The sequence below is a fragment of the Amphiprion ocellaris genome, chromosome 19, assembly GCF_022539595.1.
Source record: "Amphiprion ocellaris isolate individual 3 ecotype Okinawa chromosome 19, ASM2253959v1, whole genome shotgun sequence".
In the NCBI taxonomy this organism is placed as follows: Eukaryota; Metazoa; Chordata; class Actinopteri; family Pomacentridae; genus Amphiprion; species Amphiprion ocellaris.
In genome coordinates, this window is record NC_072784.1 from 3529067 (window position 1) to 3599126 (window position 70060).

Consider the following 70060-nt stretch of genomic DNA (forward strand, 5'->3'; position numbering starts at 1 on the left):
TTTCGTGCCAAATTTGGGGGATTTTTTAAAAATGAAACTTTTAAGGGAGACTTTTAAGGAATTACTGGAATTTTCTTCCTGAAGGTTTTGCAAATTTTCTGAAATTTGTGGAATTTTTTTGCTGAATGTTTGGATTTTTAGATTTAGAGTTTTACAAATTTATAACCTGCAGTTAATGTCTTCTCTGGAATTTTTACACTTGACAAAGTACCGGTTTTGGCCCGCGGGCCGCATGTTTGACACCCCTGGCCTAGACTGTCTGTTTGAGCACAAATAGCAAATAAAAAAGCTTGAATCTTGAATCTGTTTTCTTAGTTGGTAGAAACCTGTTCTCACTTTGGCATGAAAGAGTCTTGTTTGTGGCTATCATATAAGTAAAGCTAACAGATAAAATAAACATAAATATAAATAAAATACCCTCAGTGATGGACAGCACAAATGCATTTAGACATCAGGTGAAGCTGGGAAGTCCCCAACTTTCCACCGATTCTGAGGAGGGGTGCTTTTAGAAAGTGGTTGCTTTCTGTGGCAGTTAGGAAGCGCTCTTCGGTCTGGAAATTCCGGGGGTGATGTCACACATAAGGAGGAGAGTTAGAAAGTGAAAGTAAAATGACAGCGCAGACCACTCGACTGAAAAGCACGCAGCAGTCAGAGCTTTATTCACTGTCCTTCTCACGTCTGACTGATCAGAGAAACAAACCTGCAACCTGCTGGACTCTGGAGACGTTCCTTCTGAAGGTCTGTAGCTGAAGTACTGAACACTGAAGTGACTGGTCGCTCGTCTGCATGTACAGGTGGTTGGAGGGTTTGTGGGATCTAATGCGTGCACGACGCTGGTGCTCTGACATTGATTCAGTCTGGAAGGATGTGTTCTGTTTTATTTCATCTGCATCCATTAACAGGCTTTTATATGAAGACTGTGGTAGAAATGTGCATTAAAGTGCTGCGGCGGTATGAAAGAACATTAGTGGCAAAAGCTGTTATTTATGAATGCTGAAATTTTGGGCAAAATGCTTATTTTAACTGTTTATTTTATCGTAAGTTACTGTGTCGATTATATTTGCTGATTAATCAATTAGTCTAAAAAAGAGCAAAATGACCAATTTAATTTCTTTCTTCTTTTTTTAAATGTATAATGCAGCACAGTGCAAACTGTTATTATATATATATTGAAGTGCAGAACTGAAAGTAAGGTGCCAATATGACAAAACATAAAGACATTTAAAAGATAGGGTTGGTAATTAAATTAGTAGTGCAACTCTAAAATAGATCTAAGTTTCTATTGAACTCCTTAACTTCATGAAAAAGTTTAACCTGTATATCTAGCACTTTTTACAGATCACTGTATATTTTTTCCAATTTTATTGATATGTTTGTGTTTCAAACAATATAAAAAATGGAAATTGAAAGAAATAATTGAAAGAAATAATTAGCAAAATTGAGTAAAATATTTCTTTCTTTTTACAGCATGTAACTGTCTGACTCAGTAGAAATCCCTTTTTGTTTTCAGGAAAAGTTTTTGTTGAGACAATAATTACTTGCAGTAAAAAGGAATGAGATTTCTTTAAAACTGTCATTTCCATTGAACACTAGAACTGAACAAATGTCAGAGACTAAAACAGAAACATATGAAAAATGCTTTTTATTTAATTATTTTGTACATTGTAGATTAATACTGAAGACATCAAAGCTATAAAAGAACATGTGGAATTCTGTTTTTACAACATGTTTTAGTATTTGTGTGAATTTACAAACAAACAGTTAAAGCATTAAGTTGTAGCTGTAACAGCCAGTGTCCTCATACAGCTTTTATAAAGTACTAAATGCTAAAGAGTGGTGCTGGTGAGATGCTTGGTTCATGCAATGACTAACATATGGACATATTTTACAGAATTGTGTAAATATGGAGTCAACAGGAAATATGCAGAGACAGTAATTCTCTGTGATTACAAAAAAATAGCTTAGAATGATTAACGTTAGTATAGCCCTACATTATTATTCAGCTTTTTTTTTCTTTTTTTGCTGAGTCATTTCCACAGATTCAAGCTTTCCAACCACAGATTTAGTCATTTAAATGTAGACATTTTTAATCTTTTCTCTCATAAATCTGCATCAATTATCAGTGGAACAACACTGTGACATACAGGTCATTATTATCTCCATTATTCCATCAGTTGTATGATTAAGTCATTTAATAATTGACAACTAATTGATGAATAATTGCAGCTGCAGCTCAAAGGGAGTCAACATAAACCAATAAAAACTTAATCTTATGTCTTTGTTCTAACAAGAGAAGACATCACTCCTTTTGATGTTAAACAAACCACCGTTTTAAGCAGTTTGTACACACTTCACAGGGTCTGTAGCTTTCATCTGCTCTCAGGCAAACATGCAGCTAATTTGACAGAATCTTACAGTGGGAGTTGTGTTGTGGAACATACAGTATGTGCTGTTCCAGCTGATGTCAGACGAGGTAAAACCTGTCTGCTCCTGTCACGTTCTCTCGTGTAGCAACATGACGGCAACGTTCACGACACGTTCATCAGCACGTCCAGTCAGTTCTTTAGATGTGGAAGCTGTGCAGTGATGTGTGAAGTGTCTCTATTTCAGCAGATGAACCTGCAGAGTGAAGCCGATAAGCAGCTGAAACGTGAGCTTCCCTTCCTCTCTTCACAGTGTGTTTTCACCCTCGCAGTTTGCCCACGTTTGTTCTCTGTGTCTGATGTTGTTTTTGGCAGATTGGGAGGAAGCGGAGTTGATAAATTGTGAACAAGAAGGGGTTTATTCTGGAGCAAGCTTATGCGGTACTTCAGACTTCATGTAGTTATCCTGAAGTATGTTTAAAATTGGAGGTGATGAGTGAATATTGCAACAAAATTGAGGTGTCTAGTGAAATAACTCAAATGCAGAAAAAGTTACTGAAGGCAGCATGTCCAGTATATATAGAGAAGTTTATAAAAGAGATTTAGCAACACAAACATGTCAAGTAATGTTCTTGTTTCATGCTCACAAGATCCATCTTGGTAATGATGTACGATCTTGATCTCTCTCTTCCATATTTACAGTGGAAACGTCCAACCTAACCATGATTGGTTGACGAAACTCACACATTTACGTTTGAGTAGTTGATCTGAATGATGACATATGCATTTGACCTGACAATATAACATTATGACCACCTGCCTAATACTGTATTAATCCCCTTTATGCTTCTAAAGCTCCTTTGATCCAGTGGGTCATGGACACAGGTCCTGTGTCAGTGGATTCTGTGGATCCTGTGGGTTGCAGGGGGGTCCTACCTAGACCAGGCTGATTCTGGACCATCCCACAGAGGCTCAGTAAGATCTGGATCTCGGGAATGTGGAACAAAGGCCACTCCTGAGCAGTTTTTGCGGTGTGTTGGGGTGGAAACTGGCATCCAGGACTGCTGTTGCTATGGGGTTTGGGGGGTCGCCTGGCCTCCAGTGTTTAGGTGGATGTCAAACATCTACAGGAATGTCAGGACTCAAGGTTTCACAGCAGAACGCTGCATTATAACAAGATGATGGATGTTCTTCACTTCACCTGTCAGTGGTGTGAATGTAGTGTCAGTGGGTGTATTTCTCTATAACATGCCGTCCTCTGTGTTTCTGTCGTCTCAGTGTAAACGCTAATGGTCACAGCGGCAGCATGACATGGCGATGCCTGAACCACCTGCTTCTCCTGGTGAGTGTCTGCCTCTCAGACGGGAGCTCACAATTACAAGTCACGGTCTGACGTGATGAGATCCAGAACAAACAGATTTAATCAGAGCTTTCTATCTGAGTGTGTAACAGTCAGGAGGTAATTATGGGCTGAGGATGTGTTTGGCTCAGCTCCCAACACATTCAACCTCATAACATCCAACAATGTGTTCTCCATCTTAATAGTTCAAAGACTAAAACATTTCTCTACTATTGGGTCTAATAGCTTTAGACTAGTATCAATAATAGAGCAGCTTCCCAATGTCAGGTGTTAAACTGACACACAGACCCCGTTTTGTTTCAGTATTGAGTGTAAATTGATGTGATTTTCTGCTGAAACAGCTTAATGATTTTTAGTTTTACAAAATGCAGACCTATTAGAGATAATCTGCTACACTGAACCTCTGAACCTACAAGTAGTTTCTGCAGTTTTTTGCTCCTGTCACATTTTTACACACCGTTGCATCATTTTACACTGCGAGGTACACTCACTGGCCACTTTATTAGGTACACCTGTTCAACTGCTTGTTAACACAAATAGCTAATCAGCCAATGACAGGGTCACAACTCAGTGCATTCAGGCATGTAGACGTGGTCAAGACAACTGGCTGAAGTTCAAACCAAGCATCAGAACGGGGAAGAACGGGGATTTAAGTGACTTTGAACATGGCGTGGTTGTTAGTGCCAGACAGGCTGGTCTGAGTATATGAGTCAATTCAAAAAGAGATTGAGAATGACAAAAAATAGACAAAAAAACAACAAAAAGAGATTGAGAATGACAGAAAAATAGACAAAAAAAAACAACAAATAGAGATTGAGAATGACAAAAATGAGACAAAAAACAACAATAGACTGAAAATGACCAAAAATTAGACAAAAAAAACAAAAAGAGATTGAGAATGACAAAAAATGTGACAAAAAACAACAAAAATAGTTTGAAAATGACCAAAAAATGAGACAAAAAAACAACAGAGATGGAGAATGGCAAGAAATGAGACAAAAAACAATAAAAAGACTGAAAATGACAAAAAATAGACAAAAAAACAGCAAAAAGAGATTGAGAATGACAGAAAAATAGACAAAAAAAACAACAAATAGAGATTGAGAATGACAAAAATGAGACAAAAAACAACAATAGACTGAAAATGACCAAAAATTAGACAAAAAAAACAAAAAGAGATTGAGAATGACAAAAAATGTGACAAAAAACAACAAAAATAGTTTGAAAATGACCAAAAAATGAGACAAAAAAACAACAGAGATGGAGAATGGCAAGAAATGAGACAAAAAACAATAAAAAGACTGAAAATGACAAAAAATAGACAAAAAAACAGCAAAAAGAGATTGAGAATGACAGAAAAATAGACAAAAAAAAACAACAAATAGAGATTGAGAATGACAAAAATGAGACAAAAAACAACAATAGACTGAAAATGACCAAAAATTAGACAAAAAAAACAAAAAGAGATTGAGAATGACAAAAAATGTGACAAAAAACAACAAAAATAGTTTGAAAATGACCAAAAAATGAGACAAAAAAACAACAGAGATGGAGAATGGCAAGAAATGAGACAAAAAACAATAAAAAGACTGAAAATGACAAAAAATAGACAAAAAAACAGCAAAAAGAGATTTTATTTTTCCATTTTAATCTCAGATTTGATCATTTTCTAATCAGATCTTACTTCAAAGTCTATTAGAATGTTAAGAATCTTCCATTTTTTTCTGTCTTTTTGCTTTCTGGCAATGATAAATAGGGTCATTTTGGTAATTTTATGAAAATAAATGTCTTTCAAACTCCATGCTGGGTTTTTAGGGTTTAGTGTGTGCATTAAGCTAACTGCTAAAGTCAAGCTAAAGTTAAACTTCTGAAGTAATTAATGTGATTTGAGCAGAATATCAGCAACTTTAATGGCACCATAGTGAGATAATGAAAGCTAGTTTGATCATTTCCAGCTAAAACATTAAACTCTATGTGTATTTTCATAGTGCAAACAGTAAAATGTTAAATCCAGTTTAATGCAAATATTAAAATGACTGCTCCATGCATATTAATTTATATTAATATTGTCACCTTCTTAATTGGTGTGAGGTCGTTCTAATAATGAATGATGCCCTGGCAGACTGCACAGCTTAGTTTCAAATATTTGCATTCGTTGCTCCAGGATTACATCAGTCGCTGCTTTTTAAATATATTTCTGACATGATTTATGAAATCAACACTAATCTTGATGGATGCTGTTTATTTTTTCCTGCTAGGTGTCTCTGACCTTGATCCACCCATCAGAGGAGGGTTGTAATGAGAATTTCGATACTGAGAACTGGGTATGTGTTCATCTTTTATATTCTTCTTTTTTGTCTTTCTCTTTATTTGATTTTTTTTTGCTCTTGCACATCAGAAGTCAGTATTAAATGGAGTTTTCCATTGGTCTTTGAATCTGAAATTTACGTAAAAACAAGCACCCTACTGTTCAACGTACTCCATTGTGTTTACTGTAGCTACAGAGACAAAGAGGGAACAGTAAAAACACAATCAGTAGAAAATGAGCCAAATAATCACTGCTGAAAAAGTCTTTCTGATCACAGCTTCTAGAGGGTCCATTTTTTACAAGCGCAACTTTTCCTTTCACCGTTTTGCACATGATGTCCAGATTTATTTACTAATTAGTCCCAAATCTGCAGCTTCATTGCAGCCGTTACTTATCTGCCTAGAGCAGGGGTGTCCAACATGCGGTCCGTGGGCCAAAAGCGACCCGCCGAGGGGCCAATCTGGTCCTCAAAGTGTAAAAATTACAGAGAAGACATTAACTGCAGATTGTAAATTAGTAAAACTATGAATTGAAAATAATTTCTAGACCATGACAAGTTGTTTTGATCATAAAGTAAAATACTAGATTGTTCATTGTTCTTTTGTCATTTTGTGTCTCGTTTTTGTAATATTTTATCTTGTTTTTGTTTTTTTTGTCTTTTTTTGTCTGACTTTTGTCATTTGTCTCGTCTGTGTCATTTTGTGTTTTCTTTTTGTCTCGCGATGTTTTTTGTTGTATTTTTGTCATTTTGTGTTTTGCTTTACTTGTTTTGTCTCACGTTTTTGTCGTTTTGTTTCTCGCTTTTGTTATTTTTGTCTCGTTTGTGTCATTTGTCTATTTTTTGTGTCGCTTAGTAACTTTTTTGTCAAATTTTTTGTCTCTTTTCTTTGTTTTGTTTCGTGTCGTATGTCTCATTTTTTGTCATTTTGTTTCTAGCTTTTGTCGTTTTGTGTCTTGTTTTTATTTTTGTCTTTTTTAAAGTAAAATCATATATCATTCAATTCCAGACAGCTGTGACTAAATGTTGTGTTCCTTTGTAGACACTCTGTGATCTGGAAGTTGTAATGTGTAAATGATAAACTGAGGCTGAATGTTGTTGAAATTGATTTAATTGACTAATTTTTCTTCAGAAATTTCAGGTTGTTCATGATGTTTTGTAAAAAGATAATTCCTTGAATGTGAACATTTTCAGAATGTACTTTTTTTTACAGTAAAACAAAGGAAAAATTTGGAGTTGTGGTTATTTATAGAATATTATGCTGTGATTTTACTGGTCTGGAACACTTGAGATCCAACTGGGCTGAATGTGGAACCTGAATTAAAATGACTTTGACATCCCTGATGTAAGGAAATATACAGAGTAAGATGAACAATCCCATATATCAGGTGTCAGCGCTTACAAAAATGAGATCCAAAATGACAAAAACGAGACAAACAACATGAAACAAAACAAAAAAAGAGACAAAAACTTAGACAAAAAGTAACAAAGCGACAAAAGAATGGACAAAAACGAGACAAAAAATGACAAAGAAAGGAACAAAATGACAAAAAAATTGACAAAAAACCCACAAGTGAGGCAAAAAGGAAACACAAAATGGCAAAAACAATACACAAATCAACGAATAAAGCAAAACACAAAAGGACAAAAAATAAGACAAAAAACACAAGTGAGACAAAAAGGAAATACAAAACAACAAAAACGAGAAACAAAGCAACAAAAAACATGAGACAAGCAACAAAGCGAGTCAAAAAAAGACAAAAAACAATAAAAACAAGAAAAAATATTTCAAAAATGAGACACAAAATGACAAAAATGAGACAAATGACACGAAACAAAACAAAAAAGAGACAAGAAATTTGACAAAAAACTTACAAAGCGACATTTACGCCACTTTGGTCAACCTGCTTGACTTGACTAAAGAACAAAAAACAAGCGATTAAACCTTCAACCATCTGGAACTCTTTAGGGACCAGACTATGTTCTGGTAAACACAGCAGTTCAGTTTGACTGGGAACATCACAGCTACGGTGATGATAAGCAGGGACTAGTAATTAACAGGAGATTAACAGCAATGTCCTCTGCTCTGTTTTATCTTCAAGTCCACACCGACAAGCGCACCTGAACCAGTCGCACTCATTAGAACCAACAGTTCCAGGGTAATGCAGTGAAACAGTGGACACACAAAGAGATTTAATGCAGACACATTTTAAATACATACTGGTCTGCATTTGACTGAATGTGCATCTATATATTCTCGTCTTATTTCAGGACATCATGGAATGTTCTCTGGAGAGAATGTGCACAGAAAAACACCACATTGGAGAACCCCCAAAAGTGTGTTACATTCTAACTCATTGCTTCGGGAGACCAGTGAGTGAACAATATCAGCTTTTACTGTCGTTTTAGTGAAGCTAATCAGTGATTGCATCTGATCAGCCTGTTTCTTGCTCTCAGAGTGTTTCACAGAAAAGTGAAAAGTGTAAAGGAGAACCTTATACAAGAATAAAGATGCTTCACTTCATGTGCTGGTTGGCCAAAGCAGCAAATATCGAACCCACTCCTGATTATTGCTGTGACTACGGTGAGTAGATGTGCTGCGTGTTGTTGTTGTCCACGGTGTGTGCCTGGGTGTGTTACATGTGTTGTTGTGTCTACCAGCGTTTACATGTTAGTACTTGTATCCAAAGGCTTTTACTGTTGTTCTGTTTGTTTCTTTTTACGTTCATTCAGTGCCTTCAGGATTTCATGGGCTTTTTTTTGAGATTGTTGCGTCCCTAAATTGCCTGAATTTGCAGCAGCTTTTCTAAAAAATTGCGATGTAAGTTGCGATGTTTTAAGCTTATTTGTTGCAATGACATTGCGGGAGACAGTGACAGTTGCTAAGAAGATGCATTTTTTCAGCTTTTAGAACATGTTTCAACATTGTAATTGACAGTATTTATTCCGAAATTAATTCTTTAACACATTCCAACCCGTTTATACAAAAGCTGGCACACTACAGTGGGAAACTAGCAGCAGCCAGATGCTGGTTTAACATGAAGTGGTTGGTAGATTTAAGGCACTAAATGATCATTTACTATTGAATGAATCATATTTGGACATATCTGTCAGTGGCTTAAAAAGTTAATGTCACATCCTGACCTAAATATGTAGCAGGCGGCGGGAATTGATGGGACTCAGAAACACTCCCACAAATTAATCAGTTGTTCCTTGGATCATTTCTGATGGATAAATCCTGATAAGCCCTCAGGTGGATTTGTAGTAGGATCACAATCATGGGAGCGTCAGTTTTTGTCGTTTTGTATATTGGTTTTGTCATTTTGTGTCTTGTTTTTTTCATTTTTTATATTGGTTTTGTCATTTTGTGTCTTGTTTTTTTTCATTTTTTATATTGGTTTTGTCATTTTGTGTCTTGTTTTTGTCGTTTTTTATATTGATTTTCTCATTTTGTGTCTGGGTTTTGACGTTTTCGTCTTGGTTTTGTCATTTTGTGTCTCACTGAGGTAGTGTTCACTTGTTGCCATAGTTATCTGGATTCAACAGCTTCCATCACGGTGATCTGTCTGATCTGTGGTCCGCTCGTTTCAGCCGTTCTCCTAACATGTTTCATGGTACAAAAGTGTTTGTCAGTCGATGTTTTCGTTTGTATTCCACCACAACATTGCGCGGGTGTAAAACAGTTTACCTCCGCTTTGGTGAAGAACTTCAGTGAATTGTTTTTCATGGTCTTTAGCAGTAATTTTTGTTGGTAAATGAGAGACATTAGAATGGGACATGTTTGCATCTTCAAACCATAAACAAGGAAGTGAATTCGGTGACGTACGTGCATTAGTTTGTGCTGGGGACTGCTGTGATTGGTGGAACTCACGGGAGGCGGGCCAAATTTGCATAAAAGTTGCGGTGATTGGACAAAATTGCAATGTCATGCAGAATTCACGGAGATTGGTTGAATTCGCGTGAATTGGAGCGATCGCAACATTGCGAATTCATGGAGGGACTGTTCATTCTTTCATTGAATCATTGAGTAGTTTTTCTAATTCCCTACCTTGCCTGATGTGATATTTTTTAGGAAATTTATGCCACATCTATTCGGAGATGTCATTCCCTCCACGCACTGGTAAGTCACCTGCTTTTATTTAGAAATGCAGAAGAAGTGCATGTTGATTTTGTGCATTTAATCTGCTACAGATTGTGCTTGCCAGCTAGTCCAAATCCCTTCACCCAGAGAACTGTGAATACATCTGTAACTTGTACTGATTGGAGCTTCTGCAGCTTTGGAATACTTGCATTTGATGCATCTGCACAACAAAATGTTCTTACTACTCTGTCCTGTGCACTTTGCTTCACTACTATAGAAATATTAACATTAAAGGTACAGGAAACAGGATTCATGCACATCTACACAAAGATCCTTTTAGATTTTTATGTAAATATGCATGAGGCCCTTTGCCAGACATTTGAAGTCAACATATTTTAATTACTTGTAAATTGGGGATGTGGAATGGTCGATAAAATCTTTAAAATAAAATACCTGCTTCAGCAAAAAGACATGAACACTGACAGACAGACGGACAACATCTGTCAGGCTAAAGGTTTATTGAAAATGTCACCTAAAAATAAATATGGTATAATTTACACGGATGTATTTGAAAAGCAGAGGAAGTTACTGCACCTGCCAGTGGCCCTTCACAATAAGAGGAGGTGTAATATGCTAATTCCACTACAGAGGAAACCGGATGTTCTCTTAGGTGGAAAAAAATAGACGCAAAAATGAGCAAATCTGAGTTAGAAAATCTTAACATATCAGATGGGTCAATATATAATTGAGGGACTTTTCAAGTCCATGGGATATATCTTGCACACATTTTTATTTAAAGTAAAAAAAAAAATAAATAAAGTTTTCTATGTTCATTATGATCATGTCTTTACAAATTCCATAATCATTTATTATGGAAACAATCACTTATTAATAAAAAATGACTGGATATCTCTAAAATGTCAACTAAATAACCATCCCAATTTAATACCAACCACCTTCTAATTAGCTAAACAATAATAAAATGAACTGATTCATAAATGGTTTTGATTGTGTTCTTTTTATTGAGATAATCATCTTTTTTGGCAACATCTCAAATTTTACATGTAAAATAACAAATTGTATCAGTGTCCTAGAAATCACTTCCCACTAAGTTTCCCATTACAAAAACACTTCTGAAGGAAGTGTGTTAATTCCAGATCACATGACCTGCTCCACATGATGTCATTTCCTCCTGAAGAAAAGACTGGCCAGACTCCAAGGCTTTCTGACTTATTTAATATAAAGTAGTCAACAGGTTTACTACAATATCTTTAGAAATAACTTTCAATTTCAATTTTACTCAATTTTATATATAATATTTAGAAGAATCTTTGTGTAAAAATGCCATGTAGTGTTTGGTTATAGGCGGCCATGTTGATTTTAGACCTGAAAACAGCAAAAATGTCATCTATGTTAGAAAAAGTCCCACAATTATATATTAACCCAGATATCAATATTGTGCATTCATTTAATAAATTACAAATAAAACCATGAAAAACACCTGAACTGTAACAGCTTCATCAAGTTCAACCCAGCAAGAAATCCAGTGCGACCAAACTGACAGACATCCTGGTTAAAATCAGTGTTTCCTCCCTCACAACGGACGTTTTCTGATGACAAATCCTGATAAATGCTGGAATTCTCCCACTTGACTGTACTCTCTGAACTCTGTCAGCGCTGATTAGTTCATTAACGTCAAAGCTGACAGACAGGATTTTAGCCTAGACAGCAGGTTTGGAGAATGTCAGAATTTTAATTTTCTTCTGAGTTGAGAGACTCTGTGGGTTTCCAGCTCCAGGAACAAAGATCACTTGGTCATTTCCCACTCTGACATTAATCTGGTGAGGTCAATGCACTCGCTGCCACGTTAGCAGCTCAGTTCAGCTGAGTTCAGATCAGCACAGAGGTCAGTCCAGTTCCAATTTAAAGACTTTAAAACACAATTTGTGTAGATAATTGGACACGATTGGACAATAACGGTAATAAGAACATGAACACAGAATAATAACTGATATCTATTAATTGTATTTGCAGTGTAAATCATATGCATGCGTGTGTGTGTGTGTGTGTGTGTGTCAGTGCATGCGTGTTTTTTGTTGCTGTTCTGACTCAGTCACTGTTTCAGTTTGTGGCATGTTGATCGCACAGAGCAGCTGGATTTGCCCTCGTCTCCTTCTCCTCGCACAAGTATTTGTAATTTGAGAGGGTCAAGTGAAAAGACACTGGTTTATAAATAATTATCACGTCCCATTAGATTTATTCAGTGCAGCTGAAGGCGCTTCAGACATTTTGAAGCTGAAATAAACTCGGTTAATAAGTGATTTTAAATGGTGTTGAACAAGCCTGTGAAACGCAAAATAGATTTTGAAGAGTCCCTTTTAAACTCGACATCTTTTCATCTCCAAATCACCAAAATAATTTCTTGCTGGGTTGAACTCTGGTTTTATAGTCACAGAATTATAAATACACTCATGTCTTAAATGTCTGTGTTTCAACTGTTTGTTTCTGGTAAACGAACATATTTAAATATTTCATGTAGAAAGTACAGCTTGATTTCCATACATTATGATCTGTTGAACAGATATACAAATATACAAAATGGTGAATTATTATGTAAAATTCTGATTATTTGCTGAGTACAATCTATACACTTTTGTACACACAAAACTTGAGTTATATCCTAACCTAATGTAAATTGTAGTCTGCACAAATAACAACAACCATTACAAATTTTTAGAAAGTATTTGAGGTTTACTGTACATAATAATAAAGCTTAGATTATATGTATATCATATGGTGTTACCTGTAGGTCCACCTGGTGTGTTTCTACATGGCAGACATGCCTCCATAAACAAATGTCTAAAGTAATGAACCAAAAGCATTAATCATTAGGCCTACAGTTACGTATTTTGCCACACTGGGAAAAATACCAGAAAAACTCGATCTGCCAGTTTCTGTAACGTCCCAATGTGAGTAATACTTTCAGCCTGGCAACGTATGAAACAACTGCCTGACTCAATCACCTGTTGCCATGGTGAATCGTAGTACTGGCACTCAGTGATAGATTGTTTATTCACCACACACACACGCCCTTAGCGTAAAGTGGATAAACTGTGAGTTTATTTAACAATTTAGATCAACTGAATTAAACAGAACTGAGTGTCCCATCGTCAGGATTGATCAAGTCAGAGTTCAGGTTTAAAGTCAGAGTTTGTTAAACCTGCAGATAAAACACTGGATAAGTAAAAATAAATAAACTGGGCTTTCTAAAACTAACTACCATAACTAACACATACTGACACAATTTTAAATTTCCTGTACCTTTAGGTTTTGCCTTTAATTCCTCTTATTCTAAAGACTTCACTTGTTCCTTTAGTTAGTGCTCACATACAGCGGCTCGTACTGTGAGATTCTATCATTGAGTTGTCTGCAATTTTAGATCAAACAACATTGCCACCAACAACAAATGCAACAACAACACCGCCAGAATCAACAACAATAACAACAACAACAGCCATGTTGCCACCGACAACAACAACACCGCCAGAATCAACAATAACAACAACATCAACAACCACACTGCAAACAGCTACGACAAAAACAGCAACAAAAGTCCCACCGATTCCAACTGGCAACAACAGTGGTAAGACATGGAAATGGAACTTTATTTGATTATATGATTGCTGTTTAGACAGTCGCCACTGAAAACAGTCATATATGGTTCTTTCATATGGCAGAATAACTCAAATATAGTTTTATAAAATGACCATTTTGAATTTAGTTCTAATTCTGACACTCGGGAAAGAAATCAGGAAACTTGAATAGTGCTTTTTATACAGATCACCACAGTCTCTTTGTAACGGCTACATTGGTCCACAGCACAAAGGCTCATTAGCTTCACAATGAAAACTGTATAATTGTGAGTTTCTTCATTATTTTGGCCTTTTTTTTAATCCATCCACCTATATCTTTGCTCCGAGACTTACAAACAAAAGAAAGAAGTCTGCATAAGGAAGCTCGAGATATAAATCACCCAGTTTAAGTCCCACATAGTTGTGTTGTGGCTTTTCACTTCACCTTCACTTTCTTTTCAGTCACCGTTTCATTTCGCTGTTTGCCTTGATTCACGCTGACCCTGGGATATGCAAAAAGATCATGATCATTGGGTTAAAACACAGCTGTACATCTGTTATGAGTCCTGCCACAAATATAATGCCTAAAAAAGCACCTTATAATTTTACAGTCTTTTTTGTGAAACTAGAAACTTTGGACCAACACAGCTATTCCACTTTTTTTTTTAATATAAGATTTGACTGCACAGATACAAGCAGGAACACAACACAAAGATAGAGATAAAGCATAAATCGTACATTTGTGCCGTTAGCTTGATGATGATGATTTTCCCTGTCAGCCGCAGTTGACAGCAATAAGCTTGCTCCACATCATAGACTGTATAGAATAAAGAAAAAATAAAAGCACCTGCATTCTGTCTAACAGCCAGCAGGGGGCAACTCCTCTGCTTCCAATTCTATACAAGTCTATGAGAAAATACACCTATTTCTCACTTGATTTATTACCTCAGTAAACATTTTCCTAAAGAGTTTATGGTCTCAGTCACTACTTTCAACTGTCCCTCAACACGGTACGATGTTCATTTTACAACTTAAGTTCTAATTTGTAGTAAAACAGCTATTAGAAAAGCTTTTAACTTTACAAAAGAAAAGTGAGAAGACTTACAGATTGTTTGGCAAATGCTTCTCTGGTTTCACCCTCCTGATCAAGGAGGAGGAGGGCAGGGCATATGTACCCTATATGTGGTGATGGAATCTTAATCATAAATCATGAATCCAGGGTTTTCCAGTGGTAGAAACAAAATTAGTCCCCATCAATCATGTGTAACTGCATGGATCTTGTCTTCTACAATCAGCTGTGAAATGAGATTGATTGCCCTTTGGTGAGAATGCCTAACTGTTTACTAAAACAGATACTGATTGCAGTTTTCTTCTTTTTCCTCTTTCTCTTGGGTGTTTAAAAAATAAATGTTGTTAGTACATATCAAGAGACACTACCTTGAAAAAGATAATTAAACAGTTGTTGAGTTTGCAGCTGTACTGATAAATTTCATTTCTTTATTTATTTTTTTTTGCATCTGCTCTTAGGTCAAACGTCTATGAGGAAAAGCAGCCAAGGTAAGTTCTGCTGCACTTGATTCAGTCACACATATGTGTGTGTGTGTATATATATACCTATATATCTATATATCTATATATCTATATCTATATATCTATATCTCTCTCTCTATATATATATATATACATATATGTGTGTATATACATATATACACACACACACACACACACACACACACACATATATATATATATATATATATATATATATAAAAACCCTAACATAACTAGCACATATTGACACTATTTTAAATTTCCTGTACCTTTTAGTTTTGCCTTTAATTCCTCTTATTCTAAAGACTTTGCTTATTCCTATATATAAACCCAAATATAAAAAATTGAGCAAAAAGAGAGAGATACCCAAATATAGAAAAAATTAGCAATAAATAAACAAATAAATAAAACAAACAAAATTAAATTTTATATTTTTGCTCATTTTTTTCTATATTTACATTTTAAAAAAAAAAAATATATATATATATATATATATTTTTTGTATATCATATTGTCAATAGTTTAGTGATCTCTCTCTGACTGTGATCGAGAAGCTATTTTTAAAGACAAGCTGCATAACATATGGGGGATTTTTCTCTCTCTACTGCACTCATTGTTTGGTGTCCAGTTCCTGCTGCAGTGCCTGAAATTAAAGTTGCATTCTTGTATTTTTTTTGTTTTGTTGCTTTGGTTACACTAATGGAAATTTTCTCTTATGTCTTTAGAAACAGAGAACTTGACCCTGAAGATCGTACTGGTGCTTTCTCTGATAATGAATTTTGCCGGTCCACTGCTGATTTACCTGTACATGCGCCGTCGGACAGGACTGATGATGCAGCAGGTGAGTAAAAATGCCAGTTTAACAGGTACGGTTACGGAGTGCAGCAGCATGTTTGTAGGTAGAGTCTGATTGTCAAGCCAAGGATTTTCAAGTGACATCAGTGTTGATTTCTTTGACTTTTAATTGGCGATTAAATTAACTTTTATTCTTGGTGCACATATTAACCCACGTCTTCCAACATCAAAACAACCAAAGTGTTGTTTCTTTTTCAGAATGGGGTGAATGAAGCCTGGTCTCAGGCAGATACAGAGTCACAGGTACTGCTGCATTGCATGAATGATGTTCCTGCTATGGAATGTGCTTGTTAAGGATAATTAACCACAGTGCAGGGGGTGCAGTTGTTAGTTAACCACCTCTGTGTCTGGGTCAAGTCACAAACAACTGCAGAGTCACAGCTGTTTTTACTGTGTTGAATTATTACCTGAAGTTTCTCTATGTTAAACTCATCTCTGTGCTGGATTGAATGAGTTCAAGTCTCCTAACTCGTGTTTCTCCTGGGATTTGAACCCACAACCTCTGATGCCGTTTTGAGTGTCCCATCAGGTTGCTAGCTCCAACAGCTTGTCTTTCTTTTCTTCTCTTTCAGTCAAACACAAATCTGGCAAATACAACCGGAAATGAGGAGGCCTTTTTAATGCAGGTAACTACGAGGATGCAGTATCTACTGAGCTGTATGAGGACTTTCCTACATGGTGCATTTCCTTACAGGGCATTTAAAAGAACTTTTCACTGTTTCACTGGTGACTAATGTGTGGTATTTAACCAGAATCCATTAGAATGACAAACTCTAATGCAGCTTTAATTGTTGAAATTGGAGTTTTTTTCCTGGTGACCACAAATCCAGTAGTCGCCGGCCTTAGCTTTATCTTTTCAACAGCTGTAAAAATACTATCTTGGTCTCTTATTTGCTGGATTTACAACATACAGCGCTCTTATCTGAGCTGAGGTTTATTATTGAAGGGTGAATGAGAGCAGTGATTGTGCTTTCTGACTGTTTGCATCAAAATATTGCCTTATCTCTAAAACAATGTCAAACACATAGAAAGGTCCTATTTCTAAGATTAATTTCATTTTATTTTTTAAAACAAATTTGCATTAGTGATTGTCATATTTACACAAGCTTTTACTTCTACTGTTTTACTGAAAAGGTTCCACTTAATCAGTTTGCTGTATTAACATTTTCTGGATGCATTGTCACAAAATTTGTGCTAAATCTGGTAGCTATCACATGATGTATCTGAGTATATTAGGTTTAATATTGTCTGCATAGTCAGACCATTCTCTTGCACTAGCACAGCACTGTGTAGAATGGTCTGACTGCACCTTACTGTCATTCTGCTACAGGGAAAAACAAAAACTCTGTCGTGTTTGATTTTCTACAAACCAATTATGATCATCTTTGGCAGAGATAAGATCAGAAGCGGTGTTAGCTCAAAGAAGTGGGAATTGTTGTAATGGAGCATTTGGAGGCACCTATCTTACGGCTCGACCCACATCCTCAGCAAAACTTTAAATTTTCAGCGAGCAGGTGGCTGATTCGGACTAGTTTTTAATGTGGCATCACCACCAGACATTTGTTAGCATTTCAGTAATTTAGTTAGTAAATGTTTGCATGCTAACAATAGAAAAGATGGTGAAAATGTTGATTAGCTACACATCAGTGTGTTCACAACCAACCAATGACAGCATAACAGCATGTTAGCATACCGACATTAGCGTCTCATTTAAAGCCTCACAGCTGCAAACTCAGCTGTAGATTCCTAGTCTTCTTGGTAGTTTCTTTATCAGAGCTTTAAACAGCAGTCTGTGTCTGGTAACAATTCCGAACAGGAAAATTCAACCTAGACAGTAGAGTTGTGGGTCGTAAAGCCGAAACAATCAGCTGACAGACACTAAAACTCCTCCGAAAACTAGAGGAAACTGCATAGTTCAGGGCGGGTTTATCACCACGTCCTTTTACATTGTTGGTCATTTCCCATTTCTTAGAGATTTTTATGTAACCGTGTTGATAAGAGCAGCTTTCAGTGACTCCCATAAACATAAAAGACTTAGCTTGGTTTCAGCTCACGTAACTGGTCTCAGATTTATCTTTCTCTTCTCTATTTATCTCTATCTGTGCAGAAAAGGACTTTGTAAACAAGTCCTTTATTTTAAATGAAAGAAGTGACTGAGTATTGTTGGGAATGACATGCATGGATGGGTGGATGTTCAAAGCACCGCCTTGTTTTTCCTACCAAGACTCACAGCTGCTCTGGCTGTAGGTTCTCGTTTATGCCCAGACACTGAGCTCTTTTCTGTTTTCTTGTCTTACAGCCGCCGAGTAGCAGTTCACAGGCATGACTTCAGCCGTGAATGAGAACAACCTATTTCTGCATGCCTCTGTATATTCTTCACGCGTCACAGCTGCGGGATGTAGCAGTATTAATGCCTCAGGGTCAGCCCACGTTGAGAAGCATCAACTGTAAGGCAAAGTTTCTCTTCAGATGGGAGGGGAAGTTAGAGTTAACGTGCAGCGGCATGAAAGTTCGCTCAGCCACACCGCCGTCCCAGCAAGTCCAAAGAAAAGACAGTTTCACAAGGACTCCCTGAAAAAAGTCCACTGGGTTTCTCCTCTGGGTGGAATTTAAAAGAATGTTGTTTTCTTCAGCGCCGGTTGGAACTGACGCTGAGCAAACAGAAACCCGCTGGGATGGTTGAAGCAGGGATGTTGGTGTTTTAATGAGGGAGAAAAGAAAGAAAGGGAGAGCAGCAGGACAAAAACATTTTTTAACATATGATGTCTAACCATGACAACATTTGTAAAATGTGTTAGCATGAAGGCCTAAGGAGAACTCCTGCTGGGGTTATGTTGCTATTTGCAGCATTAAAAGCCAATGCAATGCGACATGCAGGCCATACCGGCATCTGGGATTCTTTATAGAGTATAAATGTGCATGCAGTGCTTTGTGTTACCTCACTTCACATAGGAATAAAAAAACACTGATAACATCAGCTCAGCCATTAGCATCTAGCATCACCTCCTCTGTCTTCTTAACTTCTTAACTCCCAATCTACTCCAGCTGTCCAAATTCAACATATAAAGCATAGATATACAAAATAACAGTGTATGTTGGTTGCTTGGGTTATATTTTATTCTATTTTTTGTCGTGTGCTCTGAGGTTTACTGTATTGAAAAGTTAACGGTGCATCAGTGAAATGAAATCTTAATATTTGTGTTCTCAAATGCACCTTTGGTTCAACCAGACAGAGCCTTTTTTTGTTTTGTTTTTTTACTGTATTTAGTGAGGTAACCAGCATGCTAGTGCCACCTCTACTGCAAAAATGTGATCAAAAATAGCTGTGAGTGAGTTTTCTGGATAAGTTCTCCCCCAGCAGGCTTCAGACATAGAACTCCTACTGTCCTTCTGTTGAATTCTGTACAAAGAATAATACTCTTATGTGTGTCGTGTAGGTGTTGGACATCTACAGGGTAGAACAAATCATTCACCAGTCACAGGTGGTGTCAGTAGAACTGGACCACACATAAATTACTGGGTCAAAGCTAATCTTTAACGTGACTGGTCGGGTCTCTGCAGGCGCTCGTGGCGTTGCAGCTGCAGCAGGTTCTGTAGACTTCTGCCAGTGTTGGAAACTGAGCCAATGATCCTGTGGGCAGATTTAATGGAGACCTTCTGTAGTTGACAGACAGCTCAGGTGGTCGTGCACTGAAGCTGATCCATAAAGCTGGGAGATGTTCCGCTGTTGGTTTGAAAAGTCTCAGCCGATGGGATGTAGCTTTTTTTGTTGTGCCCTTTATGATATCTGGAATATTGTAGGCTCCCCTGCAGCCCCGCCCTGCTTGTCCTACATTTACCCGATGTACATGTTTTCACACTCATCCACCGTATTTATTGTGCTTTTAACAGACTGAATAGGAGCGTGTGTGTCTGTGTGTGTGTCTGTGTGTGTGTGTGTGTGTGTGTGTGTGTGTGTGTGCTAGGATTCAAACATGCAGCTAGGATCCATGTCCTTGTTTTTAAACTCAGTCTTGTTATTATTTGTTTTTTGTAAAAGGAAAATAAATATGTAAAAACATGAAGAGATGTAGTGTTCACTGTTCACTTGTTCATTTGTGTGTTAACATTCCAGGTGAATGTTGGTGTAAATGGCAGCATTTGTTGGTTTCAGTCAGTTTATTATTGTTCTGGGGCCCAAAGTCAAACATTTTAAAGTCCTACCCATATTAGAAGGCAGAATATAACAAATAAAGTCATTCTATTTGGACGCTACTTCTTTCAAGGTTGTATTATTCCTCACACAGTGTTTCATAGCTTTCTCTTTTAGAATAACTGCAAGATTTGTTGGGGTTTTGAATACAATATCCTACTGTTACGGTTTAATGAAGTTAAAAACAACAGATATCCTAATCGTAGTAGCCAAACATACTGAATGAATAGTGTCAATCGAGTGTAATGATCGTATATGCACTGATCTTTCTGACAAATGCAGAGAAAAACACTAATTATCTTGTTAAAATTGTACCTGTCTGGGGAGGAAGCAGCAAGTGAACAGTCAGTTCTTGAACTTGATGAGTTGGAAGGAGGACAAATAGCCAACGGTAGAGTCTAAGTGACTTTGAAAGGTGATGGCGAGATAACGGGTCAGAGCATTTCCAAATCAGCAGGTCTTGTGGGATGTTTTCCAGTATGCAGTGGTTAGAAACTCCCAAAAGTACAGCTTAAATGGTGACATGGAGTAATCCTGGATCAAAAGTTGGAGCCCTCAGAAAGTTCTCAAGAAAGAGTCTTCAAGCAGTTTTCAGAGTCTGATATGAATAATGTTTATTCAATACAGAGGCTGTAAGAACAGACATGAGCAAAATCTTGAGATTTTAACTGACTGCAAAAAGCGTTGCATTGTTTTTTATACTCATACAAACTTCTATTAAACATTTCTCTTCCGGTCTGCGAGACCACAAGACCCAAACAGGATGTATATGAAGTAATCGTATCAAAAGTTAGACCACCTCCTCTTTTTTTTTTTTTCTGCTAAGCTGGCACTATTTCTGCTTAGCTCAACGTGCCCTAGGTTTCAACTCATGAGTGCAGACGAAGAGAGGGCATGAACTAATGCCTTATATGGGCTCCACAGGCTTCCGTTGGGTCGCTGCTTTCCACAGGATTATTTAGTGATACTCATAACTTCAGTTGACACGTTAGGTCTCCCAATCTGATCTTTGTTTGCTCTTAAATTTGTTTCACACATCCCATTTGTCTAATTTCATCATTTGTTCAATCTTAAAATGCCACAACGGTGTCCATTCTGACCCTTGTGCTCTGGCAAAAGCACCCACAATGGCCAGCTTCAGAACTGGACCCTGGAGCATTAAAAGAAGGTCTCCTGGTCTGATGAATCATGTTTTCTTTTAAATTATGTGCATGGCCAGAATGCACCTGGAGCCTTCCTGTGGATTTTGCTTTGAGATGGACCACCTGAACACTGTTGCAGGATCAGTTTGACAAAAAGTTCAAGGTTCTGACTTGGACTTCAAGTTCCTAAGATCTCAATCTGATCAAGCATATGAGGGACAAGTCTGATCCATGGAGGCATTGTCTCACAGCTTCGTACTTGGCCTGATGCTACAGGGTCAGAGCTGTTTTAGTGTCAAGAGAGGAACCTACAAAGTATGGGGCAGGTGGTTTTAATCTTGTGGCTGATTGGAGTATATTTATGTTCTGTTCTGACATTCAGAAATCTCTTGATTCATATATTTTTATAATTGATCTTGGAGCCACTCTTAAGCACTGGAAACAAGAAATAGATGATACATTCTTGACTCAAATTAACATCTCGTTTTTCAGTTCTCGTCTGGTCTTTTGCTAAAATGATGTGGCTCTACGGGTCTCAGCTTGGCCCCAACTCTGTATACCTTTTGGTGCCGTGCTGGTAAAACACACTTTGCTTAGTAGAGCTTGTTTCTGTGTGGTAATGATCAGAAGAGTGAGATTCAACCAAAAACAGCAAAGTTGTGGGTCATCAAACCAAAACAATGAGCTGACAGACATTAAAACGCTCAAAACACCTGCAGGGAAAGGCAACTATGAGTTAGTCCTTTCATATTAACAAACATTAACACAACATCAACAGCAGCTTTAAAGGATTCCTATAAACATAATTGGCCTTAGATGGTTTCCGCTTCCATTTGCTGATTTCAGATTTATTTTACCCATTTATCTCTGCTTGTGGGAATAAATGACTTCGTGCACAGGTCCTTCAATTTGAAACTGAAGTATTGTTATTATTGTATTTCTTTCACTCTTTTATTCACAGAGGGTTCAAATGGTGTAAACTCTTCATAAAATGCGCTGCAGCAGCAGGGAAGACGTGTACGTGCAGTAATGTGATGTTTTAACGAGATAGCATGCAGTTTTTGTTGTGTTGATATAGTTGAAAGAGGCTGCTGATATAATAAAGTGGACCACCCCACATTTCCCGCTCGGAGCAGCAGATAAACTTATCTGGAAATCACCACAAACGACATTCAGGAATCGTTCTCAAAAATGTTGGACTGAGGTGCTATCAGTACAGTGGCATGTTAGTTTAGCTTTTTCCAGCAGTCAAAAAGCATATGAAAAATACACATTTGCGCTAATCTATCGGACATTAAGAATTTCCAAAAACAACTATAGAAGTAAACAGAAGCTTTACAAATTCTTGGGAGTCGTGTCTTGCCCTCAGGATGTTTTCTGCCACACTAAATTCATTGTTATTCCCTGAAAACTTCCAGTTGTTTGATGCATACAAAGCTCATAACGACCACTTCCAAGTCAGGGATTTCGGGGTGAGCCGGAGAAGGTCTTGGATTCAAATTTAAATCTCTGATCAGTGCTGCTGAGGAAAGTTTAATCGCAACATACAGTAAAACATTTACTCCATTTTTAGTTGATAGGGGATCCAGGTAAACTTGTCACTTTGCTCCATTTTGGTTTACCACAGCATTAGAACCCTTTGCACCTCATGTATATCAAGTCAGAAGTCCCATTGTCATGGATTGTGACTCATTAAGTTTCACTGTATGCTGGTGATATTTTGTTGTCTCTTAGTAATTAAATTCTGAATTAGGGTGTGTGATTGAAATATTTTTGCTATTCAGTAGGCTGAGTGGTTACCAGTGGAAACCAGTAAATGGCTTCTGGGTTCAAATTTTGAGAAAGATGATTTTTAAGTCAATAACTTTTACACAAGTTTTCATATATCATGGTTTATCTTTTGAACCCTGACAAGGTTTTTTAAATGAATGATTATACCAATGTTTTCTGCCACACTAGGTTCATTGTTATTCCCTGAAAACTGCTAGTAATTTAAAAAAGCAAGCATGACGATGCAATAAGACTTTCATTCAGCTTTCCATATGTTTTCATTTTAGTTCAATCCAACAGGTTCACACTGTAAATGCTGACAGTCATTGATGGAATGTCTGAAAGTAAAACACCTCTTCACCCATTACATGATAATACATTTTGGAACATGGCTGAAAAGTGTAATAATTTGCTCTCAGAATATTTAAAAAGTCTTTCTTAGTCTTATAGCTCTTCAACAAAGTCAATCAATTAGATTTAAAAAAAAATCATCATAGAGATTCAATGGATATCAGCCACAAGAACTAGTTTCTGAATATATTTTTCTGAGAAGGAATTTCTAGGTTCTCTAAAAAGGACCAGGAAAGATGCATAGACAAAGCTGTTTTAAAAAAAAATTACTCATGCACATGTGGACTAAGAGTGAACCTGTTCGTGCTGGTGGTTCTTGCTTCAGTCCCAAAATCTAGGACTCTGGAAAGTGCAAGTCCAAACAAAGAACAACTGTTAACAACTCAACCGGCGAGGGAGGGTTATTGTGGTGAAAGTGACAAAGAAGCCATTAACAGCAATATTGGCGATGATTGTCAGACTGCATTCCATGATCATGATTACTCAAAGTGTGTGAGGCGGAAAACCCCGCAGATAGAAGTGGAAAATAAACAACTAATGGAAACTGTCATCTTACACAACGCTGCGGAGATTAAAGGCATAGTAAACCTCGAAACACACCCTGTGAATGTAAAGAATAGAACAGCAAGGAGGAAGTTGTTCAGTCGCATACATCTAAATCTTTCATATCATTTTTACAATGCTTGGACAGTTTATCAGTCCTTGAATATCTGCCTCACCCGTAGTTAGTTCCTTGGGTCCAGTTGTTCAAAAGGTTTAATCTGCATAACAAAGATCTGAATTTGGAAATCCCCTGTTTTACTGTCCAGGATCTAGTAATCCTCTCACTGTTGAGCAACATTTGATTAGATCACCTTAATCCACATAGAAAACTTTCCTCATTATCTGAGCTACTTATGTCCAACAGCCATTTCTGGTTGATGTTAAGAGCTGGTTGGTGATTATTTTTATGGGGACAACATCCTTTTGTCTTCCTTTACTCCACTGAAGGGCTTAATAGGCAGCCTCATGTTGATTTTATCTACTTTATCACTGTAACGGTTTCTGAAAATGTAATAAAAAATCCATCCTAATCTAATTTTGAACAACCCATTTTGCAGATTTGACCCAATCAGATTACATCTAAATAACTTGCAGTTCTTGAAAGCAGGGAATTTATTATTTTTCTCACATTCTGGGATGTTGTCACTCATGTCAAAGAAGATCCTACAAAATTCACAGTAAAAATCTATGTTCTAATGTTGAAACTTAGAGAAGCATTGGACAGCAAACCTCATTATTATGTTATGTCACTAACATCTGATCATTACTTGCTGTGATATCTGTTGATGCAGAAAGGCCTCACAGAATGAGAATATTTAGGTAAGACTCTTTTGTCCAAAATGTTAACAGAAAACATTTACTCCATTTTTCGTTGATAAAGGATCCAATCAAACTTATCACTTTGCTCCATTTTAGTTTACCACAGCATTAGAACCGTTTGCACTTCAAGTATGGCAAGTCAAAAGTCTCATTGTCGTGGACTGTGACCAAAATTGTATTTCACTGTATGCTGATGATATTTTGTTATAGCGTAATAATTAAATTCTGGATTACGGTATGTCATAGAAGTATTTTTGCTATTCAGTAGTGGTCATACAACAAACCAGTAAAGTGCTTCTGGGTTCAAACTGTGGTAAAGATGATTTTTAAGTCAATAACTTTTACACCTCATTGTCTTAAAATCTGGTTTTACCAAAAGTTTTTCTTTCATCATGGTTTTCCTTTGGATACTGAAAAGGGATTTTGACAAGTTGAAAACCTCACAAAGGTAGAGGGTGGGCTTTGGGTGCAGGGATGAAGTATTTACCAGCAGCAGCATACAATTTCAATGGGCAGTATAGTGCCTATATAATATATAATACTACACTATTCATTCAGCCTCATGCAAATTGCATGTAGTTTAATTATTGGTTAATTCAGTGGACAATTTAGAGTTAGTGTTTTATTTTTGCAAGATATACTCAAAAGTAGGAGTAAGGAGATGGGATTGCCACTGGTGCATGTTTGAAGAATAGAAGGGATTTATTGTTGCTAACATCTTTCTAGATAAAACAGTGCGATGGGATGGTAGATGGGTCCAAATATTTCATCAAAAATTTGTCATATTTTCATGTAAACCTGAACTGATTTGAGACTTTGAGGCCATAGAAACATTTAAAAATGCAAGAATATGTAAGATGAAGAAATATTGTAGATTTTGGTAGCAGCATCAGACTGGGGTGAAAATGTCAGAAATCAAATTCAACTCTAAGCAAAGAGGAGATTTCTCAGTGTCAGATTAAGGCTGGACTGAAGGGTTCTAAGTGGACAGGCGAAGGAGCTCTAAAGTCCTGTCAAAATAAGAAGATCCAGTAGGGTCAGAGAGGATGAGGAGCATCTCTAAATCAGTTCTCAGGAGGGGGAAGAAGGCCAGACACTTGTGGTAGAACTCAGACAAAGCAGCAGTGGATGGGAAAAGTCTTACTGAGTCCCAGTTAAAGATTAGTGGCAGTAGCAAAAGAGTGAATGTAAGGAGGCCAACAGGAAAGAGAATGATCTCCACAGTGGAACACTATGCTAAGTCTAGGGGTGTTTTGCTGCTCTGAAGTTGGACAACTGCACTTGATCTAAAGACTAAAGAAAATGAAAGAGTGTTGACTGTCATGGTGACATCACTCCATCTCACTGAACATACACACTGCCTGGCCAAAAAAGAAAGTCACCACTTGGATTTAACTAAGCAAAGAGATAAGATCCTTCCATTGGATAATTACTGCAGTGATGAATATGTTTCAGCTGCAACAACTTATTTAACTCTAGCTGATGCAGTGAGGAGCTTCTCATTTCTTAAACAACCATGTTGGAAGACATATCCTGTGGTCATGGAAAGGATGTTAATCTGTCTCAGAAGGGTCACATTATTGGCCTGCATCAAGCAAAGAAAACAACTAAGGAGATTTCTGAAACTACTAAAATCAGGTTAAGAAACGTCCAACACATTATTAAAACCTGGAAGGATAGTGGAGAACCATCATCTTCCAGGAACAAATGTGGTCTGATGAGTCCAGATTTACCCTGTTCCAGAGTAATGGGGGCATCAGGGTAAGAAGAGAGGCAGATGAAGTGATGAACTCATCATGGCTAGTGTCTACCAGCCTGTGGGGGTTAGAGTTATGATCTGGGGTTGGTCAGGTTCACCAACATTATGTTCCCAAAGAATGAGGTCAGCTGACTACCTGAAGATACTGAATGACCAGGTCTTTCCATCAGTGGAGTTTTTCTTCCCTGATGACATGGACATGTTCCAAGATGACAATGCCAGGATTCATGGGGTCACACTGAGAATGAGTGGATCAGGGAGCATGAGATGGATTGTCCTCCACAGAGTCCAGACCTCAGCCCCATTGAGAATCTTTGGGATGTTCTGGAGAAGACTTTGAGCAGTGGTCCGACTCTCCCATCATCAATATAAGATCTTGGTAGAAAATGAATGCATCTCTGGACAGAAATAAATGCTGTGACATTGCAGAAGCTTATCAAAATGATGCCACAGCAATGAGGGCTGTACTCAAAGCTAAAGGCAGTCCAATAAAATATTAGAGTGTGTGACTTTTTTATTGGCCGGGCAGTGTAGTTGGCCGAACACTCATGATGAGACAACATGGTTAATTCAGTTTACACAAATACTCTTGTATTACATTACATTTATGTACAGTTCTCCGTTAAGCAGATGTGGTCATTAGTGATGAAAAATCTTCAAACCTTTTCACACTTTATACTTGTTTCAGTTTTTCTTGTTCTGTATAGAATATATTGAAATACTGTACTGTATTGGTTCAATAGAATATGAAACTTAAGTGTGTACTATGGTCACAATTTCACACATTTGAAAGCCTGAATGACTGAACTTCCACCTCTTGGAGAACCATAAAATGAAGTACAACATTACAAGCAAATATCAGTTGGGAGGTCTTGGTCACAACAAGGCATTAATACCGATGCAATAAATTATTCTGTCCAAAGAGGCAGAAACAGGCACAAAAGCTCCATTTTGTCACAGTAGAATCACTGTGTTCAAAGTCAGCAAAGTGAGTCCAAAGGATTGTTCTGCTATTTCTATGTTTTGATTCAGGTCTCGTCTGTTGCCATCCAGTCTGGAAAAACTGGTAGTTTTGCCAATTGGCTTTGCTTGACCTGATGTGTCTTCTGTGATATCTGTGAGAAAAACACAATGCCAACACATACACATGCAAACGCTGCAGCTACACAAACACAAGATACCTGCCTTAGGGACCCTTGGAAGATCAACACAAGTCAATTAGCAGAGAGCAACACTGCAAGCAACCGGAGGATCATACACAGAGGGCTTTGCTGTGGTGAGGATAAAATGGTTGCAAAATGTGAAGGAGACAAACAGAAACAGACCCTGAATCCTGTGCAGTATTGTTTTCATGTCTTCTTTCTGATTCTTCTTTTGTGTTTCTGTTTATTTACACAGAACAGCTTTTTGGTTTTTTTATTTTTTATGTAAGCGAGCTAAAAGCCTTCCAGATGGCTACCTCTCTCGTCTGAAAATAATATTAAAATTCAATATATTCTGCTGCTGAGATGAAAAGTAAAGATAAGAAAACAAATCTTTTCCTTACTCCTGTACTTCAGCTAACAATAGCCACCATGTCAAAACAGTTGTAATATCTCCAATTCATATAGTTGTTTCCATTATTCAGGTATCTGTCTTTGTGTTTAATGATAATGCCCCCAACCACAGGACATGAGGGGTCACTGAATGCTTTCATTAAGAAGATGTGACTCATATACTGGTATAGACTGAGAGATTTTGTACCGACATGTTAGACATTGCTCTCCATAACATAGACAACATATGAAATGGGGGAATATTTTTTGCACAAATGGTGTTAATCTGTCCAGTAGATTCCACAGACATGTGGGCTCAATTCTGTTTAAGCTGTTCTGGCAGTATGTGATGGCCCAAGACCTCACTAAATACACCTAATGTTGTTGCTTCCTTTAATTTGTCACCTGTCTGTGTTTGTTTGCAGCTGTCGGGGTTCCCACTAAAATCACATTTTTAAAAAAAAAATCACTTTATCTCCTGTTTAGTCAGTGAATATTTTACAAAAAGTTTTTTAAAGTTCCCATGACAACTTCTTGGAGCCCAGTGAGACATCTTCAAATGTCTTTGAAAGGGACAGAACCGAAAAACGTTTAGAACTTCATATCACTGACTTATCCAAACGTCTTCACACTTACACACCTCACAGGTTTAAACAAAACTGAGCAACTATGGGAGAATTTGGACCAGCATGTTAGACTGTGTTGTCCACTTCCATCATCTAAACACCATTTGCAGGAGCATCTTTTGGAAGAATGCTGTTCATCTCGCATGCAGAATTCCTTCATGTGGGTTTTTCCTTTAATCTGCACCTGCTTGTAATTAGTGACGGCAGAATATTTATATTAAAGACTGAGATTTAGCTACAATGCCTTGACATTTGCCTGGTATATGAGGAAGCCTTACAGAGAATGCCTTGATTTCTAATTTGAATAAATAAAATGAATGTGTTTCCACTAAAACTCTTCTATGCTTAATTATACATTGAGGGTAAAATCGAGATCACCAGGAGGAGGAGTTTGCTATACGGTGATAATGCAGTGCACGCCTGCCGTTTAAACAGCAGGATTATGTCTACAAATGACCTGCTGGCTGAGTTTTCGTGCATGAAGAGGATATCAGCAGGTTTGGATTTGTGGGTGCTTTTATTCTGAAAAGACGTGACTCGGATGTTGTTGCTGTTGTTCCGTTGGATACCGGTGTGACTTCTAATAGCAGTTTGTCTGCTGTTACCGGGACAATAAACAGGTAAACATTTATTTAAGTGTGTCGAGAAGACGATCGCGGTAAATACAGAACACACGAAAACGGAGAGTGAAATTATTTGACACGGAAAAACTAAAAGAAGAGACGTCGTACGGCTGGTTGGTCGGTTAGCTGAAGCTAAGCTAAGCTAAGATCCTCAAACCTGAACTAAATGAACTGAGGCTGATTTCTTTGTCTGTACAGCTGTTTGTTCCTCTGATAGGACTGTAGTAATGTAAAGAGACTTTGCACGATGAATGAAATGTGAATGAAATGAAAACTAAATTTGTGCCAGGGTGTGTTTTTGTGTATGAAAAATGAAAGAGAACTTATTACTGAGTGAAGTCTTGACTAAGAAAATGTCCATTGATAGCTTGCAGCCATTATTTTGTCATGACACGAACCTGGTTGCAAACACTGCCCAAGTTTCAAACAGTGCCAGCTGACTATGAAGGTTGGCAGTTTGGATTATATGTGTGGAAAGCGTTGTTTTTGCTGTTGAAGTTGTTTTTTGTATTGCAACAGTAGCAGGAAGGATATGAGCAGTTTAAAAGGAGCAAACCTCTGATTCTACACATGAAATTCAGTTTATTTGCTGTGATAAAACTCCTCTGACCCAGTGGGACATGGACACAGGACCTGTGGAGATGGTGGCGGTGACTTCTGTAGGTCCTGTGGGGTGCAGGGTGGGACCTACCCAGATCAGGCTTCTCTTGATGATGTCTACTATTCAGATGTGCATTTGACTACTAGGACTGTTTCATTTTTTCATGTCGTCCCAAAATGCCTCATTAAAATGTTACCAATTCATCTGTGCTGCATTTTGGTTTTATGGTTTTTATGGTTTTATGGTAACCAATTTGTATTCTTTTGTTTTATCATGCTGACGGAAAGCACTTTGGTCTTCTTTTATGTTGTTGTAAAGTGGTCTATAAATACATTTTGATTGATTGATTGATTGATTGCAGTAAATTTGGATCCTGGAGTACTGCAACCCTGCTATACATATTTCTTTTTTGTTGATTATTCATTTTAATGGCAGTGTTTCCACCAACATAATTCCAACCATCATGATTTTGAGGGAAAAGCAAAGCCATCTACTTGTATGAACTGCAGCCAGAACTGTATGTACTACAGAATGGGCTCAATAAGGGAGACTAGGATGAACTTAGCTCCTCTTAATGAGACATGAGATATCAACATACATGCTGTTGTTGCCTCGTTATCTCAGCCTGGCAGCACCATATTATACTCTTCACTTAATGACTCAGTTTACTCTCTACATGGAAGTTCTTGACTAAATTCCACTCATGAAACTGATAGAGATACCAGATATCAACTTTCAACAAATGCTGGATATGAAAGCAGACAGTTGTTAGGTTTACAGCATTCTCTAACTGCTTGTTCTTCTGTTCTTAGACATGTTGTATATGTCTAGGTAGGCTGGTTCATGCTCTTTACAATCTGCTAAAATGGTGCCTTAGTAAATACGTAGAGATATGATAAGGATGTGGAATACAGTAGAAGCAATGTTTATTCAATCACTGTGCTTGTAGTGCAAAGTCTGTTGTGGACCCTGTTATCGACGTTACTGTGGCACAGAAACCAGAGGCCATTGAGTTGACTATGGATAATTATTTGTTTTAGTTTAAATGCTTTACTATATTGCAAGATTACCTCTTGAATGGATGCTGGGTTCTTTCCATGCATTGATTATTGTCTCACTTTTTATCAGAACCAACCCTTAAATTGCTTGGCAAAGGTAACCTGATAAATCTAACCAGCACTGCAAGTATTTTTTATTTATTTATTTTTTACATATTCTTGTCAAAATAAGTCTTTAATAGTTGAATTTCTTATTCGATTGCAGGATTCTTATCCACAGTAACGATGACAGACTCCTCGCTTCTGAGCACCGAGTTGGAGTTACAGCAACAAGAGGAACTGTATCAACAGCTGCTCTTACAGGTAAATGAATGTGCAGTCACTGTGGTTGCAAGTGACAATCATGGGTAAAAAAAAAAAAAAAAAAAGGGTCAGTCGAGGCGTCGTAACATCTGAGTCAATAATGTCAACTACACAGCATTGCCTTTGGAAATGGTGATTAGAAGCCACTGGTCCTGCCAGACCCATTTGTTGCTCTTAAACTGAGCTTTTTGTATGTAATATAGGCATTTTGACATCGCTGAAGATAGCTTTCTTACTGAGATTGTGATAAGATCGATGCCACTCTCATGTCTGTGTGGTAAATGTGAAGCTCTCTGTCTGTCATCTTTCAGTCATTATGATAAGCTAAGCTAACCACCTTCCCTTGGTACCTTCCTAATGATATCAATCTTCCAACTTTGAGTAAGGAAGTAAATAAGTGTGTTTCCAGAATGTGTAACTATTCCTTTAACCAGCAAACCATTACAAATTTTGTCCTTCTGTTGTATTTTTTCTGTTTCCAGCAGAAATTGTAATGGAAGGACACTTTTAGAAAACCATAATGAAACACAAAATGATATTTTTGGTGTTTGGGAACAAACTGGTTTTACAGCTAAAGACAGTAACAGTCAGATTGTCCTGAGAGTGAGAGGGTCGACAGAATGTCTAAGCAAGCCTCCATGGAAACACTCTAACCCACAATTCACCAAGTAAAAGAAAAAAAAACCTTTTTTGTTTTTTGCATTTTTAATTATTTGATTATTGGTATAGCAGGTGATCTGATGATTAAATATTTTGATCAGTTTGAGATGCTTTGAGATAACTTTTCTAACCTCTGCTGTCATTTGGTCGAAGAAGTAAAGTAGTGCACCATTCAGAGAAGCTTTATCAGAACCCGGTCTATCAAGCACTGCCTGTTCTGTTCCACTTTCACTGTACTACATGTCTGCAAACTAGTAAATGCGCAAAAACAAACTGCTGGTTTTCTGTTTAGACAATGGGACAGATGCAGACTGAAAATCCAGACTCCAAAGTCATCCGACCACAACCTGGTAAGCTTTATTACTCTACATTTTAGATCAAATGTTCACATTTGCATGGCACTTTTCTCATTAATGAGACTGTGTATGTTTTTGCTCTTGCCCTTTCTCTTCATCATGTTTTGTTTCTGCTTTCTCTTTTCCTTTTTCTTTGCCCTCTCCCAGGCATATGTGTGAAGACTTCCTCAGAACCAGATAAGCAGAAGGTTTTCATCAACATCTGTCAGTCCAACTCCGTCCCGCCTCCGCCAGAGCTCTCCAGAGAGGAGCTTGTGGAGCTGCTCCAAGCAGAAGATCCCAGCGGCTACAGAGTTCCTATGAGCCTCGGGGAGCCACACACAGAAGTAGACAACAGTATGTACCTAAACCCAAAGACGAGATTTTATTAGGCAGACATGAGATAATGTCATAAACCAAGGACCCCCTGTATACCTAAAGAATAAAGACAGGAGGTTTGCTGTGAGAACATCAGTATTTCACATGACTGAAAGATATCAGATGTTCAGTTGTATTTACAAAGCAACTAAACAATTCACAAAAGTGTTTTCAGAAATTTTGCAAACCAAGCTGTGCTCCTGGAGAAGTTCCAGTCGACGCTAAAACAGAGGCGGACCCCTGAGTGAGCTGGAATTCAGCTCTGGTGGGTCAGCATGTTTCTGCCAAGTGATCTTTGTGAACAGTTTTCCTCACAGATCCGAGATATCACTGAGAAACTCTGAAACCTGAAGCTGCATGCTTCCGAGTTTGATTGTCTCCAGTTCCTTTACTAAATGAAAACAGCTGCTCTCAATGCCATACAGTCTAGGAAGCACTTTTTATATCTTCTCTGTAAGGTCACATGTTATGATTGTTTGTTTTTTTTTACACACTCATTGGTTTCCTTATTTATACAAACGTCCATCAACAGTCATGCTCATATTGCTTTTAGACATCTGGGAGGTCACTGTTTACATGTAGATGCTGTTCCCACATTTTATTTTCCAGTGTGTTCCTAAGAGCTCATTTAAAAAGAATTAGTTTGACTTGTGTCGTCGTTTCCCTCTTTATTTTAAGGCTCCATGATGAGTGTGTTTGACAGACTGAATTCAACACGTCTCTCTGCTCTCACTTTCAGGCTCTCAGGGCTGCACAGCTTATGATGTAGTCATCAACCAGGAGTTCTTCCAAAGGTGTCAGGTGTGTGGTCTGGTTTTTAATCTATACAATGGTTGAACAACAGACTACAAAAATGAAAATGCTTGTCTGTCTTACGTTTGATATGCAGTAATGCATTGATCTTTAGTTATTGCTTCCACTTGACCAAGAAAAGGCCTCTCTGGAGTACAGTATAAACCAGGGGTGTCAAACATGCAGCCCGCGGACCAAAACCAGCCCTCCAGAGGATCCAATCCGGTCCTCAGGATGACTTTGTAAACTGTAAAAATGACAGACAAGACATTAAGTGCAAACTGTAAATTTGTAAATACATAAATTTAAAGTAATTTCTAGACCATGACAAGTTGTTTTGATCATAAAGTAAAATGCTAGATTGCTCAGTGTTGTTTTGTCATTTTGTGTCTCATTTTTGTAATATTTTGTCGTGTTTTTGTTGTTTTTTTGTCTGATTTTAGCCGTTTATCTCATGCTTTTGTTGTTTTGTGTTTCCATTTTTGTTGCGCTGTGTTTGCTTGTTTTTTGTTGTTTTGTTTCATGTTGTTTGTCTCATATTTTGTCATTTTTTTTCTTGCTTATGTCGTTTTGTGTCATATTTCGTCTTGTTTTTCGTGGGTTTTTTTTTTGTCTGACTGTTGTTTTGATCATAAAGTAAAATACTATATTGGTAGTTCTAAATACCTGCGATTAAAATTAGGAGTTGTGGTTATTTATCCGTTATTATTATGCTGTGATTTTACTGGTCCGGATCACTTGAGATCAAATTGGGCTGAATGTGGAACCTGAACTAGAATGAGTTTGACACCCCTGATATAAACAATCAAATGTTCTTACATGTGTAATATGTAACAATCTAAATCTGTTTTTATTATTGTGTCTTGCAGAAGGATCCTTTATTCCAGCAGTTTGTCATTCTGGTGTCTGTGGAAGGTTTAGAGAATAAATACAATCTGGAGCTAAGCAGAGGCAAGTGTGTGTCGGTGTAACTTTTTCTCATGCCGGAATCAGTTTAGGATTTTCTCATTTAGTTTGTTTTGTGTTTGTTTCTGCAGACTGGAAGGTGCTGAAGAACAGAAAGTTCTTGGGGTCTGTGAGCGAGCAGAACATCCGTACGAAGAGCAGGCCGGTGATCCAAGAGCTGCAGCCTCAGTACGTCCCTGTGTTTAAACACCGGAAGATGATTAGTAATCTGTTGCAGGGCTTTTTTCCTGTCTGTCAAAACAAGTATGCATATGTTGAGTCTTTGAGTGCATTGATGTGGTTGTTTTTCATTCTTAATGAGGCCTAAGGTACAGATGTAGAACGTCTGCAGCACAATGGGGATTATTAGTTTTGGAATTTCACCAAGTGTGTGCTGTAGAGCGAAAAGCTGAAACATGTACAGCGACCTGTGTAACAGCTGAGTTTGTGAGTTTATGATGTGTGACGATGAAATGTCCTTTAACTGCAGGGAGAACGCTGCTGCTACGCCCAAAAGGTGAGACTCCTCTCATTCTCACCGCCTTTTCTAGCCGACATGATGTGCAAGTGGAGCAAAATGCTGACATGTTTTTTGTCTGTGTCCAGACCAGAGTTCACTCTGCTTGTGGAGCCTCCTGCTGGTGATCCAGAGTACCTCATTGCAGAAATAAAGCTTCCTGGAGTGGTAAGACTTGGAACACACACAGATACGTAACTACACTCCTGTCTCAGCCCCTTCCCTCTCCTTTCCTGTTCGCTCTTCTCTATTACATCTGGTTCAAATACAGATCTGTTGGGGAAATGTGACTTCCAAAAATGAGTTAAAATCTTTAAAAAAAAATCCTAAAAATAACTTCTAATATTTTCTTTAAGAACATTCCCATAAAAATCAACCAAATCCAGCGAATTTCACTGGATTTTGGTTGATTTTTATGGGAACGTTCTTAAAGAAACATTTTTAACATTTCTTTTTTCCACCAAAAAATCTTCAAAGGTTTCCCAAAAATGTTGAAAATGTGGACATCAGAAGTTTCACTGTGAAAATATTTTTTTCCCACATTTTCAAACTTTAAAACGGGTCAGTTTTGCCCCGCAGGACGACACGAGGGTTAATTGCAGTGTGTTCAGGTGAAGGTTTCCTGTATTGATCATTTGTCAGACAAGCTGCTTCATCACGTCATACGTTATTATCATCTCAAAGCTCAGTGTAGCAGAGTGTGAACTGGGTGAACTTTGTCTCCTGTGCAGCCGTCGTCCCGCTCTCTGGTTCTGGATGTTGGAGAGGACCGGTTGGTGCTGACGGCTCGGCCCTCGTTGTTCCACCTCGACGTCTTCCACCCCTTTCTCATCGACCAGGAGAACAGCGTGGCTCAGTACAACAGCAGCACACAGGTACACACTGCACTACACACTGCACTACACACTGCACTACACACTGCACTACACACTGCACTACACACTGCACACACACAGGCACAAACTAAAACATACGTGTTATACGGTGTATACATGATGGCATTAGCAGACTACACAGAAGAGCAAGGGTGACATAATATGCTTACTTTCAGTTCACTTTGTGTTCATCTGTTTCTTATTTGTCTGCAGTTTACATTTTGTACTTGTGTTATTTTATTTTTTCAGACACTATTGCTTGTCATCCACTTGGATACTTACACACTTTGCATTTTGTACTTTGTATTCTTTTTGATTTCTATTTTACTACTCATTCCTGTATAATTGTGCATATTCCACTAACCTTTGTTTATTGTATTGTACTCTGGCAAAACCATTTTCTCCGGGATTAATTAATTGGATCTTAATAGAATTATGCAACACTGAAACACAGGAAATGGACACACATAGGGCACGCCTTACAACACCAGCTCAAATTTGTTTGTACTTGACACATACTCAACACATAAACAAAATGTGTCCTAACACACTGTAACCTTTGTGTTTTCTTTCCTACAGATCCTCACAGTCACTTTGCCAGTGGTGTCTTTGTGAAACTACACAAGAAATGTACAGATATTTATTTTTTCTTCAAAACTGAAGCTGTGATAATAAAATTGTTTTTTATAGTGTCGCATTTCTGTTAATTCATTCATGACTTCAGTCAATTTATCAGTAAAATAGCAACAAAGTCTAAAACTGTTGAGCTTCTAATGTATCCCAATTAGTTTTTTGGCTCTAATGCAGATATTAGATTAATTTTCAGGTAGTTAATGTCTACAAACTTTATGAGTGAAAGACTTTATGAGAATTTTCTTCTAGATGTACGTGGAAAATACATCTAATACAGAGGTATAGATGGAACTTAGACATTCAGTCAAATCCAAATGTTTGCTCCAAAGAGGAAAATAAAAACTTGGTAACAGAATGGTAATAAGGTAATCTGTTTTGTTCTGGTAATATGAACTAATAATATGTTGGAATATAGTATAGAGCAGTATTTTTTTTATCTTTGTTTTGTTGATGAGAAAATTTGCAGTAAAAGCTTCACAAGAATAGAGGGATGACAAGATGTTTCTCTTCTTCCTTTTACATAAAAAAAGAAGCCAATGCTTGTTTCATTAACCGCAGTTCCTCAAGTGGCCACATGAGGCTCTAAAAGTGAGTCCTCCGTGTAAAATTGCCTAAATTTACAAGAACAAAAAGACGGATACAAAAAATGTTTGATCTCCACAGCTTGGCTAATTTAGCTGTTCATGAAAACTGCACAGAGGTTAAAATTTCATAAAACTCAACTGTTTAAATTATATCAAGACTTAAAATTATGCATAATTAAGTGACAGGTAGCTGTTATCATAACCCTAAACCCCACCTACTCTCCACCTTTTTGCTTGTTTTTGGGTTAACAGTTAGGAGTAAGGCTCTGTGCACGCTGAACTTTAAAATCACTCTTGAATAAACCTGTGGGTGAAAGTTTGTCCATCTTATGTGCAGTCAGTCGTACCTGGTTGCTTCCTACAGCTCAGGGCAGCTTCAGTAACAGGTGTACACTAAAAAAAGACAACAAAAAAGCATTTAGATCTTTAAATACTTACATCACTGACAATTTACCAAATCTACATCGAGAATAAATAGATTTTTGATTGCTTGAGAGCACTTTACTGTAATAAAACTAAAAACCTGGTGGATCTTTGCCTGCAGATAAGTAGAAAAATGTCATTCATAAAGATTACTTTGAGCTCATGGTCTTCAGCAGCTTTTCTTTTTTTGTTTGTTTTGCTAGTAAATGTACTTTAAGTGAAGCCTTTCAGTGAAATCCGACTTCTCAAGAGGCATATCGCATGTTGATACTCTCAGATGTATCCCCTCCTGCTGGAATCTGAATTTTGACATCTTTTGGAAACATCTTGTGTCGATCTATATAAACAGAAAATCACTTTTATTCTGTGGTACACCCTCTCTTCAGTCATTTATGTGCTATGATTAATTGTAGTGTGGTTACTAGTTGTTTGGAGGTCTTTCTGTGAACTGGAAACCTCCCCTATCATGGAAATAAGTGAACGAATGAAGCATCTCTATTTCAGGATCTGCTCTGGCTCACCCTCTGCCCTCTTTTATCTCTCTCCTCCTACTGTTGCCTATATCTGTTCCACTCATGCTTCTCCCTGGCTATAGAGTGGAGGAGTGGTTAAATACCATTGATTTCGTCCCATACACAATGACTGGCATTTCTGAAACATACACGGGCGGCAAGCTTCTCTAGTGTGACATATGTAAATAAAAGAAGCACTTCAGTTTGTAAAAGAAATTTTAAAAAACTGTGGGAAAGAAAAGCTAAGAGGTATGTGAGCCCTGATTCCCACAAAGCTTTTCAGTTTACAACCATCCAGTCTAACTCACGTTAACAGTGAATGTTTTGACGGTCATTGATGGTGATGAATCCAGAGCTCCACTGAGTTTTTTCTAAAACCTCTTTTAGTTGCTGTTTTGGGTTAAAGGTACTTCAGTTTATTGTTTCATGAGAGTTTCAAAGGCCTCATCAGCGGCAGCAGGCAGCTACTTCCAAGCAAAAAAGCCACAACTTTATGAATGTAGTGAAGCAATTAGCCACTAAAAAGCAGGATTTTATGTTATTTTTTTTAAGTTGGCAGAAATGGAGATTCATCAAGACTTTAAATGGATGTTGAGTAAAATCTGCTGATGTGTATTTGGAAAACAGATCGCTAAGAGATGCTTATTGTAGTTAGTGATTAGTTAACCCTTGTGCTGCAGGTCAAATTGACCCGTTTTAATGTTTGAAAACGTGAAAAAATATATATTTTCACAGTGAAACTTTTGATGTCCACATTTTCAACATTTTTGGGAAATCTTTGAACATTTTTTGGTGGAAAAAAAACATTTCTTTAAGAACATTCACATAAAAATCAACCAAAATCCAGCGAAATTCGCTGGATTTTGATTGACTGTCCGTGCGTCTGGACAATCAACCAAAGGGTTCCCACGCGTCCTGGAAAACCTGTAAAACCTGGAAAAGGACCAATTTTCCAGTCATGTAAAACATATGGAAAATGAGAAAAAAGGTCAAATGTCCTGGAAACGGTGAACTTATTCTGGAAAAATATTTATCCTCCCCCTGTCAATGCAAACGGGTTAAAAGTTATGCGCATGCATGTGTGTTGTCACCTTATCTTCTGGGCAACATTAAGGCATAAAATATATAATATATAATAGCGCTCACAGATATGAATCAGTAGATAGGACACGCCCATATATAAATGAATGAGTAGACAGGCCACGCCCATTTGAGCTACAGCGAGGCTAAGCTAGTGGGGGCAAAGTTTCAGTGCATTCCGTTGATGTAGACGGGTGAAAACGTAAACAACAAGTATGCCGGCTCACTGTGCTGCATACAGTTACACACTACGTCGTACGATTGAAACAAGGAAACTCGGAATAACTTTTCAGAGGTAAGAATAGTTTTTGGCTCTTTTTTCATGATGAAATCTTGTTGAGAGCTTCCAGTCTATGAGAGCTAACTAGTTAGCCACTAGCAAAATGCTAAGGCGAGCTAGCAGCTTGACAACCAAATACCAGACGATTAATAGTAGCTGTAATATAGTTGTACAAGCAGTAGTAGTAATACTAAAAGTACAAGCAGTAGTAGTAGTATAAATAGCTGTTAGAGACGTAGAAGTAGTATCAGCATTTGTAATAGTAATACAAGTTGTAGTAGCAGTGCCAGTATCAGCAGCAGCAGTTACTGTACTACTAGTAGTAGTCGCATTGCTATTACTACCACCAATACTACCAATAGTAGTTATAAAGCCTAACTCATGTATATCCAGATTACCATCTATGTTCTTCCTCCAAACCCATTTTATGATTGGGATTACAGGCAGTTCTTTAGGACTGCTCTCAGATAATTGAAATGTTACTAAACAAGGTTACGAGCTGTGCATGAGTGGATACAGGATGAGAGAAGAAGCCAGTCAGAGGGAGAAGACACCAAAAAAGCTTGCATGATTTTGTAGTAGTATATCAGTCTGGGTCAGGGTGGAACTAGGCATAGTCAGACTTCATGAACTGACAGTGTCTCTGTTGCTGTCAGGGAAAGGAGTCTGGACCCAGAATTCTGCTCTGTTATATTCAATCTTCTGCTAAATAAACATTTGTAGTGAGACCTAAATACCTTCTCCTATTGCTTCATTCAACGAACGCGCAGGAGCTATTTCACACACAGTCTATTTTGCTGGTAGATTGGGATTGAGCTCCAACATTATCAAATTAAATAGCTCTGGTCTCCAGTATATTGGCCAATTCGGTTCTTTGTACTTAATTTATTAGCATGATTTCTTTTTAAATATGTTGTGTACAGACTTTTCATTTCATTTCATTTCATTTACTTGTCTGTCTACTTTTCTTACTCCATGTAGGTTTCCCAGAGACTATGGGTTGAGGAGGAAGTGGAAGCAGCTCTGGGAAGAGAGGGATTTGCTGCAAATGATGAGTGGGTGCTCTGCAGTGATCATTTGAAACCTGAAGAGTTTGACAGGGCTGGGCAGGTTTGTCGGCTTACACCTGGTGTCATTCCATCAGTGTTTAACTTCTCGGGCCAGAAAGACCACGACCAAGCAGCCTTGAGATCTTAGGCAGCGTCTTCCTCAGGTGAGTGTCAACGGTGTTCACGGTCAGGTCTGTGGTAATCCTGTCAAAAAACAAAACAGAAAAAAAATCTAGATTATAAATCAACATGTAACCAAAGCACTCTGTGTATAATGCCATAGTATAGGATGTAGTTCAGAAAATGTCAAAGTATAGTATACTTTTCAAGAATAGCATAGTATGGCCTGTAATTCATAGTATAGCATGTTGGCAAAAAAACCCAACAGATTATTATGTGGTTCAAAAAGCGCAAAATGATAGGATGTTGCCTAAAATTGTCATGTATGATATGTGGTTCAAAAAATGTCATAGTGCAGTATATTGTCAAAATAGTATGTTATTCAAGAAAACATCAGAGTATAATATGTCGTCTAAAAAATGCCATAGAATAATATTTCATTGCACAAGTAAAAGTGTAGTAATTTTGAAAACTGTTCAAATTCTTATGTTGCTAAAAAACAACAAAAAAAAAGAAAACAAAAAAAACATAGTAATATGTCAATTAAAAAGCCTATAGTATAGAGTGTCGCCCAACAAACATCATAGTGTAGCATGTCACTCTAAAAACGTCACAGTATAGCCTTTAGTCCACAGCTGTCAGTAGGTGAGGAGCAACACAAAAACAATCCAAACGCTGGTTTCCAGAGGGTTAGACGAGTATTTATTTGAAAGAGTAAATTTACAACAACACAACATGTGAGGGGGTTAAAAACAAATAGGTGTTAGTAAAATAAAAATAAATAAACAGAACTAAAAGTGAACTTCATGTTGGCATTGATGGGCATTCCAACCAGGAACAAAGTAAAAGATAATCAATATGAAAAAAAACTCTTCCTGTTCACCTCTTAAAACCCAAAAACACACCGCAGTAGCACCCTAAACTAAAACGACCAATGGGTTCCCTGTTTTCCTTTGTGAACAATTCAAAGGTCCCTCTCTATCTCCCCACACATCCACCAACCACTGGAACACATCTCCAAAGTTCTGCTGGACCAGCTCAGCTTCCCCTCAGAAGAAGTGCTGCCACCTGCCAGATGAAGGAGCCTTTTGAGAGGCAGCTGGCATCGTGATTGGACTGTACTTTGGTCTGTTCCAATCCAGCTTCAGCTCCAGAGACGGCAGGCGGGACGAGTCAACGGAGGCCGGATGGACGAAGGTATGCAGCTGAGTACAATCCAGAAAACAACAGAGGAGGAGTGCAGCAACCCAGAGCCAGAACAGAGTAGCATGGTATGTCTCTTAGAAAACATCATAGTATAGCCTTTGGTATGAAAAAACACCATCATATACATCGTATATTGTACAAATAACAAGTCAAAGGAAAGAGACATACATTGTAGAATTGTAGTAATTGTGGGCTGACTGATTTACTGATTATCAGTATTTTATTTTTTACTGATTTACGGTAATAAATACATTTAAAAATGGTGCTACTTTGGCTCTGAACCTTTATCTACCTGTGGTCGCTCTGTCTTCTGGAGTGATTTGATTGGTTATACGTAACGAATAAAACTCCTTTAACTTAACATCTGTAAACAAAAGTATCAGCAAAGTTTTCTGTTAGTTTGTGTTCTTCTAAGTTTAACTTCAAGATTTTAAATACTTTCATTTACTGCAAATGAATATCTACTCCAAATGTCTCACTAATAATCATTATCAGCCTTAAAAACCCACAAAACACCCCTCTATACTCGACCACACTTAGTACAGTCCGGTTCCCCCTTCTATAAATCTGCTTGGAATCTTCCACTTCCTGTTTGTCAAAGTGGCCTTCTACCTGGACAGGTTTTGTTGGAGCTCATGCAACAAACATTTTGGGTAACTGCACTTTAATATGGATGGATGACACTGAATTAGAGTCTGTTTTAATGAGACTGAGTTAAGATGTGTAGCTCTGTCATTAAATAGGAAATTATTTCTCAGAATTCACAGAGAAAAGTCTGAAATGTTTGCTAGGTTAGCGTCCCACATGTTCTTTGGCTCAGCTAAAGCTAACTCTCTCCAACTTCTGGATCTCTTGAGTTGCTTGTTGTTAAAATATCTTGCTAGAGGTGCTGAAGCTCAGAAAGTCTGAGATGTTTGTTCAAAATAAGCTCATTCTCAAGTCTTATCTGAACTGTCCTCTTTTGTTTGAACTTTCCCTAAACTTAGGAGTTAATGACAGAGCAGCACATCCAGACTCAGTCTCATTTATGTAGAGATTAAACTTCAGTGTCATTCATTGATGTTAAAGTGCAGTTTTTCAAATGTTTGTTGCACATGCTCCCGACCAAACCAGTCCAGGTGGAAGACGATGTGAAGAGAAAGCTCCAGAGGATGAATATCACACATTTACGTTGGAAATAAATGTCCTTTAATTAGACATTGTCATGCAAAAGTTGGATTTCCCTTTAATGATGTTCAAATCTTTGAGTGTTTTGTTGATGTTGGTTTCTAAATGTTTTCTGACACTCGGCCCCAAAGATTAAAACCTTTTATGGCTCACAAGCTGCAACAATTCACACATTATCAACTATCTTTCTGACTAAACTAAGATAAAAAGTGAAAAACTCTTTCTGGTTTTTATGACAGTAAACTGAATATATTTGGGTTTGACATTTTATAAACCAAAACAAGAAATGAATTAGTGGAGAAAACAATGAACAGATTAATGGATAAAGAAAATGTGTTTTCCAACATATATGGCTGAATTACTCCAACATTACAAGATATATACAATTTTAATTCAATTTTATTTATATAACGCCAATTACAGGTCAAATTGTCTCAAGACGCTTTATTTTTATATTTTTTGTCATATCTAAAATATGTCAACGTAAGAAATTTAAACCTCTTGACTAATCCAATTTATTATTTGGTTTTTAAGAGACTAATTCACAATTAAAAGAACTTTCGCCACTAGAACTAATAAACATGAGGTCAAATAGAAGGAACAGTTTTAAATGCTGCAGTCCCACGATGACAAGAATAAAGTTTGTCAACAAAAAGTAAATCTGCTGGTGGATTCCATTAAAGTCCTAATAAAAAGTGTGATACTAAAGGTTTGTGGTGCTAAAAATGTCAAAGTAAAGATATCAAGTTGAATATCTGGATGGAGGTTGATAAAAGTTGACCTCCCTTCATTTCTCTGGAGTGACTCCATGGATTTTATGGATGCTGGTTAAAGACCTGCTCTTCTAGTGGTCTTCCTTCTAGTCGCTGTAAAAAGTCAGTCCATCCTGGCCGACTTGAACACCTCTTCATGGCAACTTGTTCTGCCTCGGACCTGGTGGAAACTCCAGAAACTCGGGAAAACCTGTGGAGACTCGAAGAACTCGTGGAGACTCGAAGAACTCGTGGGGCGGGGGAAGGTGTGGTGGGCGGTAGGGGGAGGTGGGGGAGTAGAGGGGGGAGGCCACCACCCACCTCCCCACCTACTCTCCGCCTTGACTCCACCCAGACTCCGCCTTGGCCCTGCCCATGTGATCACTTCAAGAACTACGATGTCAAAGGGACGACGAATTTATTTCTTTTTATCTGATCTGTAGCTCAGTGAGTTAAGGATTTGCCTATGGAGCTGCAGGTCGCTGGTTCAAGACCAGACACTTCTTAAATTTTCATCAAAATCCTGACAAAGACAAAGAAAGAAAATTGCCGGTGGTGGGTCTTGAACCGGCGACCTTCCACTTGGTAGTCCGTCTTCTTTTCCCCTGAGCTACTCGCTCAGATACTAATTTTTCTTTTTTTTGCGCATTTATCATCTATTTTTTGTTGTTTTCGAGTTTTTTTTTAACTCGAGTCTCAACTCGACCGTTTTTCTCAGGAGGTTGGGCTTCAGCCTTTGTGCTGGAGGGTGGAACCCTCAGTTCCAAGACTTTCCAAAGCCTCCACACCTCCCGAGTCCTCAGGACCTGAGCTTTCACACAGTCTGAGGGCTGAAATTTTCTCAGTCCCACAGTAGTTCTCTGTTAGTTTGAACCTTCAGACAGTCTGAGGGCTGAAATTTTCTAACTCCCACAGTAGTTCTCTGTTAGTTTGAACCTTCAGACAGTCCGAGGACTGAAATTTTAAAAGTTTCTCAGTACTTCTCTGTTAGTTTGAACTTTCTGGTTAACAGAAGCCTTAAAACTTGTGACCATGAGTCTTGATTTCACATTTAGACCATCCATTTGAGTTCTTCTCAGACCTTCACCTGTGGGTTTTTTAGAAATCCTCAACAAACTTTGATTCTCTTCACTGAACAGTAAAGTTTGTGGAGATCAGAAGGTAACATTAGTTTGATCGATGCCTTCAACTACTAGTAGACTTTATCTGGAAAGCAGTTTTCTGAAATGAGTTCTTAGTAAATCTGTCCACAATCAAATCAAGAACATAGAAAGAGGAAATGTTTGAACAAACAACTTGATGTTTTTATTTCAGACTAGAAAACGCTTTAAGATTTTTATCTCTTTTTGCTCTTTTTGATTGTTTTATTGTCTCTTCTGTTTAATTTGATCTTCTAAAGTCTAACTGATGTCTTTTCAAAGGTTTTGTCTTTAGTTTGATTCTTCTTAAATGTTTAGCTTTGCTCTTTTCTCACCTTTTATTCTTTTCTAATGTCTGATTTGATTTCGAAATGTTTTGTCTTTTTAACGTTTAATTGTTTTTTCAAATGTTTTATCGGCTTGTTTGAAAAATTTCCTTTTCTTTCCCAATGTTTAATTTTTCGATTAAATCTTTAAGGTTTTTCTTTTTAAATGTTTTACCACCTTTTAATGTTTAATTTTCTTTTTAAATGCTTCATTGTATTTTCTGTTTAATTCCTATTTAAAGTTTAATTGTCTTTAAGATTTAATTTTCTAATTAAACATTTAATTTTTTAATTAAATGTTTTGTCTTTTTAAAGGTTTAATTATCTAATTATATGTTTTGTATTTTTTCAAATGTTTAATATTCTTGTTTAATTGTATTTTTTAAATGTTTAATTATCTAAAATATTTCATCTTTAATGTTTAATATTTGTTTAAAAAATGTTTTTAATTTCATAATTACATGTTTTGTATCCTCTGTTTAATTATCTAATTAAATATTTGTCTGTTCAATATAATTTAATTGTATTTAATATTTAATTTTCTTTTTAAAAGTTTTATTGTATTAAATGATTTTTTCCTTTGACTTTGATTGCTTTTTTAGTGTAATTTATTTCTTTATTCTTTTTTCTGTCAAGATTTTAACCCCAACCTTAAAAATGAAACAAACCCTTAAATCACAATGAAAATACTTCTGTTGTCACAATCATGAGTTAGTCAATTATTCAGTTTATCAACTCAACTTTATTTGTTTAGCACCTTTCACACAGATGACAAAACTAAACAAGCAAAGAGAAAAAACTATGCTAAAACTATGATTACAACTCAAAAACATTTTTTAAAAAAAAGATTTAGCATGGTAATAAAATGTGTTGTGTCCATGGGATGGAGGGAGTTTATTGAAGTCTTCTTGGGCTCACATGGGAAATCATTTAAAATATAAACTTGATATTCAGTCTAAGGAAACTGCAGAGTGACAGAAGAACCAACAATATCTCCTGTTTTCTCCTTTAATGAGTCGACTCTTCTTGTGCTTTCAGACCAAAGAACTACAGACTCTTCACAACCTGCTCAAACTCTTGGTACAGGACCTCACCACACGGGTCAAGAAGGTTTCCGTCTCATTTCTACTCTGAAGCTCACCTTCTCCTGCTCAAACTGCTGACAAATGTTTCTGCTGCTCTAAAGTATGCTCTCCAGATCTTCCTAAAAACTCTCAAAGTCTCTTCTGCTGCAGGTTGCTTTGTAGAACTGTTCCAGAAAACCTCACTAAACCACATGGAGGGGCCTCAAAATAGTCGTCCAAATGAAACCATACAAAAACCAAACTAGCACAACCCAAACGCTAAAGTCTCCTGCAGCCTACCAGAGAACCTCTGAGAACAGAGAATCAGGACAGGAACTCTTACCTTCTGGACAACCAACGCTGGTTCTCAAACAAGAATACAGAATGTGTCTGACCAGAAACCTCTGAAGACTCACTACAGCCAAGACAAAGACACAACTCAGCTGCACCAAATCCACTAATCACTGCACACATTAGCACCATGTGCTAACTGTGGCTAAAGAACCACATTTACCAAGACAACTATCCAGTACAAAGCCCTAAAACACACCAAGAAACACATTAAAGACGATTTTACTGCTGGAAGCTGCAAGCCAACGCCTAAAGAACAAACTGAAGCAACGGAACCAAACCCGGTTCTGTGGTAAAGAGAAACAGAGGAAATGTTTGTCTGCAGCTAAATAAAGCAGGAAGACACTGAGCTGCTCAGGTGTTCCTGATAACACCAAGCAGCCACCTGGACAGCCAATAGGAACACAGCCACCTGGACAGCCAATAGGAACACAGCCACCTGGACAGCCAATAGGAACACAGCTTCCTGGAAGTCCAGAGGGCTGGCTTAGTGAAGGAAATTTAATTTAAAGTTGAAGCAGAAAGTTAACAAAGAAAGTTGAAAACCACCTTCTGATCCCTGAAATCTCTGAGTTTTCACACAAAGAACACCTGAACATGTCAAACTGGTTCCATAGTAGAACCCTCATTGTAAAAACGTCATAGTATGGTGTGTTGCTCAAAAAACATTAGGACCCGGCTGTCTAGGGTCACCGAGGAGCAACACAAAAACAGGACAAACGCTGGTTTCCAGGGGGTTAGGAGGATATTTATTTGAAAGCGGAAGTTTACAACAACACATGTGAGCAGAAAAATCACAAAGTCTGTCTTTAGTTCAGCTGAAAATATTAGTTTTTGTCTTTTTTATTGACCAAACTTTTCAGGAAGTAGATGAAGAATAATTAAAGCTCTCATGTAGAAGTCCAACTTATTTTGGATCCTTGTGGAGAGTTTAATCTTAGAGTTTGTAAAGCTGTTGAGTCTTTAGAGTCACATGGATTGTTTTGACATTTAATAACCGAGTCCTGAAATAAAATTACAGTTGTGGATTTCTGTCATTTGGTCTGGACTAAACAAATAACAGCAGCATAAATCTCAAACGTCATTATGAGGAGTCTGGATTGAGGTTTCTCACTTGATAATGATCAAAACATGACATTTAGGTTGGTTTAAAGGAATATTCCACCTTAAATCTTTGAATGTTGACCTAAAAGGTTGGTTTCAGGAAGTATTCCACCTACAAGGTCCTCACACATCCACCTTAAAGGAACATTCCACCAAAAATCCTTGGACATGCACCTAAAACGTTGCTTTAACCGAGTATTCCATCCAAAATCCTCAAAGAGAGCTGAGAGGCTGGTTAAAAGGAATATTCCACCTAAAACCTCAAATATAGACCCAAAAGGGTGGTTTAGAAAAAATCGTTCAATGTAGACCAAAAAAGTTAGTATGGAGGAATATTCCACCTGAAATGTAGACCTGATTGTATTTTAAAACGAAAATAAAATAACCACTAGTTTTTTATTTTTCAATACCCGTTTCAGAATGGAAAATCCAGTTGCCAAAATATACATGGACCGTATTTGTAGTCCTTTATCTTTCTCCTTTCATTTCTTTCTTTGTCATTTGTCTCATTCTAGTGGCGACTGACACCTTCTTCCTTCCATCCCTTCCTCAGCACCATCAGACCCACTAACTGCCTCTGCTTCTCATATATTTACCCCAGTGTTAATGAAGTACCCATTGTCTTTTCACAAATAGCCTCTCCCCTTTCGTTGGGCTCGTCTGTGCCAGCTTTCCCTCCATCCATCCATTAGTCACACCCTCCCTCTTCATTTTGTCATCCCCCTCTCCACCTGCCCTGTGGCATCCCTCCATTTGTCCGCTGAGGTCATCCCTCTGTTCAGCCTTAATCCTGTGAGGTGCTCGTCTTTCTGCCTCCGCTTAATCCGTCCGTGGCCTCCAGCCCTGAACACACGCACGCACGCACGCACGCACGCACGCACGCACGCACGCACGCACACACACACACACACACACCTCTGCACATTGCACACTCAGACTTGCAGTTATTCTTGTATTGTACACTCAGAGACTCAGTAATTCTCACAGCATGCAGACGCACATTGTGATGGAGATAACACACACACACACACACACACACACACACACACACAAAATGCCCCCCCCACCTCTCTGTATAAAACTCCCCTCGTCTCTGTACAATAGTCATTCTGTCTGTCCGTCCGCTGATACCACACCTTCATACAGGTACGTCTGCCTGTCTTCTAATCTCATCTTTACAGGTTTTGCTCTCATAAGATGATGAAGTATCGCTTAAACCGGTATGATCAGACTTTGATTTTGGCAGGCCGGCCTCTCGCTTCTATTAATTTCCCTACAGTGTCTTTGCCACATGCTCTTCTTGGTTCGATGATGTGTAAGACTGAATTTTATTGCGAAAAACTTCAAATTTCAACCAAAAGTAACCATGTCTGCTCAGTGGCAGGCTTAAGTTTTACGTATCTGAGCATCCCTGCATGCATCACCAAGGACAAAAAAAAGAAAACAAATTCTCACCAAGTTAATGTCTTTCTGTAAAATGAAGGAAAATCAATGAACATCTTGAACACAGCAAGTCCAAATCTAAGTAATCAAACTTTATAGAGATTTAAAAATCAGAATTGCAAAACTTTTAGCTCTGTTTAACAAGCTGATCTCTTGTGATAAAAATCCTATTCTTACCTCAGGAGTAATTCAATATTTATACAATTTTAGATAACTTTCTACGGCAACACAATGGAAGTTCAATAGATTACTCTAAAAAAAAAAAGTCATGTTTTCCGCATGATAAAATCAACTTGTCATGGTCTAGAAATTATTTTAAATTTATAGTTTTACAAATTTACAATCTGCATTTGATGCCTTCTCTGTAATTTTTGCACTTTGAGGGCTGGATTGGACCCTCTGGAGGACCGATTTTGACCCGCAGGGCCGCATGTTTGACACCCCTGCCTTAACATGAGGTCCCCATGTAGTCCTAAAGACATCATATCAGCATCAAATGGTCCAAACCCTCAGCACCACCAGCTTACATTTAAAACTAGCTGTCAGAAGTCTGACAGCTTATTAGCCCTGTGTGAGTGCAGTCTGTGGGTGTACATGGGCTCATAGCCCTTCACGTTGTTCCTTTGTGATCGCTGCCAGCCACATACAGAGATGCTAACAGTCTGAGGTCAGCATGCCTAACTTTAGCGCTCACAGACGAGTAAACAGGTGTGTGCAGTTGTGTGTGTGTGATAAATTCACAGTGGCTGGTTCAGGTTCTTGTCAAGTTCCTCGTTAGTCGTCTGGTTAGCGACTCTCCTCGTTTCTTACCCGTCAAGTGTGACATTTTCACTCCACCGCACTGCTGATGATAACATGCCAAGCAATATCTATGCGCTGCAAAAAATCTAAATCTTACCAAGTCTGTTTGTCTTATTTTTCATCAAAGTGTCTCATCCCACTTGATTTAAGATAAATTCACTTAACAAGTGACATTTCAGCAAGATGGAGGGACTTGTTTTAATCCTGGTGTTGTTCTGCGGGTCAAAATTGACCGGTTTTAAAGTTTGAAAATGTGGAAAAAAGTATGTTTTCACAGTGAAACTTCTGATGTCCACATTTTCAACATTCTTGGGAAATTTTTTGGTGGAAAAAAAGAAACGTTAAAAATGTTTCTTTAAGAACATTCACAAAAAAATCAACCAAAATCCAGTGAAATTTGTTGGGAAATTAGTTGATTTTTTTGGTGAATGTTCTTAAAGAAAATATTAGAAGTTTTACTGATATATATGGAATCACTTTAGATATTTTTAGGATTTTTTGGGAAGATTTTTACTCATTTTTTGAAAATATTTACAAGAATTTTCTTGCCAAATTTGGGGGACTTTTTTTTTTTTTTTTTTAAATAAAACTTTTAAGGGAAACTTTTAAGGAATTATTGGAATTTTCTTCCTGAAGGTTTTGCAAATTTTCAGAAATTTGAGGAATTTTTTGCTGATGTTTTAGATTTTTTTCTGACAAGGAAACAATATTTTTTTTTTGCCTGTAAATGAGGACAAACAGGAGGGTTAAAACAATGCATCTTAAATTTCTCGTCAAATAATCTTGAAATTATCTTGCTTTGAGTTGTATTTTACAAGAAAATTCAAAATAAGTTTAATATATCTCAAATTAGGAGGTTACATGAAAGCAAAAATCTATTTTTGAGTGAAAAACTGCAATTTTTTTAAGCATATCTAACTCATTTTAAGACACCTAAGCTTGACAATCCTGGTAAAATATAGCTTAAAATAAGTTTTCCCAGCTAATTTTAAGATCTCAATATTCTAAATATCATATCTTATTTCAAGAAATCTTACCAAGACATTTTTCATTTGTTTTATAGGCAATTTTTTTTCACTTATTTCAAGTTAAAAGTTTCTTGAAATAAGTTTTTTTCTTGTTTTGAGAGGGGCATTTTTCCAGTGCTCATTTACTCCTGCTGGGTTCAGCTGGATGCTTTTCAAACGGATCTAATCGACCCGTTTCATGCTATAATACTCTCCTGAAACTATTCATAGCACATAAAAGCCTCTCTTTAACACTAATGAGGTATTGCTGCATACTTGATTCTTTACATACACACACACTTGTTGTCCTTGACTAAAATAAACCTCACTAAGGCCTCTGTCTGCTGCACACTGGAACTCGACTCCTCTGTCAAATCCCCTGGTTTGCTGATTCCCCCTCCCTCCATTCATTTCGCTCCAACATTTCGCTCCGACAGTTTCCGACCGTCCTGACAGAGGTGTTGAAATGTGCACTTATCATTCATCCGTATGTCATTTCTCTCCACCCTTCCTCTCTCAATCCTTCATACCATTATTCATACTTTATGTTTTTATCTTTATACGTCTAGTGAATAGCATAAGGCTTTTCCTTCATTCCAGAATCGGAGGACAGTTTACGTCCCACCCATCAATATGTACAAAATATTAAAACATGCAGTTGTTGTGTAAATGTTCTTGTCCTGAGACCAAATCTAAAAAATATTATTAAAACTGCCAAATAAGTCTGGAGTCCCCCCTAAAATGCCATTATTCTCTTTGTCATTTTCTGTTTTGTTTCTGTCATTTTGTTGTCGTTTTGTGTCTTGTTGTCATCATTTTGTGTCTAGTTTTTGACATTTTGTGTCTTATTTCTGTCATTTTGTGTCTTGTTTTTATCATTTTGTGTTTTGTTTCTGTCATTTTGTGTCTTGTTTTTGTCGTTTACATCATCAAACAGTTTTCCTAAAGAATGGGTAGAGCAAAGCTATGTCCTCTCTTCTATTTTTCATATCTTCATCACATTGTCAGCCTTGATTGAATGTCTCACTCTACCTCATATTATCAGGATCAGACTAATTCTTTGGACTGTTTTTCCATCAGTCAGTTTGTCCTCTTGGTCAGCAGTAACAGCAGCTAAATATCTAGCTTCTATTGCTGAGAAAAAGATCACATTAGCATGGATTAGCAACCCTGTTACTGTGATTAGAGTAGGGTTAGCAAACAACACAGAAAACATGGAATAAAAATGCTACCATTGATGTGGAAGCTGAGCCAATCAAGCCTTTGATAGTTTATTACCTATTATTGATGAATATGGAGCAGAAAATTGGAAAAAACTTTACATTTTGAAGCCCAAATGTCCTCCAATTCTGGAATGACACTCACACTATTTTCGTTCCTTCGAGAATTTTTAGCATTTTATGAGATAAACTTGATCAGATGATGATGCCACTTCCATACCTATACAGTAAACATGAAGATACCAAAAATAGACCAAAAAATTTTAGATTTCTGACAAACAGCAATGATTAACCTGTCAGTGTTACCTCAAATTTGCTACAAAGTCATGTATTCAAAGGTTCGTGGATTTTTGGCTAACTTTGCGGAAAACTTCATCCTTTAGTTATATCTACTTTACCTTTCAGAGGGTCATAAGAGAATGGATTGTATCCCAGTTGACCCACTGTGAACAGGCAACAGCCCATTATGGAGACATAAACAACCATTCATGCTCACATTCACACCTATGGCCAGTTTTCAATAGAATAAGCATTTAATCTACAGTGTCTGTCTTTTGAATGTGAGGAATCAGGAGGAAACGAGTGCAGGAAACTTTCTTGTTGCAAGGAAACAAATGCAAATCAGAAAACCCGTTGCTAATCTGTGTGCTGTTTGGGTTTTTAGAGTCTTTTCACTACCTGCTTTGGTTGAAAGTGACTAAATGAGAACAGTGGGAGAGAAATGAAGCAGTGAAGCTGAAGGCTGGAAAGCTAAACAGCTGCCATGAAGCTCTAAAGCTTTAAAGATTCAGGTGTAGATTCAGACAACACAATTTGAGTCTGCTTTTTCTTGGTTTGGCCCAATAACCACAAAACGCTACAGGATGTTCTTCCTACCTGAAGCAATCAGACTGTACAATTCCTCCTCCTTCTGCAGAAGGGATACATAATCAATGAACTTTTCCATGTGCAATATTATCAGACTCATTCCTAATAGACTCAGGATCTGTATTATCAGTATTCAAGTGCAATATTTCTAGTGCAATACATCTGTTTACGCTCACTTCATTTCATTTTCTGTTAATATTTCTTGTCAGTAGTAAACAGTTTACATCTTGTACTCATGTTATTTTATTTTTCTAGTTTCTTTTAATTCTTATTTTTTCTAGACACTTCACACAGACACTTTCCGAAACTTGCATTTTGTACTTTGTATTCTTTGTTGTTTCTATTTTATTACTAACCTCTGTGTAATTGTGCATATTCCACTAACCTCTGTTTATTTTATTGTACTGTACTCTGGCAAAATAATTTCCTTCGGGATGAGTAAAGTAGATCTTGTCTTGTCTTGTCTTGTTTTGTCTTATTGCGGCACCTTTTGATTCTTGGTTAGAGCATGTAACTAATCTAAGAAAGAAGAAAAGGCATGATTGTTTTTTTAATGTTGAATAATGCATAGAAACTCATCTGGAACAAGTAAATGATTTTCATATTAAACTGTAAAGGCTGCAGCTGGCTGCTTTCAGGCCTCTCTCTGTCTCTGTACACTCAAGAATTACCAGTAGCAATGGAAGATTTACAGATGTGCTGTTGAAAGTACTGATGGTGCCCCGCTATACCAAGCTGGCGGTGGCCATGGCAACAGCAAGAGAGGGCAGAACTTTCCAAAACAGTTACTACCTCTTTTCATTCAAGACCACTCTAAATATCTCCTGATTACAGAAAGAAGATGGGAGGAATGGCAGATTTATTTTCTGTTTGGTTGAATCCAGAAATGAAGTCGTATCGTAGTTGTCTCACAGAGTGTAGACTTTATTTTGACACACAGAACCTTTACAGAGACCTCAGCCAAAATGATGACAGATTTCCTTAATCAGTTGCTTGTCAGTTGCTCAGTGAACAGCCGTGAATCAGGTGTTAAGATGGAGGCGTTAAATTTCGTCGACAGATTGTGAGGTAATGACTATTGCTTTATTTTTGCAACGAGAAGATAAATGATGTTCCCCTCGTCTGCTCTTCTAAAGTAAATCACACCCTCTGAGCTGTCAGAAACAGCAGCACACAGGGAGAAAGTGTGAGTGAGGACAAAGGTGGAGAGGGGGAAACTAGAAAGCGACAGAAACCTTATCTCCCCTGGTCTTTATGCGTTTGACCCCTGTCACATTCTCACCTGTTGACGCTCCATCAATCTGCCCACGCCGGCTGCCAGGAAGGTGTCAGCACACACCCACTGTGAATGTCTGTCCGTGGGTGCTTTTATGTCAGAACAAAGGCAGCTCAGACGGACAATTTATAGCCAAAACCATCTCAGTGGCCATTGTGTGTGTTTCTATCTCCAAAGTGACTAATCACAGGAGAGCAGAGACTATGGCCACCTGTGATCCAGTGACTTGTACAGTCAAGCCTGTGATATATGATATTACCAACGGGCCTTTCATTTTGCAGTCAGTAAAAGACGACCACCGTCAGTCTCCTTGCTGAAGTTTAACTTTTTAGGATAAAATACCAACCTGAGAATGGGACTATGATAAAAGAATATTTGTAACAGCACTTATTTGGTTGTTAAAACTCTGCAAGTGATGGCATCCAAACAGGTGATTCCACACTACAAGGTGCGACACATACATCTAAACCTACATCCAATCAACTTCCACAGAACGGGGAGGTCATATTAACAAGCGTATTTAACTTCTGCATTCAGTGTTTTTTTTTTTTTTCCAGCTTTCTTTCCTGACTTTGGCTGCAGCAGCTTTGTTATTTTCAGCCTGTATTATACTTTAAACCATTTTATGTTGGTTTAGGACTATAGCTGTTCTTCCTGTGAGAAATATGTGGTTCTAAACCTGCATATTTGCGATTGCTCACCTGTTTCCAACGCCTCTCTGTTCATGTGAAAAGTCAGACTGAGAAACCCAGGTTGACTTACTGAGTTGATAAGCTGCTTCATGTGACCACTTAGCACACCTGCGGTTATTATCTTCACTGAAGCCAGATAAAGTTTGTTAAACTTCCTTCAGAGTACAGGCCTCTAGCCAGCAAAGACAAGGATAGAGCTGAATCAAGAGAGTATCAAACTCAGACTTTAGAAGCACTAACTCAACAATCAGCTCAGTGGCCAAAAGGTAAAAACATTGTTTCTGAGGGTTGACATTCCATCCATCCATCCATCCATCCATCCATCCATCCATCCATCCATCCATTTTTTCCACTTATCTGGGGTTAGGCCACGGAGTCAGTAGACAAAGCAGGTCATTCCAGACGTCCCTCCTCCCAGCAACACTTTCCAGCTCTTTCTGCTGGATCCCAAGGCGTTCCCAGGCCAGATGAGATAAATAATCCCTCCAGTGAGTTCTGCGTGTGCCCCGGGGTCTCCTCTCAGGTGGACGTGTTCAGAAAACCTCCAAAGGAAGCCTCCCCAGAGGCATCCGAATCAGATGTCCAAACCACCTCAACAGGCTCCTTTCGACTTGAAGGATCAGCAGCTCTACTCTGAGCTCCCTCCAGATGTCTGAGCTTCTCACCATCTCTAAGGCTGAGTCCAGACACCCTATGGAGGAAGCTCATTTCAGCTGCTCGTATCCATGATCCTGTTCTTTCAGTCACTACCCAGAGCTCATGACCACAGGTGAGGGTTGGAACGTAGATGGATGGACATTTTCCCATCAAACAAGATCCCAAGATACTTGAACTCCTTCACTTGGGGAAGCAACATCCACATCTACTAGTGACTAAATGAGTTCTGGTGGAGGTGATCTGGCCCCTTTACTATGAAGCAAGTTATGTGGCTTCACTAAACCCAACACCAGTCACCTGAACCAATATGTAGCGTTTTAAAATGTAATTTAGACTAAAAGCAACACAACTACCGCAGCCAAAGTCAGCAAAGGAAACTATGAAAAACTGCTTATCAATCTCATTGTCGCATAAATTGTTCAGATGTAGGTTTCTTATTGAAGATCCAAGATTCAGTTTAACTATTATCATTTAGCACAATATTGCATAACAAAATTACAGATGTAGGCCCTTTGTAACAATCAAAAAAGGGAAAAATTATTTAAAGGATAAATATTTAAGTAGGCAATGTAAGCCAGTAAAGAACCTAAAACAGAAAGACAGTGGAAAGAAAATAATTATTACTTTCAATTTGTGCTTCCTTATTTTCCGTTTATTTATTTTATTTATTCAGTTGTTATGGCTGAAATTTAGTTGAATAATTGAGAGGACGGAAACAGTAAATGTTGTGTATATTTTTCATTTAAATAATCAGTCATTACTTCAAAATCTGAAGTGGATCAATCTGATCCTGCATTTTTTTCAAACTAATTAATTTTCACAATCAGCTGGAATAACAAGGTCATGATGTCGTTTGTTTGTTTTTATTGCAGCCATGTCAGATGTAGAAGAGGAATACGAGTGAGTGGAACAGAATTCATTGCATTTTGTCATTTGAAGTCACTTTTCATCCCTTTATTAAAGTGGAAATCCATGAAGCGTGACGTTTACTGATTAAAAACATGCTGCTCTGTTTCTTTTCCTCATCTCTGCAGGGAGCAGGCAGAGGGTAAGTCCAGTCACATTTAGATCTCTCTCCAACATACTTAAAAATACGACGATGGGATGTTAAAGGAGATATTAGGATAGAGTAAATCTACACTGTTGTACTTGTATTTCTGTTTGTTTTTTGTCTCCCAGAGGTGGAGGTGGAGGAAGAACCAGAGCCTGAGGAGACCGAGCAGGTGGAGGAAGATGGAGGAGGTAAGTTCAGGAAAATTAACAGAAAAACTGCTTTGGTTGTACATGTTGGTAGAAATATGTCTTTCCTTGTTACCTGGAGATGCTCACTTCCTCTCCTTCTCCATAACTGTGTGAACACTAACTGTCCACTTCCCTTCTATCCTACTTTCCCATTGGCTGACGCTGTGCTGGTCCCGACTATCAGAGCAGCAAGAATACCAAGGTAGGTGAAAGCACAACATCCCTGGTCTCACTTTTCTTTTAGCCACTTATTTACCATTAAAACCCAGTGCAGGTGAAAGCTGCATCTACATACAGTGACTTCAGCATTTATTCTGAAGATTTAAAGTCATATCTGGATCCTAGATAGAACTTTACCTGCAACGTGCTTTAATACCAAATCTAAATGGTGAATGAAGACATTATTATGCCTTTCTCCTACTTGTAAGGATAAAATCACATCTGAGCTTATTTCCATCACCATGGCGATCATCATCTTTGCCTGTATCGTGAACATGTTACTGCATTTCTTGCTGCCTGCTGTGAAATCTCAGTGCTTTAAAGGTGCAAACACTCAAAACAGAAACCGCATGTAATATTTCTATGATCTTGACAACTATCCTTTAAAGCTGCAGAATATTTTTATGCCAACAATAGATTAAATAAGTGTGTGTGATGTGAAAAGTGGTGACAAATCCATAGAAAATTTTAAAACTACTCTACAGTGTCAGCTTTAGGGAACATCTTAGTTCCTTTTAGCTCATTGTTTTCATTTTACTGTCGCAGGGAAGCTTTAAAAATTAATTGCCCAGTAACAAACAGCAGAAACAACAAAGTTAGCAGCTAGCTGGTGAACATAGTAGAACATTGAGCAGCTAAACATACAAAAACTTTCATCAGGAGTATGTGACGGAGACTGAAGAATGAACATTTACCAAGTGGATAGAAAACCTGAATCCAAATGGACGCTTGTTGCCGATCTTTTCAGCTTGGTGCCCTTAAATGATCCTACAACAAAAAAAATGTGTAGCTTCAAAAGCAAGTTTAAAAGTAGTAGAACCATTCTGTTCCAATCATACAGGTTATCTGTTTAGTTGTATTTTGTGCAATATATCAAGTATGCATGATTAAATCTCCTAAAAGTGAATATAGAGGTACGACACCCACACTCACACAATTACACAAATGTAAAATGACCAGTCCAAGATCCAAAAATACCACTTCAAACATCATTATATTACATGCATCTTCTGTCTTGGAGAATGTTTTGCCTTTAAAAGTAATGCAATGTTTGGTTCATTTCTGCCTCTGCAGCTCCTGTATGTATTCTGACATTCATATTACATTCCACACATGCATATTCCAGATGTGTTTTACATCTACAAGAGTCTTTAAATCTTTGAGTTTGGGAGCACAAATTAGCTTAAAATATTGTCAAAAAGTCTGGTCAGAATCCGGCTACAAATATCTGATGGACAAAGACTTGTTGTAATTTATACAGTCGCACAAACTGTTTCCCTTGTTTTCAGTCTTTATGCTAAGCTAAACTAACGTACTGCTGGTTATAGCTTTACATTTACTGAGAGTATAAGTGTATATTCCAAATTGTGGAACTATTTCTCTAAGCTGGCTGCCTATGCAGTTTCAGACATTAACTCTGGACTTCTTTCGATCATTTTACACCTCTTCTCTCCTTCTGTAATCACTTTCTTTCTATTTCCGCCTCTTTTGACTTGTGAGACTTCCTCCTTCTGGTTCTTTACACATTTGTTCCTCAGTTTTAGATGTAATTCACTCCTCTTTTTTACTTCTATACCACTTTTCCACCTCTAACCATGTTTGTGTCTTTCCTTCCTCCCTCTATGGTTTCTAGCTCCTCTTCCTTGCTCTTTACCATGTTCACATTTCACCCTTAATTAATGGCTTTTTTGTCATTCCATGTGTCATTTGTTACCATCTTTGCATCTTTCACTCTTTATGTGGCTGGTCCATCAGATCAAGATGCCCAGGAGGAAGGTGAGAAATAGTAGAAGTGTGATTCCCTAATGTGGTCAAACTCATTATTTTGTCCTCAAGCTGAGCCCCACAGTCCCCAAATTAATTATCTAACATATTAAAATTAGATCTATCCTTGTCACTGGACTCCAGTTTTTTTAAAAGCAATCCTGCAAATTTCACAAATAGAAAAACATTAAAAGTTGAACTTCATGGACTTCATTCTGGGAAACTGCTTCAAAACACCCTTTTATATTTGGTCAAAGTCATGTAGAAGTTTAGTTTAACCCAGGATTCGTGAGGAAGGTGTTCTGGTTAAACAGTAGGACCCTGCTCCTTTGCTTTGTCATAACTCATAAAAAATATTTATGTTGCTTTTATGCTGCATTTTCTTTTTTCAGTCCAAAGCTTGCTGGGCTTTCAGCCACATTAATCATTTGACTAAATATCTTACAAAACCTCCCAGTCCTTTCACATACTTGTGGGAAACATTTCTCTTCAACAATGTGATCATTTTTTGCTCATCTTTGGTCTCTTCGCTCTACAGAGGAGGAGCGGCCCAAGCCCAAGTACGTTCCGTCCCCGTCTTTATGTTTTTATTTTTGTTTTGTAGTCGTATTAGTTGCTTTCATTACATGTCTTATTATAGTCTTAGCATAAGTCTTGCAATTGATCTTTCACATTTTGTTTTACTCAAATTCTATGCTTCCTTCTTTCCTCCAGGCCCATGGTTCCCCAGCTTGCTCCTCCAAAGATTCCTGAGGGAGAGAGGGTGGATTTTGATGTAAGTTTTAACAAGAGGATTAAACAGGAATAGCTTGAATTTCTTCCTTCTGAGACTTGGCAGCTGCATCATAAATCTGCCAACTGCAGCGCTGGAGTCTGAGAAAAAGCCAAAAGGTTATCTTAAAGTGAACAAACTATTCAAGCCTGATCCACCGAATTACATCGTGATTCATAGCCGTCACACAGCTCATATATCCAGCAGTTCACTTCTTCATCCATTACCAATTCTGACATCAGATCCAAACAGTCTACTGAAACTGTGCCAGCCAGAGCAGTGGTTGCTCAAAAACGTTCATGATGTCTTCTTGTCAATACATTAGTTTTAATTTCTTTTGTTCAGACATAAGATGCCGGCTGTCAAAATCTGCCGGCTGTCAAAATCTGCCGGCTGACACGTCACAGCTGTCAGTGAGACACTTCTGATAAAGGCGAGCGTGTTCACCGAAACTGTCAAGAAGGTAATCAACATCTATCTGTTCACCTTATGTCTGAGCAAAAGAACTTAAAACTAATGTAGGGCAGCGGCCATCTTGAGAACAGACATAGATTTGGATTTTACACCTGAGAGCTGTGTTTGACACTGTGGACACTTTCTTAGTATGTCCTGATTATTGATCTTAAGGTGCTGCTCTGATTTCACTCATATCTAAATGGCCCAATGCAGTGTACATTGATATTATAGCTTCCTGGTCTATGTTTAAATACGGTGTTCCACAGGGATCAGTACTTCTACCTGTTATATACAGTCTATCGGAGAACATGGTATTAAAAAGCTAACTGTGCATCTGTTCTGTGGCAGTCTTCTTGTTTAGGTTCAGATGCTAACTGTTCTTCCAAGTGTAGCATAGTCAACTTGTTAAAGATGATTTAAAGGTACCTTTATTGTGGTCTTTATCAGCAAAATAATCAAAGTCTCATGTGTCCACACAATATTTCTTTTAGGGTTTTTTTTGTTCTAAATACTGCAAAGATGGTTCTTTTCACCATGACCATATAATCTCTGGTTTCAGGGCTGTTCTAAATGGGCTAATTTGGTCTAAAAACCAATGAGCAGCTGCTGTTCTTACTCCCATCAGGAAGAACACCCTGTCTTTGTGTGCGCTGGACGACAATTTGTTATTAGGCGTTACATAACAGCAACTGGGTCAAATTCATATCGGTTTGTAAAGTTTGCTTGTTTGGAAACAAACGACTCCATATTTCTTAACAGTTTTTTATTTTTACACCTCCAAGTTTCTAACAACCACAAAACACAAAGAAAACAGATTTTCCTGTCTTGATTCTATGAACCACGACACTCTTGAGAACCTTCTCGGTCTCAAGGTGCAAACTTTTGTCGGCTTCTGCTGTTCTCCAAATGACTGAAACACTCCCTTGATCCACCAGGACATCCACAGGAAGCGTATGGAGAAGGACTTAACGGAGCTGCATACTCTGATCGACGTGCACTTCGAGCAGAGGAAGAAGGACGAGGAAGAGCTCATTGGTCTCAAAGAACGAATCGTAAGCTTGCTCTGATATTAACGGGCCGTTAAACTTCCTACATATGGATGTTGATTAATAGTAAATGCTTCACTCGCTTTGCTTTCCATCAGGAGCGTCGTCGGTCAGAGAGAGCTGAGATCCAGAGGGTTCGAGCAGAGAAGGAGAAGGACAGACAGAACAGGATTGCGGTAATCAACACACACTCATACAAATGTGCATATTTATCAGAGTGAAGGAGTTTCTGTCCATCAGACAACTAAAGCTCGAACAGACTGAGGCAGAATCTGAAATATGCAGTGACAAAATCTCCCTGCACCACTTTTGATATATACACCACACAAAGAGTCTACAAAGAGACTCATGGTCATAGCTCCTTTATTATTATGATTCACTCATTGCTCATTTATATATAGAACTAGGTATCCAGAAAACTGCTCAAGCTCTCTGAAGCCTACAAAATAGTCTCGAGATGCATAAAAAACCTAATTCACTATGTAAACATGTTGTTGCTGCTCCCTCCATCCTCATCCATCTGGCAGGAGGAGCGTCATAGAAAAGAAGAGGAAGAGGCCAAGAGGAAGGCTGACGATGAAGCCAAGAAGAAGAAAGTGCTGTCCGGCATGGGAGCGAACTTTGGAGGGTTCCTGGCTAAGGTCAGACAGCTGCTGTTGTTGTCGGCTCTGATGATGACGATGATGATGAAGAGTATTGACTATGTGTGGTCTCTCCCAGGCTGAGTCGAGGAAGGGCAAACGCCTGACAGGCCGAGAGATCAAGAAGAGGACTCTGACTGAGAGACGACAGCCGCTAGGCATCGACAATATGAGGGAGGATGGACTCAAGTGAGTCTCTCCTGGTTGTGATGCACACAACTTACCAATTACTTTATACCATTAGAGCATCTTTAAACGAGGTACTGATCACCTGAAATGATATTCTGCAGTAGATGTTCTCCCACTGCAACATAAACCAACATTCAATCATGATACATTATGTTGTGGATTCACAGATTGGAGAAAAAACAAACCCAACCATTTCCTGTCAAATTGGTCTTTGAGGATATCTTTTATATATGGATGTGTGACAAATTAAAGGAAAAACTAGAATGCTTGAGCCCTACAGTAAAAGATCTGGTGTCTCTGTTATACTGTGTGAGGCATTTTGATGGAATGTTTGTGGTCCGTTTGTCCCCTTGGATTGAAGGACCAATGCGAATCAGTGCACAGTTGCTCTGAATGATAGCCTTTATTCTGTGATGAAACTTTTCTATCATCATTGGATTGTGCAGACGGACAATGCCTCCATCCATTGAGAATGAGAGGTCACCGAGTGGTGTGAGAAGTATGAAAACGATGTGAATCATTTGCTATGACCTTCACAGTCACCAGATCTCAAGCAGTTTGAATGCCTACGGAAGATTTTGGTCATTTTGGTAATGCTATTGTATTAGAGAGCACTTTCCACCACTATCATCAAAACACCAACTGAAGCAAAACCTTTAAATAAATGGTGTTCCAGAGACTTGGAAGATCAATGCTGAGGACCATTAAAAATGTTCTGATGACAGTTTGGTGGCTCAACTCTGTATCAAGACAGTTTATGTCAATTTTTCCTTTAATTTGTTGCCTGTCTGTATGTCACTGGTCTAATGCTTACGGCAAAATTTGCACTCCAGCAACCAAAGCCAAGCTTAATACAAGTCTTTCTATTCATTCCCATGTCTTACATAGATCATCAGATGGTGACGAGGTGATGGTACTTTTTTCATGGCACAAGTCAGAAATAGCTTTAATTTTTTAGCACAGTTTTGTGTTTGTAGCCAAACCCTATTACCAGGTTCTCATTTTTAAATGGTTTAGCTTGAAATATTAAGAAGTTGGCTACAGACACTGTTTTCCACAAACTCATGATACAAATGTTAGTTTGATTGAAATCCATCCGATACCAACTTGATGTTGACGGGCTAGAAATGACTAGCCTGCTATTATCTTCCTCCATAGCCATAGTTTAAAAAACAATACTAAGAAGAAGGCTTTAGAGTGGTAAATCTGCCATTGTAGTTGTTGTAAACTGCATTTGTTCTGTATGAGAATAGACGAAGTAGGGTTTTATGGAAATTCAGCAACATAACAGTTTGCTTGGTCCATTAGCCAATCATATTCATGGATAACAAGCTCAACAGACTGACCTATTAGCTGCTGCAATTGTCACAAACTGTGGACACCCATATTTAAACATCAAAAAAACAAAATTAGTGTGTAGATTGTGGGTCTTTTACATATAAATGAACATGTGCTACATTCAAGCCTGATTAAACAATTAAACTTAGAAGCAGGACATACATTTCTGACTGGAACTTACATCTGATCTACATTCAAGCACTGAGCAACCAGTAGCTGCATTTTACATCAGTCGGCATGATTGGTCTACCAGAGCTGAAGAAGGAAGCAGATATAGCAGCAGAAGCAGAAAAAGCTACAGCGGCTAGAAGTATGGTGGAGCACATGGCTGAAAATCCAAGGAAAGTTTTTGATACTCCAGATAGAAAAGAATCCAAAAACGATCAGCGGCAAGTCGCTTGTCATAAGCACGTCAACAGTGTTAGTGTAATTACTAAGAGACAAAAGTTCTGTGCTGCAGGTTCAACAAAGGCCCTTTCTAAATTTCTTCTTTGTGTTTCCAAGGCAACGGGCCCAGGAGATGTGGAACTGGATCTACCAACTGGAATCTGAGAAGTTTGACTTCATGGAGCACATGAAACACCAGAAATACGAGGTTCAACCGTCACCTCAAGCTTACTTCATCACTTCAAAAGACAGAATTCTCCTTAATCATGTCACACTGATATCAATATGACTTAGATGTTGAGGTAGGGCTAAGTAGTGGCAAGTAGAGAAAAACTTATCTAAAGATTAAAGTTGAAAACATATTCCTAGATAGATAGATAGATAGATAGATAGATAGATAGATAGATAGATAGATAGATAGATAGATAGATAGATAGATAGATAGATAGATAGATAGATAGATAGATAGATAGATAGATAGATAGATAGATAGATAGATAGATAGTTTATTAATCCAGAGGGAAATTCTAGTCGCTACTTTGTGATAAAAAACCTTTAACATTTGTGGTGTATATGCCTAAAAATGACCAGAAAGATGGGGCACTGCAGTACTGTAGATGTAATAATCCGTATCTAATGATCATCGTACACTGTGCTCATTGAGGGTTTGGGTCATTTTAATTAGATTCCGAGCACCAAGGATGCAAAAACCCTATTGAAACCCAGGGGTTTATTGTTATACTTTCTTCATCGGATGAAAGAAATGTGTTTTTGAGGCCCTAAAAATACTTGAAAACGCTTGAAAATTTGCACACGCATCAGGACAGGCAAAAAGTAAATTTCAAACATTTATTACAACCAGTATGTGTGACCTTGTCTCGTGAAATTTGATACACATATGCAACTTGTCAAGACATACAATAATATAATTGACACACATGTCCAAAATACAACAGGAAGTTGGCCATTTTGAATTATGTGTCATATTTTGTACGTTTTGGGTCATTTTTGGACATTTTCAAAAGCTATAAACTCAAACAGGGTAACCCTAGGAGAGTACAAATTTGGCCAGGATGTAAATCAGGCATTGGTCATCAAAAGATATTAATATGCTCTGCAAAACTCGCAAAATCGTGGCTCCCAGAATTTTGACATTTTGCCATCAAACAGGAAGTGCTGTCTAACTAGCGTGTACATGCTCCAATCTTCCTCAAACTTTACATGTTTTATCAGAGGCCCACCCTGATCACACCCACAGGCCGAATTTTACGCTCAGTCGCAGCACCACCTGGTGGACATGCTTGGACTGGCTGACCAGCAAGGATGCGAGGACCCAACAAAACTCGCTTGCAGCTTTAATTAGTATTATTTTTTACATCATTCACATATTTTCTCCTCGTGACTAAATTTTTATCTGTTTGCGCCCTGCAGATCATTGTGCTGCTGAACCGAATCCAACATGCTCAAAAATTGTGAGTTTTGTCGAAAATGTCATGTATTTTCTGTTTTCACTTCTTCCTATTGGAGCGCTTACCTTTTTCTTCCTCTTTCGTCCGACAGCAAAAAGGGCCACGGCAAAGGGAAGGTGGGTGGTCGCTGGAAGTAAAGCAGGAAAATGTAAAATGAAGACAGCATAGCAACAACTGGAACAAAACGGGAAGCATTACAGAAATTAGATATGATCTGTCCGTGGTCCTCTAGTCAGGCCATTTCAGTGTGTGATAGATATTGTCTCTTGATATTATATATTGATAATAAAACTACATGCACTAAGATTTGTGTTGCTTTTTTAGCACTATTTTATGTAGGTTGTGATTTGTTGAAGTTGTGGAAGCGTGCTTGTTAATCTCAACTCAATCTTTTGTGGAATTTTTTGGTGCCTTAATGCTGTTTTTCTTCCAATAACATGGTATATATAGTATCTAAAATATGAATGGTCTGGGCATCTTTCAAACATCTGCTTATCCTAATGATAAACTGGGTGCTATTAATTGATTTCCATCTATTAAAAAAAATCTATATCTGTTTGATTTAACTCTGTCGACATTGCTCATGCATCATTTAAACTGTTGCAAAGAACATACCAGACTGTTTAACCCCCTTCCTACATTCCTGTACAGTGGTGTACCATCTGAACATGACACATAGGAGCATCTAAATCAGTACAGCAGGAAATGTATTCTGCAGGTTTTTGACCTCTTGTCAGTTATAGGTACAAAAAACTGTATTTATGTTTAGGAAAAGGTCATGTTTTGTGTCCAAATTAAGAACATTAGTCATCATTGTTACAACAGAAACACACAATTAACGTTATGGAACAGTTGTGAGAAATTAGCATCTTTCTTAGTCTAATGTTTTGTTTTGTTGACCCATCCATCCACCCCAGCCTCGTTTGTTGAAGGAGCTTCACGGCTCCGTAAATACTGATTGTCTCCTCATATCTTCTCTCATTATTGTTGTTCTCAGCATTGTTTTTTTGGTCAAAGCAGGCAGTAGTTTTGAGGAAAAAACTCAGAAAAACCTATTGTACACCTGCCTAGTACTAAACGACAGACAGACCTAGTTACAAACTAGCAGATGAAGAAAGGCATTTTTGTCAGTTAGTTTCTTTCAATAAGTTGGTTGAGAGTAAAAACAGAGCTAAAAGAGAGACAACAATGGGCTCGTAAGTATTAGGTACCAATAAAGACGACTCCAAAAGAATAATATCACTGTTTGGTATTTGCTGTGTTATGGTTAACACTTAGTTTTCCCCAAAGTGACCCTTGTTGTTGGTGTTTAAAAGACTTTATCATGTGCTATGAGCAGGATGCAACAAAAATGTCCCAGAGTGAGATGTTGATGTGGTTTTAGTTTTGTAATAAAACCATGTTAAAGCTTGAATGATGCACTAAAATGCAACAATAGTCCTTAGTGACCACAAGATACCGACCACACCAGGTTAAATACGGCTGTAGAAGACAAATCCATTGTATTGTATTTGCATCTGATGAAGCCAGTGTGGATTTTATTGCTTGTAAGCTCAAGTTTATCTTATTTTTTCTTTTCAAAACATTCATAGTCTCCCTTTAAATTCCTCTAATGCCCTCATTTTGATCGATGCTTGCGTGCCTGAAGCAGACGAGTCAGTATTGTGCAACCTGCCATCATATCTCCAACACCTCAGTTGGTTGGCAAGGATGTGATTCTGTGCTCGGCTGCATCTCCAGTGGTGGTGATGGTGATGGTTTATGCACAGACAGATGTCATTATCTGATACTTTATCTGATATGTTGCATAAGATCAGCCCTGAGCTTGTAGTTCAGGTTGATCAGAGCTCATCGCTGCTTAACATTTTCCTCATAGGAGCAGATAAGAGATAAGAGATCTGAGGTGGAATGAGCGTGAGATGAAAAGGTCACCTGTGTGGTGTGATTTACATGTTTTTTATTATACAATATAAAAAATTCACCTCAGTATTATTTTCTGCAGCTCTACATTAGTTCACTATACTGTTAATGCTGAACTCAACTACTTTATAGACAATACTTTTTAAGACATTGGAGATAATTGACTGACAGATAGAAAAACAATCTTGTAGCTGCCATGTGATTTAAAAACGAGGAGCTGTTGCCACTTAAATAGGAAAAGATGTACATAGACTTTAAACTAAGTCTGTAATTCAATTCAATTCAATTCAATTTTATTTATATAGCGCCAATTACAGTCAAATTGTCTCGAGACGCTTTACAGAACCCATATGCCTGACTGTAATGTTGTTGATGTCAGGCTGAAATCAAAGTAAGTGGCTCCTTCTGGTGGCTGAATACTGGCGTTACACCCTGATCAAACCAGAAGCCTCCCAGTTGGGTGACAAGGATTGTATACACTGATAATCACGGGGTGAACCTGAATATTCAGTGTTGCGCTAATAATCCACAATTATTACTTTAACCACTCATATTAATTACTATGATTGTACTTCTGTTGGTGGGTAGTTGGTTTTTCCAGTACTATGTTTTTAGTTTGATGTATCTTTAAACTTTACACAAAAAAGTAGTATTGTCAGCCAAGTTTTGCTCCCTTTTAAATTCTTTCACTTTCATTTTATTTATTTAAAAATGGACAAATCAACACTCAAATGAATGCACATGTACCAGAGTTTGCAACAACCACATTTTTCATCAGCAGTGCCTTTGCCTGACATCGTCATCCAAAAGTGAATAATTGTAGCACATGTACAATAAGCAGCCTAAATTCTTAAAATAGCCAATATAATCAGATACAAAGCACAGTTAAATACAGCACTATGCAATCAAATACAGAGATATATCATGAGTATAATGTTGTTAAAGGCGGATGAGCACAACTACATCCTAAAATTCTATTTAAATTAATAAAAGGATGTATTGACTGTGGTATTCAGTAGCTGCACTTCTGATAGCCCTAAAAGTTATTTTTCTTTCAATTTTTGTGGTTTATTTTTCTTTCTAAAATTAAAACCCCCATTGTGGCAGGTGTTTGTGTTGAGAGACTTTAATGGTAAGTGATTTTAACACATTTTATTTCCTGGATTAAGAATGACACGTTGGATGGATGGATGGATGGATGGATGGATGGATGGATGGATAGATGGATAGATGGATAGATGGATAGATGGATAGATGGATGGATGGATGGATGGATGGATGGATGGATGGATGGATGGATGTATGGATGGATAGATAGATAGATAGATAGATAGATAGATAGATACACTATATTGCCAAAAGTATTCGCTCACCTGCTTTGACTCGCATGTGAACGTAAATGACATCCCATTCCTAATCCATAGGGTTCAATATGACGTTGGTCCACCCTTTGCAGCTAGAACAGCTTCAACTCTTCTGGGAAGGCTGTCCACAAGGTTTAGGAGTGTGTTTATGGGAATTTTTGACCATTCTTCCAGAAGCTCATTTGTGAGGTCACACACTGATGTTGGACCAGAAGGTCTGGCTTTCAGTCTCCGCTCTAATTCATCCCAAAGGTGTTCTATGGGGTTGAGGTCAGGATTCTGTGCAGGCCAGTCAAGTTCATCCACACCAGACTCTGTCATCCATGTCTTTATGGACCTTGCTTTGTGCACTGGTGTACAGTCATGTTGGAAGAGGAAGGGACCAGCTCCAAACTGTTCCCACAAAGTTGGGAGCATGGAATTGTCAAAAATGTCTTGGTATGCTGAAGCATTCAGAGTTCCTTTCACTGGAACTAAGGGTCCAAGCCCAGCTCCTGAAAAACAAGCCCACACCATAATCCCCCCTCCACCAAACTTTACACTTGGCACAATGCAGTCCCACAAGTGTGGTTCCCCTGGCAACCACCAAACCCAGACTGGTCCATCAGATTGCCAGATGGAGAAGCGTGATTGGTCACTCCAGAGAAGGCGTCTCCACTGCTCTAGAGTCCAGTGGTGGCTGCTTTACACCACTGCATCCCACGCTTTGCATTGCACTTGGTGATGTATGGCTTGGATGCAGCTGCTCTGCCATGGAAACCCATTCCATGAAGCTCTCTGATGAAGCACTGTTCTGGAGCTAATCTGAAGGCCACATGAAGTTTGAAGGTCTGTAGTGATTGGCTCTGCAGAAAGTTGGCCACCTCTTGGCACTATGCTCCTCAGCATCCATCAGTTTACGTGTCCTACCACTTGGTGGCTGAGTTGCTGTCGTTCCCACACACTTCCACTTTCTTATAATACAGCTGACAGTTGACTGTGGAATATTTAGGAGCCAGGAAATGTCACGACTGGATTTGTTGCACAAATAGCATCCTATCACAGTTCCACGCTGGAATTCACTGAGCTCCTGAGAGCGAGCCATTCTTTCACAAATGTTTGTAAAAGCAGTCTGCAGCCTAGGTGCTTGATTTTATACACCTGTGGCCATGGAAGTGATTGGAACACCTGATTCTCATTATTTGGATGGGTGAGCCAATACTTTTGGCAATATAGTGTAGATAGATAGATAGTTTTGTGCATTGTAAAACCTTACAGCAGTAATAACAGACTTCCTGTATCTGAATATCTTTTTCATTCAGCCCTACCTGCTGTTTATCAGCTCAAAATACAGTTTTAAGTTGTACAAATTAAAAAGTGACATGAAAATATGCCCTCATCTGTTTCTGCTGTGAGCACCGTTTTTCTTCTTCACTCTTCTTCAGCCATCACCCCCCAACACCCGCCCCACCTCTCTAATTCCTGCCTCACATGTTTGGCTCGCTGCGTGAGACAAGGACTAAAGAGGACACGCCGTTAATCCAGTCTT

The 70060-nt window shown here is 38.0% G+C and overlaps 3 protein-coding genes and 1 long non-coding RNA gene across 7 annotated transcripts; all 4 read left to right on the forward strand.

The window, feature by feature from the left end:
• The first annotated feature begins 577 nt into the window (after nucleotides 1-577).
• LOC111566380 (uncharacterized) lies at nucleotides 578-20212 on the forward strand. 2 transcript variants are annotated; one of them, XM_035946669.2, is made up of 13 exons: nucleotides 579-738; nucleotides 3642-3705; nucleotides 5982-6047; nucleotides 8132-8188; nucleotides 8301-8402; nucleotides 8487-8613; nucleotides 10102-10149; nucleotides 13550-13753; nucleotides 15270-15299; nucleotides 16019-16134; nucleotides 16347-16391; nucleotides 16721-16774; nucleotides 18448-20212. In XM_035946669.2, the coding sequence occupies exons 2-13, from the start codon at nucleotides 3670-3672 to the stop codon at nucleotides 18472-18474; spliced, it is 912 nt and encodes a 303-aa protein (XP_035802562.2). In that variant the 5' UTR covers nucleotides 579-738; nucleotides 3642-3669; the 3' UTR covers nucleotides 18475-20212. The 2 variants fall into 2 exon arrangements, with proteins under 2 accessions (XP_054861481.1, XP_035802562.2); XM_055005506.1 differs by lacking the exon at nucleotides 13550-13753 and having other exon boundaries at nucleotides 578-738.
• Nucleotides 20213-29349: 9137 nt separating this feature from the next.
• Nucleotides 29350-36666, forward strand: pih1d1 (PIH1 domain containing 1). Its single transcript, XM_023266940.3, has 11 exons — nucleotides 29350-29505; nucleotides 31373-31470; nucleotides 32423-32480; nucleotides 32634-32822; nucleotides 33583-33644; nucleotides 34505-34586; nucleotides 34673-34769; nucleotides 35071-35097; nucleotides 35187-35265; nucleotides 35829-35972; nucleotides 36552-36666. Exons 2-11 carry the CDS (start codon nucleotides 31393-31395, stop codon nucleotides 36585-36587), a joined length of 852 nt encoding a protein of 283 aa, XP_023122708.1. The 5' UTR covers nucleotides 29350-29505; nucleotides 31373-31392; the 3' UTR covers nucleotides 36588-36666.
• A 2195-nt stretch (nucleotides 36667-38861) lies between these two features.
• Nucleotides 38862-46416, forward strand: LOC129347634 (uncharacterized). Of its 2 annotated transcripts, XR_008599828.1 has the most exons (4): nucleotides 38862-39499; nucleotides 40466-40697; nucleotides 41624-41924; nucleotides 46282-46416. It is a non-coding gene; the product is annotated as an uncharacterized LOC129347634 (long non-coding RNA). The 2 variants fall into 2 exon arrangements; XR_008599827.1 differs by lacking the exon at nucleotides 46282-46416 and having other exon boundaries at nucleotides 41624-42123.
• Nucleotides 46417-56584: 10168 nt separating this feature from the next.
• tnnt1 (troponin T type 1 (skeletal, slow)) lies at nucleotides 56585-65554 on the forward strand. Of its 2 annotated transcripts, XM_023266935.3 has the most exons (14): nucleotides 56585-56625; nucleotides 56760-56773; nucleotides 56905-56967; nucleotides 57152-57169; nucleotides 58942-58962; nucleotides 59489-59510; nucleotides 59665-59725; nucleotides 61114-61230; nucleotides 61323-61400; nucleotides 61752-61865; nucleotides 61945-62054; nucleotides 63897-63987; nucleotides 65211-65251; nucleotides 65340-65554. In XM_023266935.3, the coding sequence occupies exons 1-14, from the start codon at nucleotides 56600-56602 to the stop codon at nucleotides 65383-65385; spliced, it is 822 nt and encodes a 273-aa protein (XP_023122703.1). In that variant the 5' UTR covers nucleotides 56585-56599; the 3' UTR covers nucleotides 65386-65554. The 2 variants fall into 2 exon arrangements, with proteins under 2 accessions (XP_023122703.1, XP_023122704.1); XM_023266936.3 differs by lacking the exon at nucleotides 58942-58962.
• Nucleotides 65555-70060: the final 4506 nt, after the last annotated feature.

Excerpts from the sequence above, each read along its gene's own strand:
- LOC111566380 (XM_035946669.2), top strand. The coding sequence starts at position 3,670 with ATGACATGGCGATGCCTGAACCACCTGCTTCTCCTG. Across the intron at positions 8,189-8,300 it reads TTAGAACCAACAGTTCCAGG|GACATCATGGAATGTTCTCT; the intron begins GTAATGCAGTGA and ends GTCTTATTTCAG. Across the intron at positions 16,135-16,346 it reads CAGGACTGATGATGCAGCAG|AATGGGGTGAATGAAGCCTG; the intron begins GTGAGTAAAAAT and ends TTTCTTTTTCAG.
- pih1d1 (XM_023266940.3), top strand. The coding sequence starts at position 31,393 with ATGACAGACTCCTCGCTTCTGAGCACCGAGTTGGAGTTACAGCAACAA. Across the intron at positions 32,481-32,633 it reads AGTCATCCGACCACAACCTG|GCATATGTGTGAAGACTTCC; the intron begins GTAAGCTTTATT and ends GCCCTCTCCCAG. Across the intron at positions 32,823-33,582 it reads ACACACAGAAGTAGACAACA|GCTCTCAGGGCTGCACAGCT; the intron begins GTATGTACCTAA and ends TCTCACTTTCAG.
- tnnt1 (XM_023266935.3), top strand. The coding sequence starts at position 56,600 with ATGTCAGATGTAGAAGAGGAATACGA. Across the intron at positions 61,231-61,322 it reads TTGGTCTCAAAGAACGAATC|GAGCGTCGTCGGTCAGAGAG; the intron begins GTAAGCTTGCTC and ends GCTTTCCATCAG. Across the intron at positions 63,988-65,210 it reads TGAAACACCAGAAATACGAG|ATCATTGTGCTGCTGAACCG; the intron begins GTTCAACCGTCA and ends TGCGCCCTGCAG.